This window comes from Suricata suricatta, chromosome 5 (genome assembly GCF_006229205.1).
Source record: "Suricata suricatta isolate VVHF042 chromosome 5, meerkat_22Aug2017_6uvM2_HiC, whole genome shotgun sequence".
In the NCBI taxonomy this organism is placed as follows: Eukaryota; Metazoa; Chordata; class Mammalia; order Carnivora; family Herpestidae; genus Suricata; species Suricata suricatta.
In genome coordinates, this window is record NC_043704.1 from 73,661,215 (window position 1) to 73,731,542 (window position 70,328).

The window sequence follows — 70,328 nt, forward strand, 5'->3', positions numbered from 1 at the left end:
AACATGCATGGATGGGAGGGATTGAACTTCTCTGAAGCCCTAAGGCAACCTTGACCCTTCTGGTTCTCCTGGGGAGGGGGACTGGAAAGTAAGCCCTGAGGATTATAGGGCCTGTGGGTGGTGAACCAGGCTTTTTCTTTCACCAAATCTCACTTCTGGGGGCTGACAGGGGCCATTTTGCTTTCTCAGTAGCAGAGTGTGTACTTCTCCAGGAAAGAGGGGGGTCTCAGTGAGCTAAAGCTCACAAGTCCTGTAGCTGGATCCCCAATCTGGAGACCTGGTCCTTCCTGCATGGGCTGCTAACTGTCTTGAAATCTATGTCCTGTCATGAAGCCCAGAGAGGATGGTAGGACTGCTTTGAAAACTGGATGCCCTGTGGACAGGCAAGGGTCTTCCACTAAACCTGAAACTCCTGCCATACGATGCTTCCTGTAGCGTGGCTCTGACTGTGCCTCTACTGTCCTCCCAAACCCTCAGGGTCTCCCCGCTGCCTCTACTGGACCTCACACCCTTCAGGGAGGCATCCCAGCCTTCTCCAGGGAGAGCTGCCACAAAGCCTGGACTCAGAGTTCATGGAGGCCCCCCTCCCCTTGCTCTGATTCAATGGTTTTCCTTAACTCGCTGCCTCCACATTTTCAGGTCCTGCTTATCTTTTAAGGCCACCTTCTGCACAAAACTCAAGCCCCATCCTTTCAAATGAACCCATGTTTATCCAACTTATGCTGAGGACCTCATGTCCCTTGACTTCTTGAAATCCTTACTGAAATTTAAACATGGACACGCTCCTATCTGCAGCAGTTAAGTGTGTGTGAGCACACAGTGGATGGAGGAGCATACAACCCACTGTCCAGGGTTTGAATTTTGGTTCTGTCGCTTAGCATGTGAGCTCAGGGAAATGAGTTAGCTGCCCTGAGCCTTAGTTTTCTTATTTGTAAAACAGGAACAGTTACTCCCACACACGGGATTATTGGTAGATCAGTGGCTCTCACCGGAGAGTGCGCCCTCGCACGTGTGTGTGTGTGCATGTGTGTAGTCACATTTTTGGTTGTCTCAACTTGGGAGGAATGCTACTTGTATCTAGTGGTTTGAGCCCAGAGATGCTTTAAGCATCCTACAATACAGGCACATCTCACATTTTTGCACTTTGCTTTATTGCACGTCACAGATACTGCATTATTTTTTACAAATTCAAGATTTGTGGCAACCCTCCATCAAGCAAGTATATGGGCCATTTTCCAATAGCACTTGCTCACTTCATGTCTCTGTGTCACGTTTTGGTAATGTTTGTAATATTATAACTTTTTCATCATTATTATATTTGTTGTGGTGATCTATGGTCTGCCATCTTTAATCTGCTATGGTAATTGTTTTGGAGATCCACAAGCCACACCCACATAAGATGGTGGACTTAACCCATAAATGTCTGTGCTCTGATTGCCTCATGGACTGGCTGCTCCCCCCATCTTTCTTCTTCTTTTTGAGCCTCCTTATTCCCTGACCCATAGCAATATTGGAATTAGGACAATAAATTGCCCCTACATTGGCCTCTAAGTGTTCAAGTGAAAGGAAGAACTACACGTCTCTTGCTTTACATCAAAAGCTAGAAATGATTAAGCTTCATGAGGAAGGCACGCCGAAAGCTGAGACAGGCTGAAAGTTAGGCCTGTAGTGCCAAAGAGTTAGCCAGGTTGTGAATGCAAAGGAAAGTTCTTGAAGAAAATGAAAAGTGCTACTCCAGTGAACACAGGTATGATAAAAAAGCAAAAAACCTTATTGCCGAGATGGAGAAAGTCTGAGTGATCTGGATAGAAGACAAACCAGTCACAACATTCCCTTAAGCCAAAACCTAATCCAGAGCACAGCCCTGACTCTCTTCAATTCTGTGAAACCGAAGGAGGAGAAGAGGCTGCACAATTAAGTCTGAAGCTAGCAGAGGTTGGCTCAAGAGGTTTAAAGAAAGAAGCCACTGGGGCTCCTGAGTGACTCAGTCAGTTAAGTGTCCGACTTCGGCTCAGGTCATGATCTCACAGACCATGGGTTTGAGCCCTTCATCAGGCTCTGTGCTGATGGCTCAGAGCCTAGAGCCTGCTTCGGATTCTGTGTCTCCCTCTCTCTCTGCAGCTCCCCTGCTCACTCTCTGTCTCTGTTTCTCAGAATAAAACAAAGACATTAAAAAATTTAGAAAGAAAGAAAGAAGCCATCTCCATGATATAGGTGTGCAAGGTGAAGCAGGAAGTTATATAGAAGATCTAGCTTGGATAATTAATGAAAGTGGCTGCACTAAACAACAGATGCCCAATGTAGACAAAACAGCCTTCTATTGAAAGAAGATGGCACCTAGGACTTTCATAGCTAGGGAGGAGAAGTCAATGCCTGCCTTCAAAACTTGAAAGTGCAAGCTGACTCTCTTTTTTTGGTGACTATAAGTTGAAGCCAGTGTTCATTTACCATTTTGAAAATCCTAGGGCCTTTAAGGATTATGCTAAATCTCCTCAGTCTAAGTTCCATAAATGGAATAACCACCCAGATGGCAGCATATCCATTTACCACGGTTTTTAAAATTTTTAAAAATGTTTTATTTATTTTTGAGAGAGAGAGAGAGAAACAGTATGAGCAGGGGAGGGTCAGAGAGAGAGGGAGACACAGAATCTGAAGCAGGCTCCAGGCTCTGAGCTAGCTGTCAGCACAGAGCCTGACGGGGGGCTCGAACCCATGAACCATGAGATAATGACCTGAGCCCAAGTCAGACACTTAACTGACTGAGCCACCCAGGGACCCCCATTTACCACATGTGTATTGAATAATTTAAGCCCACTGTTGAGACCTACTGCTCACAAAATAGGATTCTTTTAAATATATGACTGCTCATGGGCAACGCACCTGGTCAGCCAAGAGCTCTGTTGGAGAGGGACGGTGAGGGTTTCATGTTTGCTAACACGGTGTCCATTCTCCAGCTCATGCTTCAAGGCGTCGTTTCCACTTTCAAGTCTTAGTGTTTAAGAAATCCATCTCATAAAGCTATAGCTGCCATAGATAGTGGTTCTTCTGATGGATCTAGGAAAAGTACACTGAGAACCTTCTGGCAAGAATTCGCCATTCTAGATGCCATTAAGCACATTCATGATTCATTGGAGAAGTCAAGATATCAACATCAACGGGAGTTTGGAAGAAGTTGATTCCACCCCTTATGGAAGACTTTGAGGGCTCAAGACTCCAATGGAGGAAGTGGTGCAGATGTGGTGGGAAGAGCAAAAGAACCAGAATCAGAAGTGGAGCCCGTAGATGTGACTGAAATGCTATAACCTCTTGATAAAATTTGAATGGATGAGCAGTTGCTTCTTAGGGATGAGCAAAGAAAGGGGTTCCTTGAGATGGAAGCTACACTTGGTGAAGTTGCTGTGAAGATTGTTGAGATAACAAAGGGTTTAGAATATTACATAATCTTGGTTGATAAAGCAGTGGCAGGATTTGAGAGGTTTGACTCCAATTTTAAAGGAAGTTCTGTGGGTAACATGCTATCAAAAGCATTACATGCTACAGAGAAATTTTTCATGAAAGGAGGGGGCAAACTTCACTGTTGCCTTATCTTAAGAAATTGCCAGTCACCACAGCTTTCATCAGCCTGACAAATCAGCAGCCATCAACATTGAGGCAAAAGTTTCTATCAGTAAAAACATTACGACATACTGAAAGCTCAAATGGTTAGCATTAAAAAAATATTTTTTAGCATTTATTTATTTTTGAGAGATGGAGAGAGACCTAGCACAAGTAGGGGAGGAGTAGAGAGAGAATGAGACACAGACTCTGAAGCAGGGTCAAGGCTGTCAGCACAGAACCCCCACTCCAGGCTCAAACTCACAAACTGTGAGATCATGACCTGAGCTGAAGTCGGAGGTTTAACTGACTGAGCCACCCAGGCATCCCTGATGGTTGGCATTTTTAGCAATGAAGTATTTTAAAATTAAGGTATGTGCACTACTTTAGACATAATGCACTTAATAGACTACAGTGTAGTGTAAACACAACTTTAAACGTGCTAGGAAAAAAATTCATTTGACTCGCTTTACTGTGATACATGTTTTATTGTGGTGGTCTGAAACTGAACCCGTAATATCTTTGAGGAATGCATATACCTGGGACAGCTCCCCACAATAGAGAATCCACTGGCCTGAAATATCAATAGTGGCAATGTTTAGAAGCCTGGTATAGATATAATACTGTAGAGATGTAATAAGGTCCCTGTGGGCTCTCTGGTTCACAGTAGGTGCTTCATAAATTCTTTCTTCTCTCCACTCTGAGTGTCAGGTCTTCATGGGCAAGAAAAGCATCTAATTCATCCCTGTGCAGATCCCGCTGGTGCAGAGTGGCTGAATGTTAGAATCAGGAAGAAAGGAAAGAAGGTAAAGAGGAGATATTTTTATTCTTACACGTTCTACAGAAAGGCGGTTGATGACTCCAGTTTGGGGATGTGAAGGTGCCCGGGTAGTAAGAGGGAGGGAGTTCTCCACATGGACTGTTATTTGGAAGGGAGGTTGGTGGGCGAAGAGCTGGAGCTGGGAGCTGTGTGGAGATCCCTCTAAGCGGTGCCTGCCCCTCTTGGGCGCATGTCACTTAATGGACAGGGTGCTTTTTGTTCCTGGCTCTGAATCATGGTGCCACCAGTGAGAAGGAATGTGACATGATTCAAGCTGTAAGGCTTGTCCATTGCAAGCCACCCAGGTGACTATTTCAGTAATAACACTATGCACTTTTATGTCTTCCTTTCATCGCACATCTCAAAGCACAGTGCAAACATTAATTAAGTCTCTTGGCATTCCATGAGGCATTGTGTGTAAATATCACTCTCCCCACTAGGCTGAGAAGGTAAACTGAGCCAGGGAAGGGCACATGGCTCAGCCTAGCACAGTTCCTGCCTTATTGAGGCTGCATCTTGGAGAAGATGCTGGGGTTTGGCTGCCTCACCCCATAATCTACGACTTCTTTCTCTTCTCCCCCAGGTCCTCTTCGTGATACCAAGAACAGAAATGGTTTCTTGTCCCCCACTGTGGCAGCGGGGAGTGGGCTCCAATGCAGAAGTGAAGGGCTCCGGGAGCCTCTCCTTCTTAGCTATGCCCCTTGACTGCATGCCTGTCTCTGGGAGGCGGCAGTGAGGGAGCAGCGGAAGATGGAATGGAAACATCGTTTTGGGGGGAGGCATCATTGGGAGGTACTTTATCTCTCTTTAGAACTTAAAATAAATGCTTTCCCCCAAATGTTAATAAAAAGATAAATTGGGTAAAGCAAATAAGAGTGCTCCTTGTATTATTCTTGCAAATTATCCGTAAATTTGAAATTACTTCCGAGTAAACATTTAAAAGCAAGACGGGGGGAGGGGGAGGATGGGGGTAGGAAATCAATGCTTTTCTACAGCAGAGAGCTTGTCTAGAGCCAAAAGGGCCAGTGCAGCCACTGAGTCCCAGTGGGGCACTGGAGAAGAGGGAGAATGCTTTCTTAAAAACAACAACACAACAACACAACAACTAAATCGTGCAGGAAGAGAGGTCCCCGCACCCTGCATCTCCGAGGAGGCTCTGTGCCCCCGCTGGGCCGCCCGCCTGCCCGGCCCCTCCCCGCCACCGCGCCGACCCTGCCCCCGGCGGTGACTCACGCCTGGACCGTTTAAATACGGGGAGCGCCGGGCCCGCAGCACTCATGCTGCCGCCGTGAGCCGGCTGCGTCCTGCTCTCGGGCTCCCTCTGGTCGACGGCGGGCGGGCGCCCGAGCTGCTGGTAAGTGGGCAGGCCGACCCAGCGCCCCTCTCTCCTTCCCTTCGGCCCGCGCCCGGTCTGTGGCCCCAGCCTCCCGTCCTGCGGGCCGGCGCCTCGGGGGCAGGCTCCTGGGGCAGCGCTGGCGGGTGCCTGGGGATGCTCTGCGCGTGGGGGGCCGCTGGAGCCCCACGGGAGGGCCGGTCCTGGGGCCTCCAGCCAGCCCCCAGCCCAACTTACCCTTACCGCCCCAGGAGGTCAGTCTGCGGTGCTGTGCTACCGAGGTCGTTTTCAGATGCCCTGAAAGTTGACTGAACGATCGATCACACCAGTGACCCCTCGAGTTTACCTTTCTGGGACTACCTTACTGGAGGAAGAGTTTCTCTCTTTCAAAGGCTTAGGTTATTTGAACCCACCGTCCTTTCCCCCAGCACTTACTGTGGTGGGAGTGGCCTGCCGGCCGTCTGGGTCTGCCCAGGACCAGTGGAGGGTTTCCCAGAGGACAAATCTGTCCTCTTTTCCCGGACTTAGAACTGCTGCAAAAGTGGCTTTAGCAGATGTGCCGAGCCGGGTTCGGATTTCCAATGTGGATTTCAGCTGTGGACTGAGCATCGTTTGGGGTCTAAATTTGTGTGGGTGTGGCTTAGACCACCGCCTTCCGGCAGCCTTGTCCTCTTGCCACCCAGAAGTGTCTGGGGGTGGCCAGGGCTGCTGGCCCTGAGCTGGGAGTCAGGGCTGGGGATGCATTTGTGATCAGGGTGGTGTGCGTTTAAAATCCTGTGACTGGGGCACCTTCACCAGCATCTCTGCTCAAATGTAGAAGCAGCAGTGGGGCCAAGGAACCAACTGTGGAAAACCAGAACTTTTCTAGAGCTTCCCACCTGTGCCAAAGTGTGAGCCAGCCTACCTTCAGGGCCAGACGTATTGCCTCAGGGCAGACTGCGATACTCTTGGATAAGGTGTCACTCTGATTCAAGGTGCCAGATGCCGTTTGTCAGGTTCCCGTTTCTCTAGGATTATCTGGGATTGTATCACTGTGTCTCTGGTGACTCCCAGATATGCCGGTGTCACTGCCTCCATAATTTAGAACTTCTCTAACGGCTGTCACTTCTTTCACTGCACTGATTGGACATCTGGGGTACAATCAGGACCAGACAGTCCCATTTGCCTGTGGTCTTGAGTCAGCGGTCAGGCTCGGCAGGGCTGAGACAGGCGAGGGAGAGAGGTCGAGGCCAGGGAGGGGGGAGCGTTCTGGACAGACCCTGCAGAAAGTCAGGGCACTGGAGGCTACCTGGGCTCACTCGGTAAATGCAGGGGGCAGTGGGCTGCGGATGGGAGTAGATGCAGATGCCAAGAAACAAGGAGAGATGAGGGAGAAGCTGTCCCAACCCCGTCCTGCCAGCACACGCTACCGAGGCTGTGATTACATATGGCAAATTGCTTCCCTAAATCCCGACCACGAACGAATGACTGTAGCTTCTGGTTTCACTGCCTCTCTGGGCTTCTGGGACCCAGGATTTAGAAACTGCTTCCCAGAGGCTTTGCGGAGAGGTTCATCCATTTCTGTGTTGGGTCACCTGGGTGTCACCCCAAGCAGGGGGCTGTAGCCCATGGCTTTGCTCATGAAAGCCTTGAATGGGAACTTCTCCCCAGTTCTACTGGCAATGTTGTCAGTATCTCTTGCTGCTTTCGCCAAGCTAATTACAGGCCTGCTCTGGCCTCTGCAGGAGCCCTACCTCCCTCAACCCTGGGGCTGGAAAGGACTTGCTTTTTCTTACTCATGTTCTTTTTTAAAAAAGTGAACAATATTTTGACTTTGAAGGACCAGGAGAGGTGGGGTCAACAAGTGAGTCAAGTGGGGGATGGAGGTGTGGCTGGTGTTCCCTTGGGGCTCCAGCATGCTGTGTGGTTGGGGTAGAGCCTGGCTAATTTGGTAAAACCCTGAGGGGGCTGTGTGTTGAGATTATGTGATGAATCTCTCTTTGCAGCCCCTTCAGTTTCTTCCCTCTGCTCTTCCAGGCCACTCAGGTGAAATTGAGTCAACGTGAGCCTCAGAGCAGCCTTAAGGGAGGACATCCCTCAAACAGTGCAGCCTGGGAGTTGGGAGGTCACTTGATCTTGGTTAATAATGCTGAGCAGCTGGAGGGTGGATTGTATATGAGCCTGAGATCATTTCAGGACAGAGGGAATAAAGCTCTTTCTTCCCTCCTTTCAGGCACTGCCAGACCCATGGTTGATAAGGCCCTGAAGTCTCATGATAAGGTTCAGGGGGTCACCAAGCTCTACAGTTAGGCAGAGTGATCTGGGTGTTAGGAATCTTCAACTGACTGTATGACCTTGGACAAGTTTGTCCCTCCTGCAGCCCCGTTAGTTTTCCCATCTACAAAGTGACCTGATGGTTTGACCAGATAGTCTCAAAAGTCCCTTGCCCTAGGTTCAAAAGTCCCTTGCCCTGGGTTCTTAGCGCTGCTTCTGGAAGTGGCCTCTACTGCTAGATTCAACATAGCACAAATCCCAGATTTCTGACAGTGGTGCAGAAAGTGCCAGGGAAGGAAATATTGGTAGAGGTCCCTGGATGAACTCTCTTGCTTGACCTTCAGCCTCCTTGATCCTGAATTCAGTCTTTCCATTTTTGGCAGTAAATGACACAGGTCAGGAGCATGGCTCTAAGCTGGGCTGGACCCCAACTGATGCTTCTGAGTGTAGGCCATGGACACCTACATCAGAGTCCCTTGGGGGAATTTGTTAAGTGTTGCAGAGTCTGGGGCCCACCCAGACCTAGGAATCAGGATCTCTGTGGGCAGAGTCTCCAGAGATCCTGGTTTTACTTAACAGCAGAACGAACCGAAACTGTCAATGACATTTACTAGGTACTCATTCTGTGCCAAGAACGACTCTCAGTGCTTTGCAGGTAGGACTCATTTAATCCCCGCAGCTGCAAGTCTGGATCTATTCAACAAGCATCCTAGAATCTTCCAGATGATTTTTTATGTACTGCTTTGGGGTGTGGAGCGGTTACCCCCCGTTTAGTGTGATGGGGACATCTGGATGCATTGAGCCTCTCAGTCAGCAGCTTTAGGCCTTCTGTTGGGCTGAGCACTGATAAGCGGCCTGATCAAGGCTGATACTGGCCAGAGGGGGTGCCAGAGGTGCTGGGGGGAGGGGAGACAGCCCCTCAACAGCTCCAAGCCTGACATCTCCCTCGGCTGCATGGGGCAACATGTCACTGAAGATGAGGTCATGTTTAGGGGGAGAGGGCACAAGCCAAGGAGGGAGATCTCTCTCTTACTCAGTTTCCCCAGGTGCACTGGCTGAGGTCAGGACCAGAGGCTCCCTAATCCCATGAAATGGCTCTGGGCTATTTGCAGATGTACTAATCAAGAAAGGGGGGGCACCTGGGTGGCTCAGTTGGTTAAGTGTCCGACTTCGGCTCAGGTCATGATCTCACGGTTCGTGGGTTCAAGCCCCACATCAAGCTCTGTGCTGACAGCTCAGAACCTAGAGCCTGCTTCGTATTCTGTGCTTCAGATTCTCCTTCTCTCTTTGCCCCTCCCCCACTTGTGCTCTGTCTCTCTCTGTCTCTCAAAAATAAATAACTATAAAAAAATTAAAAAAAAAAAAAAGGAAGAAGAAGTGGGATTGCTCTGCCTGGAGACCTTCTGAAACAAGGTAGACCTGAAACGATGAAGCATGAATCATGAAGCTGGGGTCAGGCCCGGTGGCATTGCCGACCGTTCAGGGTGACCTTCGTGGTATGTGGAAGGGATGGTGAGGTGAATGGTGGGGTTTCAGGCCAGACTTCCTTCCTGTCTCCAGTCAGAAGACACCAGAGCTATCAAGGGCCCTTGAAGTCTACAGGAGGCCTGGAGAATTTACCTAAACTCACTCCAAGTTAGCGTCAAGACCAGAGTAGCACATCTGTCTCCCAGGCTCTTTCCAGAAGTTTTGCTCCATGGCATCGCAATAAGAAGGCATCTCCTCCCAGGGAACCTCATGTTTAGGGGATGTGAATGATGGTAATAAACCAAAAAAGTGCCAACCCGCCAACCAACAAAGCCCAGAGCCTCGACGCTAATTATGTGTTCACTCATGAGTCACAGGCAGTTCTTGCTGAAGAGACTCCCAGCCAAAGTGCCTGGGCCAAGCGCTTCTCCTCCTGGGGAGGGACCGCGTCAGTGTGTCCGAGTGAGCTGCCTGTCTGTCTGCTTGGCTTACTGAATTCCTGGGCCAGCGACAGACCCCAGGCTGTCCCTCCTCCTAGGACAGGGGCTGGGCTGAGTCGCTGCAGTGACTGAGGATGCCTTTGGCCGCCCAGGGGGAGGAGGGTATAATTAGGGTAGCTTTGTGGGCCTTAAACTGGCATTTGTCATGGCTGCCAAGCGGCACCGGGCAGCGTGTGCTATTAGGCTGCTGTGTGCCGGGCTTCGGAGGACACCTGCGCACTTGCTGAGAATCCGAGGGCCCAGCTGGCCAGCCAGCCCTGCCTCTGTGGCCCCTCTGTCCCCTGAGGGCTCTGCAGCTGGGGTTGAGGTGGGCCCCTGGGGGTCTCTTAAAGCAGTCAGTGCCTTGTGGCAGTAACAAGTGCTGGAAAACAGGAAGCCACTGCATGTGGCATCAGGGTGGACTGTGCAGACATAAGGCTTTATGAAAAGGAAAATCTGCACATTCTTGCAATATTTGTCAAGCTGAGTGTGGTCCATTTTAAACAACAGTGGCTCTGTTCCCATAAGGGAATTATCTTTTTTCTCTTCTTGGCAAGCTGTGAGGCCCCCTCCCCCTGGCCCTCGGCCCTCCCTGAGGCTGGCTTGATGCCCCCTGGCTCCAGCTGGGGGGTGCAGACTCAGCGAGGGTCTGGGATGGCTTCCTCAGAGAGCATCTCGTCCCACACCCTCACTTACAGATGGGAAATTTGACAGAGTCTGCCTTGGACTTGCCAGGTTATGGGCGCTTATTTAGTCCCTGACACTGGAGCTATGTCACCATTCTGAAGCATGATGAGCATAGAAGTAAACATTAAAAATAAATGAAGTACTAGGTAGCACATCACATGACCAGGAAAAATTAGAGCTCCACCTTAAAAAAATTTTTTTTAATGTTTATTTATTTTTGAGACAGAGAAAGGCCGAGCATGAGTAGGGGAGAGAGAGAGAGAGAGAAGGAGAAAGAGAGAATCCAAAGCAGGCTCCAGGCTCCAAGCTGTCAGCAGGAAGCCCAATGTGGGGCTCGAACCCACAGACAGTGAGATCATGACCTGAGCTGAAGTTGGAGCTGAAGTGGCTTACCCGACTGAGCACCCAAGTGCCCCATTTTGTTAAATCAGTCCAGGGAGGAAGTCTCTCACACACACATGTACCAAGGAGATGGGCACACACCCACGCCTGTCCACACAGACCCCTGAAAGCAAAGGCACAATTGTCTGGGTAGATGGATCTCATATTCTTTCTCTGGACTCAGCTTTAGAATCCTAAAGTTTGAAGGATAAACATGGCATCAGCTGTCATCCAGTTCAATACCCCACGGGCGGTAAGAATCTCCCCTTCAAGCTTCCTTTCCAGAGAGTTGCTCAGCCTCTGCTCGAACACTTCCGGTGATGGGGAGCTTACTAACTCCACGGCTGTCCGTTCTGATTCAGACAGCGGTGAACTGAAGTGCGCTTCCCCACAGCTTCCACACGCCACTTTTGACCTCTGGAGCCACAGTGAGTAAGGCTGCCTTCTCTGGCCAGGGCAGTCCTTCATGTGTTCTTGTATCTCCTTCCAGCTCCACACTTCCTTCAACGCATGCTCCGATGTTCTGGTTTCTAGGTCCCCTCCCCATCCTCTTTCCGCTCTTTACAAGGCCTTCAAGGGACCAGTTTGTTATTGGCCTTCTTGAAGTTGGGGCACAGCAGCGCAGGTGTGGCCTGATCAGGTCCGAGTAGAGTAAGACCCTCACTTCCTTTGTTCCACACTTAATACTTCTGGTAAAGCAGGCAAAGTTCACATTCGTTCTTTTTGGCCAATCTTCTTTCTCTGTTACTATCAATAAAAAGTCTTAAGTCTTTCCCCTGGGGTGGGTGTTGAGTCACTTTTTCTGTGCCCCCTGTTTTGACTGTTCATTTTCTGCTCTCAAGTTCTAGACCTTTTTTTTAAATTTTTTAATTTTTTTAAATGTTTATTTATTTTTGAGAGAGAGAGAGACAGAGTGCAAGCAGGGGAGGGGCAGAGAGGGAGACACAGAATCCGATGCAGGCTCCAGGCTCTGAGCTGTCAGCACCAGAGCCCAATGCGGTGCTCAAACCCACGAGACCTGAGCTGAAGTCAGATGCCCAACCGACTGAGCCACCCAGGTGCCTATTTCTCTTGTCTATACAAATCTGTCCTTCCAGATGTGTCTTTAGCTTCATCAGACCCCATTCCTTGGCATCTAGACTCCGTTGGCCAAGTTATTCTTTTTTCTTTTCTCCACCATGTTACATAGTTATTCAAGTCCAGAGCTTGGATGGGCTGTGAATAAATGATGAGTCAAGGTCTGGGTGGGTAGGGATAAACTTGGGTTCTGTCCTCAGAGTAGGCTTGTTGAGAGAGAAAATGGTATACTCAGTTAAGACAAGGTTGGGAAGCCTGGATTATTTTGAGATATGGGCCAGACCTAGGATTCCATGAGTTCAGGAAGAGAGGCTGGAGAAATACTTTCCCCACCCAGCCAGTTTATGCCTTACATGCCATCATTTCAAATTCCTTGCTCTGACTTGGGATTTTACTCATTAAATGGAGAGGCATTGCATTGACACTCAGAGTACTCACCCAAGAGTCTAGAGGTCCAGGATTTAAGCTCTGAGCCTCAGTATCCCTGCTTCCTTTATCCCTAGAAAATAGCAGGGATGTAAGATCAGCAGTTCTTAACCCTTTGGAAGTTAGAGACCCCTTTGAAACTCAGTTAGATGTTTCAGATGCTGCTTTATTCATACACAGAAATCTCTGGCCCCTTGAGTGAGGTTGCCAAGATTAAAAATACCTTGAGGCCTTCCTGTTTCCATGAGTCTATATGGAGTCCATGTTGTGGATGACCTTGAACACATTTGCACAGCACTGTGTAGGACACTCTCACATCCATTCTTCTGTTTGCTCTTCCCAGTGGCCTCAAGAAGGAGGAGAAGCTGTTCCCTCAATTTAACACATGAGAAAGCTGAGCTTGAAGGCTTCAAATTTCCTTTTAGGTCAAACAGCTACTTAGTGGTTCTTAACTATTTATGTAGGGCTCAGGGCCCATAACTCATGTCTCCATCACACTGTATATATCTATATAATTATGTATATATGTGTGTGTATGTGTGTGTATATGTATATATATATAATTCTCATCACCTCTGACCTCAAACATTGAACACTTCATGGGTTTGGCTCTATTCCTAGATCAGCACCGTGCCCTGGGGAGCATCGGCCCTCCCACTTTTCAGCTCATAGTGCATCACAAGTATTCTGGGACTTACTCAAGGCCACTCGCTGTTTCTTTGTGGAAACTGGAACTGGTACCCCGAAGGCAGACTCCAGGCATCACCTGAGCCACAACAGCTCCTTCCAGAGAGACAGGAAGTGGCACAAATAATTTCCTTTCCCTGGGAAGGTGGTTTGAATTAAACCTAGATGAAGCCCCCGAGAGGGGTTACCAAAGGGCCAGGCTGTCCATGGTGGTGATGGGGCAGGGCCACGCCGGGTCATGCTGAGCAGAGGAAAAGCTGAACTTGCCCCCTCACTTCTGCCAAACCGGTAGTGCGTCCCACCTTTGCTGACTGCCGCTGCTTTCCCAGCAGATGTCTGTGTTTGTGGTCTTAGCATCTTCTCCCAGGGCTCATTTCTTATCTGCTCCTCCCGAGGAGGTCATGTTCAACCAGCAAGTTGAGTTGTGCTGTGAGGGATACACAGATGTGTCTGATCCAGGGGGCTTGTTCCCAGACAAGATACTGTTCCTGCCTTAAAGAATATCTGGGGATGACTGATGGACATCCCTGCCCTTGACAAGCTTATTGACTAGAGAAGGACAGAGACGGGAACACAACAAATTCCAAACAAGGCCAGTTGTGGCATGGCCATAATGGATGCTGGGAAGACCGCCTGCATGGGAGGGTAACTAATGCTGAATCATGGCGTCTGGGGAAAAGCTTCCTAGAGGTGATTGCATTTGACCTAGACTTGAAAGTATGGGGACGATTTAGATGAGGACAAAGAGCACTCCAGATGGGGGTAATTGCTTGGGTAAAGGCATGTGGGAAGGTGAAAGGGCTTGCTGACTGGACTGTAAGTAGCATATGTCAGGGTATGTGGTTGTGGGGCTCAAAGGCAAGCCAGTGTTTGGCACCAAAGGTTGACATTGGCTTAAAAATAACAGCAGTGTTGGTGAGATGCCCCTGACTCACATGTGCTCTCTCCCCTTGCAGAGGCTATGCCACTGAAACATTATCTTCTTTTGCTGGTGGGCTGCCAAGCCTGGAGTGCAGGGCTGGCCTACTATGGCTGCCCAACTGAGTGTACCTGCTCTAGGGCCTCCCAGGTGGAGTGCACTGGGGCACGCATCGTGGCAGTGCCCACTCCCCTGCCCTGGAACGCCATGAGCCTGCAGATCCTCAACACGCACATCACTGAGCTCACGGAGTCCCCATTCCTCAATATCTCGGCCCTCATTGCCCTGAGGATTGAGAAGAATGAGCTGTCCCACATCATGCCTGGTGCCTTCCGTAACCTAGGCTCGCTGCGGTACCTCAGCCTTGCCAACAACAAGCTTCAGGTTCTGCCTATTGGCCTCTTCCAGGGCCTGGACAACCTCGAGTCACTCCTTCTGTCCAGCAACCAGCTGGTGCAGATCCAGCCAGCACACTTCTCCCAGTTCAGCAACCTCAAGGAGCTGCAGTTGCATGGCAACCATCTGGAATACATCCCTGATGGTGTCTTCGACCACCTGGTGGGCCTCACCAAGCTCAATCTTGGCAAGAATAGCCTCACCCACCTCTCACCCAGGGTCTTCCAGCACCTGGGCAACCTCCAGGTCCTCCGGCTGTATGAGAACAGGCTCTCAGACATCCCCATGGGCACTTTTGATGGGTGCGGAAACCTCCAGGAGCTGGCCCTACAGCAGAACCAGATTGGGATGCTCTCCCCTGGCCTCTTCCACAACAACCGTAACCTCCAGAGGCTCTATCTGTCCAACAACCACATCTCCCAGTTGCCCCCAGGCATCTTCATGCAGCTACCCCAGCTCAACCGTCTCACACTTTTTGGCAATTCCCTGAAGGAGCTCTCTCCCGGGATCTTTGGGCCCATGCACAACCTGCGAGAGCTTTGGCTCTATGACAACCACATCACTTCTCTACCCGACAACGTCTTCAGCAACCTCCGCCAGCTGCAGGTCCTGATTCTCAGTCGTAACCAGATCAACTACATCTCCCCAGATGCCTTCAATGGGCTGACGGAGCTGCGGGAGCTATCCCTCCATACCAATGCGCTGCAAGAGCTGGATGGGAACGTCTTCCGCATGTTGGTCAATCTACAGAACATCTCCTTGCAGAACAACCGCCTCAGACAGCTCCCAGGGAATATTTTCGCCAATGTCAATGGCCTCATGACCATCCAGCTGCAGAATAACCAGCTGGAGAACCTGCCCATGGGCATCTTCGATCACCTGGGGCACCTGTGTGAGCTGAGGCTCTATGACAACCCCTGGAGGTGTGACTCGGACATCCTACCACTCCGCAATTGGCTTCTGGTCAACAAGCCCAGGCTGGGGACAGACACTCTCCCGGTATGTTTCAGCCCAGCCAATGTTCGAGGCCAGTCCCTCATTATCATCAACATCAATGTTGCTGTCCCCAGTGTCCAGGTCCCCGTGATCTCCGAGGTCCCCAGCTACCCGGAAACACCACAATACCCGGACACACCCAGCTACCCTGACACTACCCCCATCTCCACTACTGCGTTCACCAGCTCCGTGGAGGACTACACCGATCTGACCACTGTTGAGGTCACTGGTGACCGTAGTACGTGGGGCATGACCCAGGCCCAGAGTGGGCTGGCCATTGCTGCCATCGTCATTGGCATCATTGCCCTGGCCTGTTCCCTGGCTGCTTGCATCTGTTGTTGCTGCTGCAAGAAGAGGAGCCACGCGGTCCTGATGCAGATGAAGGCACCCAATGAGTGTTGAAGAGGCGGGCTGGAGGAGGAGCTGGGGGACAGTGGGACCACTGGAGGATCTGGGAATTTCATTGTTCCAGCTCCACCCCTGGGTCTACAGAGCCATCCTCTGCTCCCAAGAGAAAGGCACCCCCACTTTTTCCTAACCTGCCTGGTTCTCCTATAGAGAACTACAGGAGAATCAGCTCTTGCCGGGCCTTCTTATGGCCAGGGAGATCCAACTAGCCATGGCAAAACCCCCCTGGGATAATTCAGGTCCCTGGGCTTCATTCAAGAAAGCCCCTCTCCACAGCCTCACCAGCTCTCCTCCAAGAACAAGCTTCCCTCCAAGAACAAGCTGCCCATGGCCCAGCTGGCCTATGTAGACTCCATTCCCATGCCTGCTCACTTTGTGGGAATAGTTCTCTCCGGGGGCAGCTTCTCTCCCAAGTATAATCTAAGTTGATTCCCCTTCCTTCGCTTCTTCCCCGTCTGTGGCATGGCTGTCCCCCGTTCCCTGAAATGAAAAGTCTCCCTCGATGTTCTGCTCCTGAAGGCAGGGTGAGTTCTCTCCTCAAAGAACGCTTCCACCACTCAGCTGGCCTCCCTAAGAGTGGCCCAGCGCCCTGGCTTTCGGACGCTGTGAAAGAGACAAGGAGAGACAGTGTCACTCAGTTCCCGTGGGGAGAGCCGCTGTCAGCATCTCTCACGGGATCGTTATCTGGAAAAGGTGGAAGGACACCAGTGCAACAAGTGTGCCTCGTAGAGGATATTTCTGAATTGCAAACTTTGCTTTGAAAATCTTGGTCCTTTGAGGAATAAGATCATGTAGAATGTCTGACCCCTAAACACATTTAAAATCAGCTTATTGGTACTGGATGGAGAAAGCACCCTGGTACCTGGGAGGTCCTTATGTCTACCCAAGGGTGTTTCTCTTTTAACTCTTTATTGAAGTGTAACATACGTACAGAAATGTGGGCGTGTGATCGTGTAGAGTTTGATGGATCTTTGCAAACTGTTCATACCCATGTAATCAGCCTCCACATCAAGAAACAGGGCATCACTAGTATCCTCCATCCTGGGCTTTTACTGGAGAAGATGGGTCCCCATAAGCTGGGACGGCCCCTCACTGTCCCTACCACCCAGCCCTTGCAAAGACCCAGCCGCCAGGGGTGGAGGAGATGTGGGTACATTCTAGCCCAGACAGCAGATGTTACTATATCCCCACGCCTCTGACCAGGTCGGAGGCATCTCAATTGCAGCAAGCTGTCCGCTGCTCATTGGAGGCCCCTCTGCCTGGTCCTTTTATGGGCATGCTATGCCGATATCTGTTTTTAATTTTCACTCCCCATTTGAGGGAAGGGAAATAGTTCAGAGATGAGATCCTTTAATTGAACAGCCAAGTGTAATGGAACCTGGTAATCCTGCTGGTGTGGTAAAAGTCCCCCATCAGTCAGCTAAGACACAGACAGCCATCACACACCGCAGGCAAGATCAGGGAATGCAGATGGGTCACGCTGGGTCTCTCCGGAGCAGCTTGCACCTGTGGCCCGGTTATGAGAGTTGTTTGGTTTGGGTTATCATAGTCACATAAGTGCCTGCTTTTGTCACCCTTCCTGCTCCACACATGTTCACACTGGTAGAGAAATCTTGCTGAGAGTAACACGCATCTTTGTCTGGACAACTGGTCTATCAGTTTAGGAGTAAAAACAGTGAAATGGAGAATTGCGTGTGCCTGTGTCTGCCCAGGAAAGAGCTGCAGCCAAGGCTATCATGATCTGGAAGTCCTGACTGGCTCTTACTCGTTTCCTCTGTACCAAAAAGTAAATAGGAAATCCCCTGAGGCTTTAGCACACGATGCTGCCAGGTTCCCAGCAAAAAGTGTCCAGGAAGGGGCGTGTGTACACTAGTAGTTTTTGACTGTCCCAGAGAGTCGGGGCATGAGAGGAAGTGAGCCCAGAGCTTGGGACATGGGCATCATTCCACTGATGGTGCCGCCCTATTCGATCCTGGGGCCATCAGGGGAAGCTGCCTGTTTTCCTCCAAACAGGAAGCATGGTTCGGCACTGCCTCCAATGTCTCATTGTGCAGGAGTGCGAGTGGGCCAGAGATGGCAGGGATGTGAGGAGGGAGTCCTCTTCATCCAGTGTGTCCTGCCAATCTGAATGCAGAACCCTTGGGTGTTTCTGGCATTGGCCATGACGTTGGAGTGCCTTCCTCTTGGGCCCAGGATATTGACATGCTTTCCCAGGCCAAAGGCTGGCCTGAAGGCAGCTGTCCCCACATGACTCCATGTAGGAACACCCTCCCCCCTCCAGGTGGGGGGACGGGTGAACCCTTTTGCTGCCCCTCTGAGCTTACTTGCTCCTTTCATCAGAGTGAATTGGCTGGAGCCATTGGGCTTCCTATTCTTCAGCAGGTGTTTTGGCCTCTTGACACTGTGTTGTCATGTCAGAAAGCTTCCAGAAAAAGCTGGATGGAGTTTCCTTTCCAACAAGACATTGCATGTGCTCACTTCTCAGTGCTGGAGTGAGCTGCTTTGTCCCCCAAAGTTGAGGTAGGGCACAGAGGTCACTTTGATTTTTCACCTTGCTAGTACCAGCAGCCTCTATTTGGAGAGAGGGGTCAATGTTGCAGCAAAGACAATAAAAGCCAGTTAAATCCACTGTTTTACAAAAATGTTTACTGTACCTAGATACCCTTTAAAGCACGTAACGAGCATTTTGTTTTTAAGCTTCACACTCACCTTGTGCACAGGTACTACCATTATCCCTTTGAAATGGTTCTAAAATCACTCTTCTGCAACGTTATTCAGTGGGCTGTGGGTTGCCTTTTTCTCTTCAAACTTCGTACAAGACCATGTGGCCTGTCTTGGGTTTTCATCGGGAAAGAAAATGGGAGTCACTTTCCTGTTGCTTCTGATACTCTTAGGCATGGGAACCTCATGTGGTTACTGTGTGGACCAGAAGCTTGGTCAGTACAGGACAACGTGAAGTTTGCCCGTCCGTTCTCTCATGGAAACTTGGGCTGTGTGTATGTTGCTCTTCCTCTTTAGAAGTTAAGGGCACAACTCAGCTCTCAGGACTCTTCATGGCCAACCACACAAGTTCACAACCCTTCAGGTATCTGTGCAGAGCAGTTTCAGGAATCAGTTTCCAAACTCAGGAAGCTTTATGGAGAGCAGACAGCTAGAGATAACTAGATAAATAGAGCTGGTAACCAGACATTGGCTGTTTCCCAGGCCTTAGCTATAAACCACTCAGAGTCCAGCCCACGGATCCTACTGTCAGAACCGAATCCAGGCTGTTGGGGAGGTGGCAGTGGGCTCAGGGAGGAAGCCATTGCTGGGGTTGGGGGGGGGCAGGACACGTGCTTCTCCAGGCCAGATTCCTCCTGGCCTGGATCTCTCCTTCACCTATGGAGAGCTCCTTCTCACCAACCTGTTGCCTTCATGCTGCATTCAAAAGTAGATCGTATTCGCCTCGCTTAGAGAATCGCTGCAAATAATCCCAGGTGCTTGGTGATGCATTTAGAGATTTCTAGGCCCCCAGGGTTTTATAGAGTGTGAGCCCTGGTGGGCAGGGTTGGGGGGTCTGTCTTTGCTGGACGCTGCCTGTAACAAACTTGGTGTACAGAATCAACAATAAACAGTATACACAGGACACCTGTGTTCTCTATGGACGTCTTGGCTAAGGAATCTCACACCTGTTGGGTCTACTTCTGTCACACGCATGCAAGTTTGACCCAGACAGCCCTTGACGGAGAATAGATTCTGAGCTGGGAATAGTCTTTTGGAAAGTGAGGGAGAACAAAAATGGAATAACAAGTGATTATCTATATATAGGCCATTGTGGCTGGAAGGGGCCTTAAGAATAAGTTCAATCCATTTTATAGATGACGGAAGTGAGATCCAGGTGGGAAATGAATTTCCCATAGTCCCCCAGTGAACTGAACTGAGCTTGCACTGCAACGCATCTCCAGACCCCCAGCCTGGAGGTTCTGCTATGTTGCCAGAAAGGCAACGAAGTTCACTAAGCCTTCATATACCATGCACGTGCACACACACGCATGCACACACACAGCCTTCATATACCATGAACCTGCACACACACACACACACACGCATGCACACATGCAGACTTCATGTGCTGTGCACATGCACACACACACATACACACACACAGACTTCATGTACCGTGCACCTGCACACACACGTGCACACACACAGCTTTCATGTGCCGTGAACCTGCACACACACACAAGCATACATGCAGACTTCATGTACCTGTGCACATGCACACACACACACATGCACACATGCAACCTTCATGTACCGTGCACATGCACAAACATGCATGCACACACACAGACAGGGGTGGGTAGGACTCTCCTGCACACCTCCGTATTCCTATCTGTGCTTAGCCCTGGGCTCGGTAAATCACAGGCTGTCAGAAGACACCAACTCCTTCCCAAGTGTGCAGGTGTCCCCAGGACTCATTCAGGTCTCCAGATACCAGGGGTTGCCATCGTTGCTGGCATAGTGCTTCAGAGAGGGATGACTCTCTCTGCTGCTCCTTTATCCCACTGCTGTGCCCAATAAAGGAGCTTTAAACTGTATTTTCTTGGGCTCTTTTAGCTCTAGATCCCATCTGCCAGGTGGAAGCTTGTCCCAGGAAGCTGGGCCCAAACAGGGGTCAATAGTGTGCTCACTATATCATGGGGTTGGACCCCTTCAATGACTGGGGCAAGGCCTGTTGTCCCTCCCTAACCACTGGACCTGTCCCCTTAGACAAGTTTCTAGAGTTCTGGGTAATGGAAAATGGGGGTAGAATTTTTATCCCATTTCCCAGAAGGTCCTTAGAGTTCTTAATGCAAATCTCCTCTTCCCACACACACATCAGCTCTCTACCACACCTATTCCACAGATGGGAATGGAAGGACTTGTAGAGATAAAATAGGTTGTGTAAGGTCTAGTTAGTTAGATAAAGAGTCAGGATTCAAACCCGTATCCGCTGAAACCCAATTTCTCTTGTTCACCATGACATTGACAAATAGACCAACTCTCTTTCTACAGATGGGTGTCAATGTGATAAGAAGCTATTCAGAGCACAGGGTAGATTGGACAGGCTTCCTAGCCTGGCTGTGAGTTTTCTCCAGAATGTGCCCCCTTCCTTCACCCCTTAGCCCCTGGCCATTCTTCCAATATGTCATCTTGCCTCTGTCAGCCTGGGTGTTAGGGAGGGGGGTGCTATGTAGGGGGGAGGGGGTTCTATGGAGGGGGAGTGCTATGGAGGGGGAGGGGGGATGCTTTGGAGGGGGAGTGCTATGGAAGTCCACAGCTTTTCTCCCCTCTGATGTGCTCCCAGTTTCCTCTGCCAAAGTGTGGATTTGTAATGTCTCTATTGAAAAATGTTTTCTTGCTACATTTTATCAGATCTTTGTGATTTAGCTGATGAAATCTGCTCATATGCCAAAGAAATATTAATTAAGATTTGAAAAAGAGTGAGATAAATATTAATACCACACAGCGAGTTTTAAAGACGTCAGTCTGCTTTGAATGGTAGACTGGACCTTGAGAATCATCTGAGATTGCTTACCTAGCTCATGCATTCATCCTGCATCCCATAAAACATACATGCCTGACTTCGGCTCAGGTCATGATCTCACAGTTTGTGAGTCTGGGCCCTGTGGTGGCCTCTATGACAGCTCAGAGCCCAGAGCCTGCTTCAGATTCTGTGTCTCCCTCTCTCTCTGCTCTTCTCCTGCTCCTGTACAGTCTCTCTCTCCTTCAAAAATAAATGAACATGAAAAAAAATAAAAAAGACATATATACGTCTATATATACTCACACACACACACACACACACATATCGCCTCATTGTGCAGCCCCTGGTTGAACATCTCCAGACTACCTCCCAAGGCAACGTCTTTCATCGTTGGCTAGCCCTGTGGTGAAAGCATGCCTCTCCATACTGGGCCAAACCCACCCCCTTCTCTCTTCTTCCCTTGTAACTCAGAAGGGGTTTAGAAAGTTAGCTGAGGAAACAAACAGACCAAGGAAGCAGCCCACTGCCCTCTCAGAAGGTCTCCCGGCTTTGAGAGCCAAGCAGGTGTCTGTGGCCAGCTGTTTAGCTGAGGTCAGGCTCCCAGCACCGGCCTGGCCCTTCACCAGGAGGGACTGTAGGTGTGGACCCCCGGTCCTGGTCCTCACCTCTGGATAGGCCTATTGGAAACTTTCTAGGGCCTCATGGATGCCCTGGGGTCCTCCTAACGGTACTAGGCCTGTCAGCACAGTGTGGATCTGTTCGTGGACAGTTCAAGGTTATTTTGTAATCTTCAGAGGCCTTGCCCCAGATTCGATTCTCCTGTCCTGTGACCATGGTGACATTCCGGGAATACTTAGCCCACGTGAGGGGAGGAACCCTTGCTGGAACTTTGATCAGCGCTGGGGCTGCTGGGTTCACATTGATCACAGACCACACCAGAGCCTTCTGTTCTCCCAGAAGAACCAGGGCGGCCGGTGCGCGCCTGCTCAGCCGCTCACGGTAGGTCTCCTGGGGTCTGTGGGGACACGGGAGGTGTCTGGCTTAGGTCCTCTGCCATGGGAGGAAAAGTGCCTGAAGTGCTTAATGGGGTGCTCAGGTGCTGATCTGAGGCTGGGCTCTTCTGAGATCAAGGGGACCTGGTGCCCCTGCTCTGGGAGCGCATACTGAGCCGTGGGGATAAGCAGACGACTGTGTGTCCAGGTTTGTCTGGTTCCATTCTCGTTTATGCCTCGTTTAAGTCACCCTGGCATAATTATCCATAGCTCCTCTCTTAGCCTGGCTGAGCTGATAGTCTATAGTCACTCTAGAAGTAAGATACCTATGTAGCTACCTTTTACTGAACATTTACTATTTGCCGGGTATTGTGTTAAATGCTTTATATTTACTATCTAACTTACGCATGTATATTATCTAACTGAATACTAATTTTAACCCCAAGGGATGGGGTTAAATGGATGCAAGGGAAAACGGAGACTTCGACAGACGGACCTGCCCAAGCCCACACAGCTTGTATGTAGCAGTGTCAGAATTTGAACCCAGGTCACAGCTCTGGCAGAGCTCAAGTGCTCCCCCACTCTACCAAGCAGAAGGAACATGAGACATGACATCCAGGGTGTCAAGAGTTGGGCACCATATACAGCCACTTAGGGTTCCATTCAGCACCCAGCACCTTGTCCAAGCTCAGCTCGGTGCTGAGGTTAGACCCACTGCAGGAGGCGGAAGCCCAGCCCCCAGGGGCTCACCCTCAGATGACTGCAACGGACCAGAATTTAGAGCAGAGGCACCCAAGGGCTCCACTGAGGACAGGAATGGCCTGTGGGGTCCACAGGAGATGCAGTCAAAAAGGGCTTCCTGGGGAAAGTGTGACTTGCATGGGCTGGGGTGCAGGCAGAATGGGGAGTCTTGGGAGGCATTCTAAAGTGGAAAGGGTGTACAAACAGGGGTTAGAGGTGGCAGCCCGTGGGAACTGCTTGATGAAAGCACAGTGCTCAGTTCACAGCTTGTCTGATTGCACAATTCTGGCTATCTTCAGGCACACCGTGGCCGTGGCCGGGAGACAGCTCTTTTGAGCCTTTGCCCTGTAATTGCAAGGAGTGAGAGAAAATCAGGGAGCCTGTTATGTGTTTGGATCTGTGCTGTGTGTTTTATGGGGTGACCTGAATTTTTATAACTTAAAAGAATTTTTTTAATGTTTATTTATTTTTAAGAGAGAGATAGAGACAGACTGCCAGTGGGGGAGGGGCAGAGATCGAGGGAGATGCAGAATGCAAAGCAGGCTCCAGACTCAGCCATCAAGACAGAGCCTAACACGGGACTTGAACCCACAAACTGTGAGATCATGACCTGGGCCGAAGTCAGACGCTTAACCAACTGAGCCACCCAGGCACCCCTGAATTTTTATAACTTTTGAACTTATTACAAAAGTGACCAGTTTGCTATATTTCTAGAAAATGTGAAAATATATACATGACAAGCGAAAGGGAAAAAAAATCACCACAATTCTATTTGGCAAGATATCACCCAGCAAATATTTTATGTACAATCTGAAGCTTATCTAGGCTTCCGCCTCCCTGAAAGTCACTTCATTAACATAAAGGAATGGCTTGAAAGACTTATGAATAAGAAAAGAAGTCCCCTACTCTCTCTCAGGGAGCTTCAAGCGTTTTTTTTTGGAGCACCTTGGCAAGAACCAGGACGGAGAGCAAATATATATTTATTATATCACCATGTCACTTATGTCATTCCAGTATCTTACGTGATTACTGCATTGACTGTAACAAGTTATTGCCAGTTATCTTATGTGATTACTGGGCTAACTGTAACGCAGCTGTAATTTAGGTAGTAGTGTTACTATCATGACTGTTCTCAATTTACAAGTGCAGAAACTGTCGCTGAGGGGTTACTCCACTGCTTGGGACACAGTGGCAGCAGACAGTGAGGGGGAAGGGGGCGTGTGGAGGCAGGAGCCAGGAAGGGAGGCAGAGATCCAGGGAGGGCAGGAGCTAGATGAACCAGTCAGTGGCTCTAGATGAACCCTCTGAAGGAAGCCCTTCTTTCTGCTGGGATGCTCTGGGGCCCAAGGGGCAGAATGCAGCCCTATTAGCGACACAGACGCCTATGGGAGCATCTCCGAGTACAGCAGCAGTCTGCTGGGGGCTTGGGGCTGGGGCTCCGGGCTCCTGTCACCCTCTGGAAGGAGTGAAGGCTGGCTTTGTGGTTGGATGACAGACTGGCGTGTGGCACGCACAGACATGTATCAACCCAAAAGCAATTTGAGAAGAGGAAAAAAATCCATCTGCAAGCAGTCAACCCCCCTCCCCGCCCCCGCCAAAGCCAGACTTCCTTGGCTTGCTGAAAGCATGGAACATTTTTTGTGGGCTTTGGCTGGTCTCTGCATAAATGCAGAGGTGGCTTCTTGGATGAGAAGCAGGAATCTTCTGGCTGCGGCCCCACAGTCCTTTCTGGTACCAGCCTCTGTGGCTGGTGGCTGGGGCACTTCCCATCTCCGGAGCCACCAGTGACCTGCTGTTAAGGGCACTTGAGGAAGGGGCCCAAGTCCAGGGTATCCTAGCCAGAACCATCCGAATCTGTGCTCTTCTAAACCAAAGAAAAACAGTTATACGTTTCCCTTGGCTGGGAGGGAAGAGCCAGAAAAAGTGCTCTAGATGGACGCCTGGGTGGCTCAGTCGGTTAGGCCTCCGACTTCGGCTCAGGTCAGATCTCACGTTCGTGGGTTCGAGCCCCGCGTCGGGCTCTGTGCTGACAGCTAGCTCAGAGCCTGGAGCCTGCTTCCGGTTCTGTGTCTCCCTCTCTCTCTGCCCCTCCTCCTCTCATGTTCTGTCTCTCTCTGTATCAAAAATAAATAAAATATTAAAAAAATTAAAAAAAAAAAGAAAAAGTGCTCTAGAGAGGCATCTTGCTGGTCCATAAAGGGGGTGGTTGGTGATCTCGGGCTTTCCATAGCTAACTCCTGTGACGACTTCAGAACAGAGCTGGGGCTGGCTCCAACTCAGAATAATCAGGGTCATTAATGCTCTGTTGTCGAACGCTCGCTGTGGGCCAGGCTCTGGGTTTGCAGCTTTCCACACATTTTCTCATTCAATCTCATTCAGAGCAACTCCATGAGGAAGGTAGTATTGAAGCTTGCTGTTTCGAAGATAACGGACATTGAAGCACAGAGAGGTTAAGTCATTCAGCCAAGCCCACCCAACTACTGAGGGATGGAGATAGGATTTGAACCCATACTGTCTGACTCCAGAGCACAAACCCTTAGCCATTCTAGAGTGGTGAGAATGAGTCTCGGGCTGAGTGGATCATTTGGAAATGGTCAGCGTTCCACACCCTCACTGTGAGCACCCCCGCTGTTTCCTCCAACCCCACAGACCCGGGCTCCTTCTTTCTTGAACTCCACAGGCCCTGTTCTGACCCTCTTGCCACCATGACACCTCCAAGGGGAGAGAAGTTTGCCAAACCAAAGGGACATAACCATCCGGAGGCTTTGTCCCCATTTTATTTTATTTTATTTTATTTTATTTTATTTTATTTTATTTCATTTGTTAGAAAGGGAGTGGAGAGAGTGTACACAAAAGCAGGGGAAGGGCAGAGGGAATGAGAATCTCAAATATGCTCCCTGCCTAGCAGAGGGCCTGATGCTGGATTCCATCTCACGACCATGAGATCCTGACCTGAGCCGAAATCAAGAGTTGGACACTTAACCGACTGAGCCTCCCAGGCACCCCAGCGCCCCCGTTTTAAATCATGCTTCAGGACTGCTGTGGGCTGCCTCCCCAGGTCCATCTTCCCTATGCTGACCGTGTCACCAGGTGCATGCCCTTAGGGATGTGGGGACAGAGAGTGTGTGAGGCCCCTTGTGTATGTCCACTCCAGGGCCCTCATGTCCGTCCCAGGGGAAGTTTTTCTGGAAACAGCCTTTGAGGACCAAGGAAGGATACTGGATCGGTATGCATTATTATGCATTATGGCACATTTAAAATAAACTTGTTCTCCTCTTACTCCCTGGAGGAGGAGAATTTGAGTCTGCTCTCACGGCCTGGCTGCATTGACGCGGGCTTGAGCCATGCTAGAGAAGGGCACCTCTGCCTCCCACGCTGCTCATACCAGCGATGTAGAGTTTGGGTCCACAAACCCTAACCAAGCCAGCGGTGAGCTAGCACCATGCAGGGCGCTGAGCACAGAGAGGAGCACCCTGATCTCACAGAAAGGTCAGCCATGAAAAGCCGTCGTTCTGGAGGACTCAGCTAGCTGTCCAGATGGAGAAGCACACCAGCAGACACCTCTCTCCTGGGCCCCAGAAGTCTCCTGTCAGGGTCCCTAGGGACAGCCCAGGGACAGGAGTGGGTAGGTCCATGGCTGCCTCACCCTCCTCTAGAACCTCTGTTTCTTACCTGTATCCTGGCTGTACAACCTCAAGAGAGTAAAGACTTGTGCTCAGGCTAAACTCTGTAACTGCTGCTCCAAGCCTCGTAGAACTAAGAGCACACGCTTGTCTGAGGCTTGTTACTTTCGCACTTGTGCCTGAGTGGCAGGCCCGTGCAGTTACTGTGTGTCCTTCCGGCCACCTCCTGTGGATACTCAGTGTCTATGCAAGCATCGGAGGAGTCTCAGGAAAGGTATGCACTTTTCTGTGGGACAAATGGTCCCTGGTCTATTGATCAGGCAGAGACATTCCTGGAAAAACTGAGTTATTAAAGTGAATGGGAGGCGGGCACAGGGGGCTTTTGTAAGCTCGGTGTTTGCATTCCGAGCCCTTTGGCCACAAGTGGATCTTGGGGTTGAGGAGACAGCCAGCAGAGGGCAGCAGAGAAGCAGCCAGCGAAGGGCTTTGGGGTCCAGATTCTCCAAAACCAAGCCAATTGTGAGCGCTTACTGGGGACAGGTTTTTTTTTTTCCGTGTTTCTTCCTTTCTTCCGTCTCCCATCTCTCTATTCTTCCTTTCTCTGTCTCCCCTTCCTCCCTCCCTCCCTCCCTTCCTCCCTTCCTTTCTGTCTGTCTTTTTTGGTAAAGCCAAATGTACTCTGTCCAAAGGGCATTCTGTTCTTCCTACTCTGTTGGTGTTCAAATAGCCTTTCCATAATGATGGCGGCTTGCAACCTTTAACCATAATCCACATACTTTATTGATTTCTCATTCCATGTTAGACACTGGCCTAAAACTTTTGTCTATATGTTCTCATTTAATCCTCAAAATTCCCCTGACATGGTAGGCACTTTTATCATCCTTGTTTTACAGATAAGGAAACTGAGGCACAGCTAGATTAAGTAACATGCCCACAGTCCCATAGCTAGAATGTGATGGAGCTGGTATTCCAACTCAAGAGCTTGGAACTACAAGCCATGGAAATGATGGGGGGGGCACACCCCCTAATGGGGCAGCTGATCTGGTCATGTGGGAATGTGAGCCCACAACCCCTAAATCATCCTGAAACCTGGATTTTTTAAACAACATTTTCCTAAGGTTTATGTATTTTTGAAGGAGAGAGAGACAGACAGAGCATGGGTAGGGGAGGAGCAGAGAGAGAGGGAGACACAGATTCTGAAGCAGGCTCCAGGCTCTGAGCTGTCAGCACAGAGCCTGATACAGGGCTCGAACCCACGGACTGAGAGATTATGACCTGAGCTGAAGTCAGATGCTTAACTGACTGAGCCCCCCAGGTGCCCCATGAAATCTGGACTTTTAGTGTGAGATTTCTCCAATTTTACCTGGTGGCTGGTGGTGCACATATAAAAAAGACTGAGCCATGAACCACACTTGTAATCTGCAGAGCCAATCCGTGACCTGTGGACGGATGCTAGGATTAAAAAAAGTTTTTGTAGTTAACTAAAAACCCAGCCCTCTTCCCTTAAAAACAGAAACCTGGGGCGCCTGGGTGGCTCAGTCAGTTGAACATCCGACTTCAGCCCAGGTCATGATCTCACAGTTCGTGGGTTCGAGCCCCGCATCAGGCTCTGTGCTGACAGCTAGCTCAGAGCCTGGAGCCTGCTTCCGATTCTGTGTGTCCCTCTCTCTCTGCCCCTCCCCTGCTCATGATCTGTCTCTTTCTGTCTCTCAAAAATAAATGTTAGAAAAAAAATTTTTTAATAAAATAAAATAAAAACAGAAACCTACTGGTCTGGGACCCTCTTGGTGCACACAATGCTGGAAAGTTCTAGAGGCCCCGAGGCGGGGGCCCAGGCAGGTGGACAGGCGAGCGCTGGGCAGCAGGGGTGAGGAGCTCGGGACTCACTGGAGGTGAGAGCCTGTCTTGTCCCTTTGGTGCTCTCACCCTCAGTGGATGTAAATAAGCAGACAGTAAAATCTCCTTGTAATTAGGTTCTGAAATGTGCTGAAATTCGTAAGCTCAGGAAGAGTTATGGTTTAACTGTTTCCAACTCACTAATAATCTGCCCATATTTTACACACGACCTTAAAAAATTCCATGGGTAAAAATACCCAGGCCCTCCTTAGACCCTCTCTCCCATGCCTTTTTATCTCCTTTCCTCCCTTTCTCCTGTCTGGAAAGACCATGGGAAGTCCAGGAGGCCTGGGTCTGGGTCCTGCCACCAACCTGCAGGGTCATTGTGCACAGGCCACGGGGACACCCTCACTGTCAGGAGGTCAGAACGCTGGTCCCGCTGACTTCGCAAGGCTGCTGTGAGGCAGATGAAAACAACCACTGAAAACACGAACGGGCTGTCCAAACCGGTGGCCTCCCTGACAGAGCTGATCCTCGTCTTCCGGCCAGCCACCGTGCTGCCCTGCCCTCTGATAAAGGTGTCACTTCTGTTTTCTCTTCCCACTGGGGTCAGGAGATGCTGCCCGGAGCCTGGCTGCCCGGGGTCTGCCTGCTGCTCCTGGCCAGGCCTGCCCGGCCCTGCCCCGAGGGATGTGACTGCTTCGTCGGGGAGGTGTTCTGCTCCGACGAGGGGCTGGTGGCCGTCCCGCTGGACACCCCGCTGAACGCCTCAGACATCGTCTTCGTAGAGACCTCGTTCACCACGCTGGGACCCAGGGCCTTCAGCGGCAGCCCCAACCTGACCAAGGTGGTCTTCCTCAACACCCGGCTCTGCTGCTTCGGGCCGGATGCCTTCGGGGGGCTGCCCAGGCTCCAGGACCTGGAGATCACTGGCAGTGCCCTCTCCAACCTCAGCAGCGACACCTTCTCCAACCTGACCTCGCTGGGCAAGTTCACCCTCAACTTCGACATGCTGGAGGCTCTGCCCGAGGGCCTCTTCCACCAGATGGGCGCCCTGGAGTCTCTCCAGCTGCAAGGCAACCAGCTCCAGAACCTGCCTGCCAGGCTCTTCTGGCCCCTGAAATGTCTGAAGACCCTCAACCTGGCTCAGAACCAGTTGGCCCAGCTGCCCGAGGAGCTGTTCGAGCCCCTCTGCAGCCTGCAGAGCCTGAGGCTGAGCAGCAACAAGCTGTCCATCCTGCCCCAGGCCGTGTTTGGCACACTGGGCAGCCTGCGGGAGCTCTTCCTGGACAGCAACTCCATCTCGGAGCTGCCGCCCGGGCTGTTCGCGAAGCTTGGCCACCTGGAGAAGCTGTGGCTGCAGCGCAACGCCATCGGGCACCTGCCCCTCGCCATCTTCTCCTCCCTGGGCAACCTGACCTTCCTGAACCTGCAGGGGAACATGCTGCAGACGCTGCCCGCCGGCCTCTTCGCCGGCACCCCTGCCCTGGTCGGCCTGTCCTTGTCCTACAACCAGCTGGAGGCTGTCAGCGAGGGGGCCTTTGCCCGCCTGTCGAGCCTCGGGTCCCTCACCCTCTCGCACAACGCTATCACTCATCTCCCCGCTGGCGTCTTCCAAGACCTGGAGGAACTGGTCAAGCTTTACCTGGGCAGCAACAACCTGACGGCCTTGCACCCCGCCCTCTTCCAGAACCTGTCCAAGCTCGAGCTGCTCAGCCTGTCCAGGAACCTGCTGACCACACTCCCCGAGGGCATCTTTGACAGCAACTACAACCTGTTCAACCTGGCCCTGCACGGCAACCCCTGGCAGTGCGACTGCCACCTGGCTTACCTCTTCAACTGGCTGTACCAGTACAGCGACCGGTTCTTCAACGTCCAGACCTACTGTGCAGGCCCTGCCTACCTGAAGGGCCAGGTGTTGCCCGCCCTGAAGGAGGAGCAGCTGGTGTGTCCGGTCACCCGGGACCGCTTGGGCTTCCAGGCCCCAGGGCCAGAGGACAGGGAGCCCGGGGATGCCTGGGATCTGGTAGCGGAGGAGAGAGCAGCCTGGACCCGGTGCACCTACAGCAACTCGGAGGGCACCGTGGTGCTGGCCTGTGATGAGGCTCGGTGTCGCTGGCTGAATGTCCACCTGTCCTCGAGGCAGGAGTCGGCCTCCCCGGGACTGAGGTACAATGCCAGTCAGGAGTGGGATTTGAAGTCGAGCTGTGGCTCCGTGAGGGTCACCGTGTCTATCGGAGCGCGCCCCGGGGGAAGCTAGACACAGGATCACAGAGCCAGGAGCCTGCAGGGATGCCCCCCAACCCCCCCCCCCCCCGGGCCCGACCAGCCAGGAAGTGGAGGTACAGGGGGAGCTGATGCTTTGCTTTTTCAGATGTAAGGGACCAAGCTACATCTCCAAGGTAGAGGAGGCCACCAGGCCAGCTCCACAAGCCAGGGTCCCCTCCTCCTCTTCCGTGATTATCACCCCGGCCCAGAGGCTGGGATTGACCGTGGCCTTCCTTAAGCTTTGCAAAGCAGCCATTGAAGCCGCACCACAGTCTGGAAAATAAAAGGACATTCTCCCTGGTGTTTCTTGATCATCTAATAGCCATCTCACTCTCCTCCTGCCCTGAGGTTCTGGAACCTCTAGTCCACGTCTACAGCATGGACATCCAGTTCAAAGGCCGGATGTCCCTTTCCATCTCTCTCCCTGGGAATTTGCTTTTCATCAATGTTGAGAAAAACAAAGGAGGTGACAGAAGCAGAGTCACAGGAAGGATTAGGGGCAGAGATGTGACTGTTGTGGGGGAAGAGGATTGTGTCATTAGGGGCTACCTCTGGCACTGTGGCCAGGAGAAACCAGGATGGGCAGACGCAAGCTGTCTGGCTCTTCCCACACCAAGCCTGCTCCCTCTACCATCCAGCAGAGGACAGGGCTGCTCCCTGAGGGGGAAAGGAGGAGGGAGCACGAGCTGGGTGGCCCTGCACGGAGGTGCTTCCGTTCTTAGCTTTCTGACGGCATTTGACTCTGGGCCACTTGCTCACTGCCTTGCTCACTGGTTTGTTTACGCCCCGGCTACCCTTCGGCCTCCCAGCTGGTATCCCTCGGGGGCCTGATGCTCAGCCTCTCTGAGGGAGCTCACGCTTGTCCCTGGGGTCTGATGCATGATGACCCAAATCTCCATTGTGGGCTCCAACCTTTCTGGCCTCGTGATGAGATATCTGCCATCCTTCCAACACACATAAACCAAACCCTGTCCCCAGTTCCTCCTCGGGTCCCATGGAGCAGACTGCCACGCCCAGGAGTGGGTGCATTCTCCAGTCTCTGCTCCCCCTTGATCTCCAAGGCCTACCAGTCGGTGAATGCTTACGAGTACCCCTCTAGCCATTGCTCCCTCCCCCATTCCCAGCCCGGGGAGGCTCTTCGTCTGTCTCCCTGGACCGAATCACCGGGCAGGTTCTTACCTGGTTCTCCTGTCTGTAGTGTGGACGGGTCTGAGAGAATTTCTCGGTGGGGGAGGGAGGAATGAATGTAGGAACTCACTTGGGGTCTAATGGGAGAGATAAGACCAGGGTGCATGTGACTGGAGTGACTCAGCTTTCTCTCCTGGGTGGTGGGGAGGACAGTGAAGTCATTAACCAAGGGCAGAAACAGATTTGGGGGATGGGGGAGCAAGAGGTCCGCTTCAGACAAGGAAGTGTAATTCCTCCTTCACGTCCAGGGATGCCCTTTTCAAAACACACACTTCCTGGGATGCCTGAGTGGTTCAGTCAGTTAAGTGCCTGACTCTGGATTTCCGCTCAGGTCATGATCTTGCAGTCTGTGGGTTCAATCCCTGCATTGGGCTCTGTGCTGACAGCTCAGAGCCTGGAGCCTGCTTCAGATTCTGTGTCTCCCTCTCTCTCTGCCCCTCCCCACCTCAAAAATAAGTAAACATTTAAAAAAAAAAACATGCTTCCTGAGGCACCTGGGTGGCTCAGTTGGTTAAGCATCCGACTCTGGATTTCGGGTCAGGTCATGATCTCATGGTTTGTGGGATCAAGCCCCGCATGGGCTCTGCACTGATGGTGCCAACCCCTCTTGGGATGCTCTCTCTCTCCTTCTCTCTCTGCCACCCTCCGGCTCATGCTTTCTCTCTTTCAAATCAAATAAACTAAAAAAAAAATTAAAATAAAAAACACACTTCTTGAGGCTCAGATCGCAATCACGATAGAAGGTAGTTCAGCAGATTTGCTAAAGAAACAGACTCTCAGCCAAATTTACCGCGTTCAGTTCCCAGAAGCATTTGGTTTCCTAATCACAATCGGCCCTCCAAGGCTGGGGAACTCTGCCACCCCAGAAAGGCCGAGGCCCTGCGTGTCTGAGAGGCTTGTAGTGCCGGTCCCAGGCTGCTGGCACGGTCCCAGGCTGCTGGCACGGCCCCAGCCGGAGGCCCGGCCGCGTTGGGCTGCTGGCTGCCATCAGTGGGCCATGCTCGCTATCTGGGGAAAGCATCGGCACACGGGGCGCATCCGAGTGCTTCACAAACCTCCATCCAGTGAATGCCTGTCGGAGCTACAGCCCAGGGTCCAAACTGTCATGCATCAACTGCCAGGGATAAAGGAACAAAACAATCAAGCAGACGTTGCTCCTAATTATATTTTCCCCCTAACTAGAACTCTTTATTCAATTAAAATATAATCATTTCTGTCTATGCTGAATGATGTTGGGGAAAGAGCCCTGGCTGGTGGCCAAGGACTGTGTAGGCTGGGCAAGTGGCTTGCTCCCCCTCTCCAATTGGCTAGGGGACCCTGTAGGCACTGTGCTCTTTTGGGTAGGATTGCCGGATTGTGCAAATAAACAAATAAACCTATACGTGTTACATGGGACATATGTATGCTACAGAACTACTGGTAGATTATCTGAAATCCGAGTTTACCTGGGTATCCAGTGTTTTGTCTGGAGACCCAACCACCCAATGAATGTCGGGGAAACTGTGGGGTGGAGGTGGTGGGGAGTAGATGGTTCTCCTCAGGGCCAGAGGGGGGCCAGGGCTGAGTCTGCAGTGGGAGGATTCCTGACCACTGACCACAGGACCTTGCTGGGAGGCGTGAGGTGTGAGCTTCCCTCCAGCTCAGACGGAGGCGAGCAGAGTAGAGGCTCAGAGTGTACCGCCCCCCCCCCAGGCGTCCTCACCACCCTGCTGCCTGTCCCCCTGTGGAGCCGTCCCAGTCTGGGGCAGCAGGAAAGCCTTTGATGGGTTCTGGAATAGAAACGGGGACCCTTGGCTCCCCCTTCCTTAACGTTCAGCCTCTGGCATATCATGGAGCCTCTCCGGGCCTTTCCTCAGCTCTACAAAAGGAGTTTGGTTCTCGATGCTGACTGAGGGTCGGAATCACCTGGGGGCGTTAAGCAACCTCTAACGGCAGGTACTGGCCCTCAGTTGGCCTGGGGCAGAGTCTGAGAGCAGTCTTATTTTTCACTCCTGCAGGGATGCTAATGTTCAGCCAGGGTTGAAAACTCGAGCCCGATTATTTTGTTCTGTCTTAGGTCTCACGGCCATTTGTAGCCAGACTCAGGCAGTCAGCCTCCCCTCCTGCAGTGCTCTGGATGAATGCATGAAAAAAACGAGCCCCAAAGCTGCATGTAAAAATATTTCATAGGGTTTCTTTGTTCTTGTTGGTGTTTTTTTTTATTTCACTATCCTCATGCCATCAGAAGATTTTGAAGAAACAAGTGGATGCACACTGCCTTGTTTTCCTGAGGGACAGGGACAGCTCAGTCATCCCAAAGCACCTCCTTCCAACAGGCGGGGCCCCTTGCCCTGATGTCTTGAACTTTCCACAGGTCAGTGGTTCCCTGCCACTTGCTGGCAGTGTAACCTTGGGCAAGTTGCCATAGCTCTCTGTGCCTCAGTTTCCTCATGCATCCTGTTTATCACAGGTCCAGTGCTATTATTGGTGAAGAGGAAATAAGTGCTTTCATGTAGTGTGGTCAGGGCACTGACACGCAGGCTCCCAGAAATGCTGTCTATTCTTATTTCTAGAGAAGTGTGGTGGGTGTGGCAGGAGGCAAAGACTGGCCAGCCTGTTCCCACTGGTGTTTCTGGGAGGCTATTAAAATTGCTGTCTGTCTACAGAAACTACTGTTTGGGAGGGCGGGAGAAGCCATTGACACACTGTTCAGTACTTACCGGGGATACTGGAAAGCTGGGCAGGGCTGCCAGAGATCAGACAGTTTAGCCCAGTGTCTCCACAACATGAAATCTTTCTCACACTGTGTTTTCAACCTGCCTCCACTTTCTGCATCTGCAGACATTTCAACGTTTCACAAACCCGCACGTGGGCCGATTTGGCGTCCCAGGGCGCCCCCTTGTGGCACAGAGGAGGAACGGCTCTTCTCACGGAGCCTAAAGAAGCAACGGGCGCTGCAGTGTCCTCGCTGGAAGGGACAGCAGGCACATTGACTCGGGTGCGCGGGGGTCGCTTCCTGGCAGGCGGGCGGAGCTGCCGAGGTTTCTGTCTCCTGGAACTGTGGGAAAGTGCCAGTCCGCTCAGTGCCCCCGCCCGTGAGGCGGCCGGTGGCGGCCTGGGGTTCTCCGGGCGGCACTGCCACCTTGTGGCGTCTGGACACGCTGGGGCGTTCTCATTCGTCCCAGTGATTCTGCGTGTCCTGTACCGTGGGACAGCCCTGCAGGACAGTGAGGTGTCAGGCCTCGTCCACGACTTGCCAACGGGCTGCCAGGCTCTGCTCTGCGTGAAATCCTGTACTGATCTCTGCCTGCCATTGACACGTTCTTCGGTGAACACAAAGTTGTCCTCCTTGATTGGATACTTTCCGTTTTCCAGGATGGCACCTTGGCATATATACATGCTGGGAACACTGTACTTTTTCTTTGCAATTGTATCAGAGTTGTTCAGCATTTTGGAAAATCTTACCCCCTTGGCAGTGCTTAACCCTTATTTTATTAAAAAAAATTTTTTTAATGTTCTTTTTATTTTATTTTTGAGAGACAGTGGGAATAGGGGAGGGTCAGAAAGAGAGGGAGACACAGAATGTGAAGCAGGCTCCAGGCTCTGAGCTAGCTGTCAGCACAGAGCCCGTCGCGGGGCTCAAACCCACGAACCATGAGATCATGACCTGAGCTCAAGCCGGAGGCTTAACCAACTGAGCCACCCAGGCGCCCCCTAACCCCTATTTTCAAGAAGACAAATTTAAACAGAAAGCAACTTCTCTTAAATTCCTCCATTATTCAGTATATAGTAGGTGAAAGACTCTGACTGCTTCATCAAATCCCTAGTGAGGTCTTACTGAAGCATTTTCATACGGAAATGAATGTTCTTTTGTCACAAACTACCTTTTACTTCTAATTTATTGCAGTTAGGACACAAGTTTTAAATTCTCTGTATGATCTGATTATATTATCTGTGAAATGTATTTCAGGAGACTGAAAGGGTTGTTAAGAACTACTTGCTAGGTGTGTTCAGTCAGTTAAATGTCCAACTTCGGCTCAGGTCATGATCTCACAGTTTGTGAGTCTCTATGCCAATAGCTCAGAGCCTGAAGTCTGCTTCTGATTCTGTGTCTTTCTCTCTCTCTCTCTGCCCCTCCCCCATTCGCATTCTGTCTGTGTCTGTCTCAAAACCAATTAAACATTAAAAAATTAAAAAAAAAAGAACTACTTGCTAGAATAGTGGTGTTGGATCTGTCAGTGATGAAATCCAATCTTCCAAAGCAACAGAAAAAACAGGAGCTGGTTGTCAGCATCTCTAGAGGAATAGAACCAATAGGGTCTCTCTCTCTTTTTCTCTCATATTTATGAAAGAGACAGAGATAGAGAGATTTAGTACAGGAATTGGCTCATACAGTATTGGAAGCTGAGAAGTCCTACAATCTGCCACCTATAAGCTGAGAGGCAGAAATGTCAGTGGCATAATTCAGGGCCCAAAGGTTAGAACCAAGACTCCTAATGAGCAAGGGCAGGAGAAGCCTGATGTCCCAGCTTAAGCAAAAAAATCCTCCCTTCCTCCACCGTTTTGTTCCTTTCAGGCCCCTCTTCTGGAAACACCCGCACAGACACGCCCAGAAGTAATGTTTTACCGGCTCTCTGGACATTCTGAAGCCCAGTCAAGTTGACACATCAAATGAAGCATCCCAGCCCTTACTGACTTGGCTTATTGCCCGGCACGTGTTTCCTTATGAGGGGGAGGTCCTGGGTCCCCGCCGCGGTTCCCCTTCCCTTCCCGAGTGAGAGCGCCGCTCACTTCCACTTTACCAGAGAGGCTTTGTACCTGGGACCAGAGCTTGAAGTTGGGTTGGGAGGGAGAGAAAAGATTAGGGAATCTGATTTGTGGCATCATCTCTGCCTCAACATTGCTCCATGACTGTGGGCAAGTCCCTTCCTCCGTCCGAGCCTCGGAATCGTCACCTGGTAACCAGCGGCAAAAGCTTTGAGCACACATGTCCCTTTCAGACGTGTGTGTGGAGGGTCCCACCTCCTGCCCCTGGTCTCCCAGGTCTGCTCTCCTGGCCTGGGGGATGCTGGGGACCCGGGGCAGGGCCCAGCCCGAGTCTAAACTCCCAGCCTTGTGGGGACAGCTAGACTCCTCGGTCACAAATGATGTGCACATCTCTCTTCCTGCCCGTGAGAGCGGGCATGTGACTTCTCAGGAGAGGAAAAGGGGCCTCTGACTTAGAGCTGGAGACTAGACGGGGAGATTTGTATTCAGTCCCTGGCCTGAATTCATTTTTGTTCTCAAATCTGTGTATCAGCCACTCCTCTTTGTGTATGATGTTGTTTTGACATCTGCGAAGCTGGCAAACTTGTGAAGTCTCCTAGAGTTTTGAAAATTGGATCTGTGACATTGGCGTCTCCTAATAAATGGCAAGCCAAAAGCCTTGGGGGCCTTTGCGATAAGTATTATGAGACCCACTGCATTTGCCCACAAACACGTCCCGTATTTAAATTGAAATAGAAGAAGTCATTCATGCAACATTTCACTACCCAGCTTCTACACTCTCCAAGTTAGAGCCCCAAACCAGGAAAAAATAAAAACATCTCCCGAGCAGCGAAAATAAGTTTCCGATGCCTTAGATGAAAGCTCATGCATTGCTCAAAGGAACATTCCTCCATTCAGAGTCTGATCACTTTTATGTGAGACACAAATCTATCAAGTTGGGTCATATGGCTTCCAGACTGTGGTAGATTAAAGGCAAAAATCACAAATTGGGAGGAGGGTGGAGGTCCTGCCGGAGACTCGCTAGCAACAAAAAAAGAGATGGAAACAGGGCAAAAACCAGGCCCCAAACTCCCCAAAACAGCACCCTGGGCTGTTCCTCGGAAGGTACCTCCCCAGCTCCTTGGGCAATGCATGTCTCCAGCAAGGAGCTGGGGGTCAACAACGAGCTGAGGCAGAGGACCCTGACCCTGAGCTGCCTGGGAAAAGTGGACATTATGAAGATGTGGTTTTGGTTTGCTGCTCATGAAAGCAGAGCTTGGGGCAAGGATGCGGGTACAGTTTGATTGGGAGGGAATCCCAGGGAGCAGCATCAGGAGACAGACAAACCACACAAACCACACAAGGCTGTTCTATGAAACTGCCTCGGCCCCCGGGGCTCAATTCCCTAACGACTATCCGAGAAGCGTCCAGAACTTCCCAGTCCAGAGTGTCCCGAAGCTGCCCTTACCCGCCCTGCTCCTAATCCCAACTTCCCTTCATCCCCACTTCTGGAAGTGGGCCTGGGGAAGGCCAAGGGGCAGGGAGGCAGTAACAGCCGGGTTTGAAGCGAGCAGCTCCCGCGAGCCCAAGCTGCCGCTGAAAGTGGGCGGGGCGAAGGCACCTGCTAGAAGGGCCCTCTGTCTACAGCAGCGGCTGTGAACTCCAAGCAGTGTAAACGTTAGAGGCTGTATTCATCAACAGCGTGAGTACCCAGTTATCCAGATGAGCCAACGTAGAATGGCGATGCAAGGCAGCTCTGGGCTCACGCAGCGTCCCTGGGGGTGTTGGAAGAGCCCGTGCTTGGACAAGGGCATATTCGCGGGGGTGCTGTGCATGCGGCACCAACGTGAGCTGTGTTAGTGCAGGCAACTGGGCGCTTCTCATTAATCCTGCTTTCAGCCCTCCGCACACCATCTTTGGGCCAGGGCTGTTGGCCCAAATGTGACATTTCCCCCAGCCACACTTTATGTTTTATCTACCCCTCTCCCCCGCTGGTATTAGGGTGCATCCCTTCATTCACTCCACAAATGTTTCCTGGTGTCTTAAGTCGGCTCCCTAGTAGTAGACGTTGAGATGAGGGTCCAGATGCAGGTGATTTTTTCCCTTTTTTGAAAGTTTATTTTGTTTATTTTAAGAGAGGAGGAGTGTGTGAGCAAGAGCCGGAACTGGGGAGGGGCAGAGAGAGAGGGAGAGAGAGAGAATCCGCGGCAGGCTCAGCAGGCTGAGCCGGACACAGAGCTTGATCCCACGAACTGTGAGACCATGACCTAAGCTGCAATCAAGAGTTGGACCCTTAGCCAACTGAGTCACCCTGGTGCCCTGGTGATTCCTTAAAAGGAAGTGATCCCAGGAGAAACTGATGAGGGGATGGGAGAGGAAGACAGGAAGCCACACAGCCTGTGATTTCAGGTGGGAAACTGGCCCGCCCAACCCAGCAGGAAAGCTCTGGAGTGTAAATTGTTTCTCAACTTGTCCCAATTCATGGTGAGGAGCTGGGCTTTATACCCCTCGTCAGTCAGCCACTGCTAAGGACAAGTCCCACATCCTGACTCCTCCCCAGGACGGAAAGCAGCCCTAGCAGCCTGGGGACAGCTGTCTGAAGAGGCACAGGAGCCCGAGTAGGAGTGAAAATAATACCCAGAGGCTGAGGAAGAGCATGCAGAACAAGAGAAAGGGGCCCTGGGGATCTGCCAGAGCACTGCCTATGCCCCCTGCAGTTAGGCTTACTCTGAGCCCCATGTGGGGTGTGGCTTTACCAGGAATCCTGGGAAGAACTGATCCTGGCTAGTCCTGTCCCCAAATGCACTAGACCCTAGGAGACAGGAGTCCTCTATCCAACCCTGTAACTTTAAGAATCTTGGGGCACCTGGGTGGCTCAGTCAGTTAAGGGCCTGACTTCGGCTCAGGTCATGATTTCATGGTTTATAGGTTCGAGCCCTGCGTTGAGCTCTGTGCTGACAGCTCAGACCCTAGAGCCTGTCTTCAGATTCTGTGTCTCCCTCTCTCTGCTCCTGCTCTACTCATTCTCTCTCCCCCTCTCCCCCTCTCTCTCTCTCTCTCTCTCTCTCTCTCAAAAATAAATACACATTAAAAAATAATAAGAGTCTTGGTTTCCCATATATATAAGTGAGGGGGTTAGACCCTGTAAGACTTCCCCTTCTACACTGACAAGTGGGGTGGTCACTGAGGGCCCATATGCCCTGACAAAGGGTACACATTTTAGCAATCATGCCATCTTAGTTTTTCTAGAGGCATACGATTAAAATTCGATGAGGCTGATGATAGACAGCCAGGGTAGAGTCACATAAGCATTTTACTCATGTAAATTCACTCATAAGAACTCAGCAGAGGGAGAGAGAAAGACAGAGAGAAAGTAGGGCAGGGGATGGGATTTTAGGTGGGTATTTCTAGGGTGTTGAGATATTTGACACAAACCAGGTTTAAGAACGAAAGGTACGAATAAAAGACTGAAAGGTAATTGCCACTTGAGACCAGGACAAAAGGAGAATAAACAGTTGAGCTCCAATATCTTCTGGCTTTTGCCCACCCACATAGCGGGGCACGCAAAGGCCGCCTTCTGCATGGAGCGAGTCGCTGTAGTACGGAGCGGGGTAGCTGTGGCTGCCGTGTCGGGTCATTTGTGGTTTAGGATCCACCATGACCAGATCCACCATGTGGACGGGGCTCTGGGTCTGCTTTCTGGAGCCCATCCTGGAAGGGGTGGCGTTTTGAACAATGAGGAGTCTCCTGTCTATCTCCAGCATCCATAAAGTATATTGGCAGGCCTGGGGATGGCTCAAAGTGGTGTGTTCCCAGCTGACCCAGGCTGTGCCTGGGAAGGGACGCTGCGCACCGCCCCCAAGAATGCTGGGGGCCGGGGTCGGGTGGAGGCGGAAGCCTGAATGCCAAGCAGTCATTAGGGGAGATTGATGGATGGCCATGCATTACAGGGGTGCCCCGGGCCGCCTGCTGCAGTTTCACTGTGATTATTTATGGCCTTGCTAGGGTGTCAGAAACTGGGTTGGCAGCTCCCGGTAACCTGACCTGGGCTGGGGCATGGCCTGCAGCCTTCTGCCCGCTCATCCCTCAACTTGAGGAATGTCAGCCTCAAAGACAGTGACCGGACCCGGTAGGTGTGGGAGGAAGGATTCCAGAACGCATCCTAACCCGGAGACCTCTTTATCCAGAGGTAGGTGTGTGTGCGTGTGGGACACATGCCTGTACCCCCTAAATATTTATAGAAGCAGACATTTGTGAAATAGACCGGGCACAGCTAAATGGATTCCTACCCTTGGAACAGGGAAAGGCAGCGCAAACAGCCCCAAATAGTAAGTCACCCAAACACAGTTCTTGTTTTTGTGTGTGTTTGTCATCTTGGTTTGTTTGGTTTTGCTCTGCGCGCGCTCGCATATGTGTGTGTCTTTTGGTAACAGGAGGACTAGTCTCATCCTATTTTATTGACCTGAGCTTGTTTTCCTGTCCTTAACTGGCTGCAGGGCAAAAGTGGTCAGGCGCCTGTGGCTGATTCAGCCACCCAGGGCAGCACGGTGGTTTAGTAGTAGCCCGACTGACAGTGGGCAGAACGGGCCAGGTGTGCTGGGAAGAAGTCGGGGCTGGAGTGCTAGTGTGACCTGTTCCCTTTATAAAATGGCCATGTGGTTCCTGTGGAGTCCGCCCCAATGGCCGTGTGGCCACCGGGTGGAACGGGGCAGGAGAAAATCCTGCCCACACCGTAAAACGTTCCTGCCGAGGTCCGCGTCATTGTAGGCTGGCTCGGCGTGGAGGGCCTTCCTGGGGAGGCAGGGCAGGTCCAAGGGCAGAGAACGGTCTGGTCTGTGGCTGCAGAGTGGGGCTCTGTGTTCAGGGGGCTCCCTGTGGGGTACAGCCTCGGGGAGTGGGGGCCTCTCTCTGTGGGGGTCTTACAGAGTCCCAGGGCAGCAGGTGGAGGGGCAAAGTGAGGCTCCATGAGAAGGATGCTCTGGAGTCCAGGGAGCAGTAAACACAAGTTGGTGTTTCCATGAGGTCATTTAGGCTGGAGGGACAGCATGGCCATTGGTCCCTCTGTGTCCTTTCATCCATTTACTCCACAGATGAATGTCACAAGGCCCGTAGGAGGCCGCGGCTCATGTGACCAGTTCATGACGCCTTTCAACCTTTAAGGTTTAAATGAATATATTCTTTCTGATACTTCATTTGTTTAAAAAAAAAAAAAACCACATATCTCCTGGGGCACCTGAGCGACCAGTCAGTTAAGCATCCGACTCTAGATCTCGGCTCAGGTCATGGTATCACAGTTTGTGAATTTGAGCCCCGCGTTGGGCTCTGCACTGACAGTTCAGAGCCTGCTTGAGGTTCTGCCTCTCCCTCTCTCTCATCCCCTTCTCTGCTCTCTGTCTCTCTCAAAATTAATAAATAAAAACTTAGAAAAAAAAAAGAACAAAAAGCACATATCTGCCATGTTTATAGAGCAGTAGCTCAAGTACTTCTAGCAGCTAGGAGTTCATTTTTGATACAACTAATCATCTCCCTCCTAGTTCTCGGGTCATTGGATAGAGGTTTGCTGAGTGCCGCTGGAGGCCCAGGAGGGAGGCAGGCCCGGGATGTGAGGATGGCAGGTGGTCTAGGCCCCGGAGCGGGGTCCTCACAAGCCAGAGCGGTCAGCTGACAGTTACCGCTTATGGATAAAGTGTGCTGGCAGAGAGAAGCCAGGCATCAGAGAAGCAGTTTTGTCAGTTGCTGCACAGCACGTCACCCTACAGCATAGAGGCTTTAAGCGACAGGAATCCTTCACTAGCTCCCTGGGTGTCTGTAGGTCAGGGTGCAGACAGGCATGGCGGGGACACTTTGTCTCCACGCCGTCATGGGATGGCCTGAAAGCGTACCCACTCGCTGTTGGCCCTGGGCCTCCTGAGTACGATGCCTGGGGTCCAAGGGCAGGTGCTGAGAGAGAGAGAGAGAGAGAGAGAGAGAGAGAGAGTCAGAGAATGAACATGAACACAAGTGAGAACCAGGTGGGTGTGCTGACCCTTTCTGACCTGGCCTTGGAAGTCACAAGGCCTTACTCCCCTACACGTGACTGGTCGGAGCTCTCACCAGACAGACCCAGACCCAAGGGAGGGCACGAGACCTGCCTCTCCCTGGGAGCAATGTCAGTATGTGGTCAGGAGGTCCTGTGGGAGTGGCCATCTTGGAAAATACCATGTGCCATGCTGTAAGGGGCGGGGGGACGGGTAGACGCGTGCACTGAGTCTTGAAGACTGGGGACGCTAAGCTGCGGCCAGAAGTGAGGGGAGATGGGCTCTAGGTGGAGAGGCAGCACCACTAGGCACCAGGATCTTGACGTAGCATGGAGACTTGAGAACTACGAGCAGTTCTGTGGTGGGGAAGCCCCTCATGAGAGACGGGGCCGGCAGGGAGTGAGGCTGCGGAGCTGGGGGCTTAACCTGGAGCGCGTGACCCTCTCTCGGGAAGAGGCACACGGGACCCTGTTCACCATTTCAGGGACCGGGGCGAAGCCTCCAACCCAAGAGGACCTCAAAGATCCCTTTCCGCCCTGCATTCTCCAAACCAGCATGGGCCCCAAGCTCGCCAGTGGCTGGGAGGGGGTGTGAAGGGCAGGGGGTGAAGAACTCACCCCCCACTGTATCAGGAAAGGGAGAGTTTGAACTTTATGTGGGGGACATGTCTTGGGGCCACCGCCTGCTGCCCCCGTGCAGGGTTCTATGCGCTCCCCCAGTCCCCGGCCATCCAGGGAGAGTGGCGGGCTGTGGGGACACCACGCCTCGCGCTGCGCTGGGATGACATGGTGGGGCTCGGGCAGGGCTCGGGCAGGGCTCCCGAGGGCGGCCTTCGGGGAGGACCAGGCCTCGCTGTGAGCAAGCTCGGTCATCCCCGTCTGTGTGCCGCCTGTGAAGGTGAGCGCTCGTTACATTCTGGGTCAGCATTTCCACACTTAGGTTCATTGTCCAGCAGCACAGAACAAAGCAAAAAGCGCAGGTTTACCTCGTCAAGTGAGAGCACCAACGGTCACAGCCTGTCTGTCCATGAGCCCGCTCCGTGGCCAAGGGCCGGCGTCCCGTGTCTCCGCTCTCACGCCCGTCCCTGCCCCTCCCCCACCCGCCTGCACACCCATCAGGGCACTTACTCTTTGAGTGCTTGTCTCCCTGCTGTCAGTGACGGGGTCCCAGGCCTCACAGGAACGAGACAGGCCGTCCCTCCTTGGGGCCTCACCTGCCACTCTGCCTTCTCAGTCATTTGGAATACGGTGGCTCGTCATCACAGAGAAGCTATAGGCGTGGCCGGTGGCTCAGACTCACCAGAAACTAGCCTTCGAGCCCAGCAGTCAGCAGCAGGCCATTGGCACTGGCCTCTCTGTGGGTGTCGGGAATCCCAGGAGGCCCCAGGAGTGTGTCAGGGCCAGCCCCGCCCCTGTCCCCAGCGCCTCCATGGCATCACTGAGCCCTGGCCTGGCCTGGCATCTGCCTGGCACCCTTGGTCTTCCTGCAGTAGCTAAAGCCTCACTGTTCACAAGGTACACTCTTTGCTTCACAGGTGCGAAACCGAGGCCCAGAAGGCACCGTTCACTTGCCCCAAGTTATGTGGCTAGTGGCTGTCAGGACTGGTGGAGGCCGTGTGCCCGGTTTCCCTGATGTCACGGAGCCACCTGACAGCACCTTGCCCGCCCACCCCCCCTTCCCGAGAGGCTCAGCTCTGTGACAGCCGTGACTCAGCTGTGAGTCAGCTGCGGCCTCAGCTGGGGAAACCGCAGAGAGAGCCAGGCCGACCCATCCACATCTGCCAGCTCTCCCGGCCTGCGTCTTCAGGAAGGCCAGCTGTCCTTTCCGGGAGGCACTTCCCGCTTCCCGTGTTTCCCGTCTGTCCTCACCTCGGCTGCCTGCCTGTTCTGCCCGTGCTGGGCACTGGCCTGCTGCGTTCACACGGAATCCCAGCCCGCTCTGTCTGCTTTCTGTGCTGGGGACACGTTTCCCGGGTGTCTGGATCTCTGGGCAGGTGTGATGGGGGAGGGTGGGCGAGGAGGGAAGCCAGGCTATTCCATCCCATTCCCTGGGCTAGGCTGCCTCCACTCGGCCTCAGCCCACACTCTACCTGCTTTGGTTTGTGTGGGGCTGGGTGGTTCTGGCTCCCTTTTCCGTCCTTCCTGCCCTGGATGACACTGGTTGGCTTCGTCCCATTGCTCACCTCCATGCTGCCTACACATCCTTGTCGGCTTCTCAGCCTTCACATTGCTCTGTGACCAGTCCTCTGCCGGGCCCCTGCCTAAGCCATCCTTTTCTCAGAGGATGACACCAGGTCAGAGTGTCAGTCATTCTCCTCGCCTCCCTCCATCCGATGTAGTCACGAGTCAGGAGATGCTGTCCCTGGAATGCCTCCTGAGCCCATCCCTCCCCATTGCGGCAGCCCAGGACAAGCCCCTATCACTTCTGACCTGCAAGACCCCATCGGCCTCCTCATGTGCCCCCCTGGCAGCCCAGTGTCCCAAGAGTGGCCCAAGGGCTTCAGATGGAGTGCCCAGGACCTCCCCAGCCGAGTCTGCCCTCTAGGGCTAGCCTTCCCAATCTGGTGCAAGCTGTCTTCCAGCTTCCTGACGCCCCACGCCAGGTTAGTCACTTCCCAAACCCACTGCGGGTGCTACCCCTCGTTCACCTGCCTTTGCCTGGACTACAAAATCTATTGATTCTTGAAGACCTGCAGCCAAGGCTGCCTCCTCTAGGGTGAGGCACATCACCCCCACTCTGCCCTCCATGGCCCCCAGTGCTGCCTCCTTACCAGTCCCTGTCACACACGGTATGCTCTTCCCCGCCCTCCCTGTCCTCAGGGGCCTCGTGCCACGGCCAGCCCTTAGAGAGGCACCCAACCAATGTTCGTTAGCTGGATGGAAAGTGCTGGTTGGATTAGCAGGATCCCCAACCCCCTGCACCCTGCAGATGGGGCCAGCCCCCAGGTCCCTTTCCTGTTTTACCAAAACCCATGAGAGCCAGGCCCTCCTCTAACACCCGGGCTTACAATTTCACCGACATTCTCAAGATCCCAGTTAATGTTTGAATTCAGTTTCTTTGTGTTCTGTGAAGCTGATAACAGCTCAGGGTAGCTGGGAATGTCAAAGACCACAAGAGCACAACACATACTCACCGATTTTTACCTAAAGAGTTACAGATTGGTTGTTTGCTCTCCCCCCAGATTTTTGGGAATGAAATTTTATAATCCTGTGAAGTCCCTAAAGCCGGAACGGTAGGCATCAGCAATATACTGGGGTCTGAAGAGACAGTCTTCCTGGAACTTCCACCAGGACACCACTCAGATTCCAGTGGGATCCTGGATAAAGCTCAAACTCATCAACTTTCCATCCAAGCCCCACCTCCTGCTCCCCGCTCTCTGTTCAACCCGGACCTTTTCCGGCCAGACATCCTGTTTACAGAGTCCAGACAGGCCACCTTTCCAGGACAGAGCAGAGGAGCGGTTGGAAGTTCGAGGTCCAAATTCAGACAGGCTAGGGGTCACACCCAAGCTCCATCACGCCCCGGCTGTGATGGCCACACAACCTCCAGGAAGCCCTCTCTGATTTCTCCGACCCACGCTGTGCATACGCCCAGTGTCCCTCTGGTCCAAATGCTGTCCATCCCAACACTCCATGGACATCAAAACCTCCAGTCTTGTGATGTCTATTTCATTGTCATTCATTTGTGTGTTTGTCTAGTCTCTCCACCCGGACTCTGTGTGCCCCTCAGATTGCCTGCATGAATATATCAAAAGCTGGAAACGCACTGTGACCTTTGGCCTGAGCTGGCCAGTCAGCCCATTTAGGCTGCTCAGCCCGGTGCAGATCTGTCTACAAAACAGGTGTCTGTAAAGACAGGCCTCTGATCTCTCTTCCCTGACAATTCAGGAGAAGCACCATGAACAGGAAATTGGGCAGAACTTCACATCTCACCCCTGTCCTCTCCTGGGTCACCTTGTCCCACCGTGCTCCGTTGCAGTTTTCCTGTGTCTCCACTCACTCCCTGAGTGTACCCCAAGCAGACAGGACAAAAAGCCGTGGACCTCCACAGGCCCCTTCAAGTTCATGAGGTGCCTGACTTGTGGTTGAGGATCAGAACACACAAGCGCCACCTCTCGGGGAGAAGGCAGGGATGTTTACGCATGTATGAAATTTGAGGTGCCCAGGATGACTGACCCTGGACAAGTTCCTTCCCTTCTTTGGGCCTCACTTTCCCCCATTGGTCATGCAAGAGCATTGGATCTGGAAGATTCTATCCAGCTCTTTGATCCAGAGATACTGAGGAAAAGGTAAAGAGGTTTTGCTAGCCCTCAGCCCTGCCTGATCATATGAGGTGTGACCCAATGTGTTTAGAGCCACACTTCTAAGTCGTGTGAATCACCTGCACCTAGTGTTCTGATTCAGTGGACCCAAGGTGGGGCGTTCAGATCTGCTTTTCTAACAAGCTCCCAGGTGATGCCAGGGCTGGGATCCCCAGGCCACTCTTTGAGTAAAAGCTTGGCCCTGAGAATGGCAGCAAGACTCACCTTGGAACTCACTGGAGCTGATGAGGCCCTGCCGCAGGCCTTTTGGGTCAGAATCTCCAGCCATCTGTGCATGACTGGTTCCTCCAGGTGATTCTTTTTTTTTTTTTAATGTTTATTTTTGAGAGAGAGAGAGAGAGAGAGAGAGAGACAGTGCCTGAGTGGGAAGCAGCAGAGAGAGAGAGGGGAAGACACAGAATCCAAAGCAGGCTCCAGGATCTGAGCTGTCAGCACAGAGCCTGATGTGGGGCTCAAACCCATGACCTGTGAGATCATGACCTGAGCTGAAGTCAGATGTTCAACCAATTGAGCCACCCAGGCAGCCCCTCCAAATGATTTTGATGAACCCTCAAATCTGAGCTGTTAGGGAAACTGGTTCTGAACATGGTGGTTCATAGCAAACACCTTTTTTTTTTAAGTTTATTTATTTATTTTGAGAGAGAGCGAGCAAGCAAGCGCATGAGTGGGGAGGGGCAGAGAGAGAGGGAGGGAGAGAGAGAATTCCAAGCAGGCTCTGTGCTAACAGTGCCAGGACAAGGGGCTCAAAGTCACCAATTGGGAGATCACGACCCGAGGGGAGATCAAGTGTTGGATGCTTAATCGGCTGAACCACCCAGGGACCTCCTCATGAATTTTTATTTAGTTATTTTGGTCTATATATCTTAATACAGTTCCTGAGTCAAAAACTGAGAGTGATTACCTTTAGCCTCTGACCCACCCCCCTAGAGTTTTTAAAAATACTGGCGCCTAGGTCCCGCTTCAAGGGGTTCTAATTTAATTGGGATGTGGTGCCTCCTGGGCACTAGGATTTTTGAAAGGTTTCCAAGCGATTCTAAGGTGAGGCGGATGCATGTTCGAATGTATGTATGTCAGGCTCCATGCTCCTAGATGCGCTCCCTGAGCCTTCCACTAGAGGGCGCTGTCGCACCGCCTGGGAGGTGGCGGGAGGCTTAGACTCCTCCCCGCCCGCCGCAGGGGCAGGGCCAGAGCTGGGGGGCCGGCACCCGCGGGAGCGGCTCCTGGCGGAGGCCGTCCTCTCCCCTGCTTCTGTACCTAGTTAGTGCAGGCCGTGGCCCCGCTGCGCTTGACGTCAGCGATGTGCTCCGCGCTGGGGAGATGCGGCCTTTGTGGCCCCACCACACAGGTTGCTTTGCGCCGCCAGCCCTACTGCGTGCCTCCTCCGAGAAGGATGCCCGGGCTCACTCTGGGTACTGAGCCTTTGTTCACGCCCCTCCGACGACTGGGACTGAGACACTGTGCCCTTCCCCATCTTCCCCAGCAGCTCCCTTCCTTGTCAGGAAATCCCCCAGGCCCAAGTCCTAGGATTTGCCCGGTGGGCTGCAGGAACCAACGCTTACCTTTCTTGCGAGTTTTCTTTTCCTTGACCCTCCTCTGCTCAGTTCCTTCCCGGCTGCCCTCTCTTCCCCTTTCTCTCTTATCTGAGCTGTGTGGATCAGATATTTCAAGCTACTGTGTTTTCATGCGCAGGAGTGGAATAGATGGGCCAGATTGTCACGGTTTCATATGACAGATAAGGCAGTGCTATTTGTAAGGAACGTCGTCTGTCTTGGTGGGTGGGAGCTGGGCGAGCTCTGGCTGTTGGTGGAGAGAGATAGAGAGAGAGAGAGAGAGAGAGAGAGAGAGAGAGAGAGAGAGAGAGGGAGAGGGAGAAGTATCCCTTTAAACAGGGGTGGGAGTTGATTCTGGAGATGAGAGCCCAGGCAGGCTCTGGCTGAAGACTTTCTTCCCTCCCCCGGAGTTGCTTTTTCCAGCCTCCAGGGCCAGTGTTGCTTTTATCATAAACGTTCTGTTTCAACCCTGCTTCGAAGCCCCCATCCCACCCTACCTCAAATCTGTTTGGTATTTTGGGCTCACTGGTGTGAGATCTCATCTGGAGGAAGGCTACGTGGGTAAACACAGCTAGAACACCTCTTGTCTGGATGGGGTCTTCGACGGCTCCTTCTAAGAGGGGAAGAGGTAATCCTGGGAAGCAGGAAGCAGGACTCATTTCTGCCTCTGGCCTTGACTTCAAACACCTGTTCCTAGTTTCTCTCACTGGAGTCCCACGGCACCTGCCTCCGACCGTGACCAGCCCGTGGGGAGGGCATCCCTGCAGCTTCACGGGAAGGTGGCTACTTGGACATTGAGGGACGTTGGTGGAGGGTGTCAATACTGGGCAGATGGTGGAGAGCCAGCCAGCCCACAGAGGGGAAGGGAGTTGCTCAGGGTCACACAGCTGGTTCTTGGCAGATCCTTCTTCAAGCTAATTCCTCAGAAGCCCCTGGCAAGTCCTTCAGAGCTTCTAGATCCCCAGTATGACATTTTAAGACAGCGTTGAAGGGCTAGTGGCTGGGATCCAAAGGGAACCAATTTGGTTTAATTTGAAGAATCCTAGTGTCTCCTTGAATCCAGAGGCGTGACCCCTTGTCAAGGCAGATGTCATTCCAGGGTTTAGCCTGAACTTGGGGCAACATTGAGTCATAGATCCAGCAGGGGTGTGGGTGGAAAGAGCCTCCCCCTTCAGGACTCAGGGGGAATTTAGCCTGTCGCACCCCAGCCTTCAAGAGGGACAGAAGGCCAGGGGAGCGGCGGGGGATGTCAGTACACATCCTGCCCCTTACAGTGTCACCTCTCAAACTGAGGGTCTGAGCCTTGAGTTGGATCTCAGATGGGTCTGGGGTGGGGGTGGGGGTGGGGCAAGGATATCTGGACAGTGGTGCCTCTAGGCTGGTGTCCCTGCTGCCCCTGTGGCATCAGCAGGGAAAGAATCACACAGATCTGTGTCTATGACATATGGGTGAAAAATTTGGGTGTGGCAGGAGGGGACTGGCCCAGGTCCCTGAGCAGGTGGAGCCAGTGCTTAGACACAGGCTCTGGACTCTGAGTCGTGTGTCCCACCACTGTCCTGTTTCCCATGTGGAAAGAGGCCTTGCCCCCACCCCAGGGGGGGCTGCCTCTTCTCCTCTCTTTGGGGTGTGTAATGAGTGTATCTGTGTGCACATGCACAGACCTTTCCTGGTTTCTGGACGCCTCCCTCCAAATCCTCTCTGCTTCACGAAAACCCAGAGAAAATCGCCACCGATTCCAGGAACACTATCAGAAAACCCTCGTTCCCACCTCTTCCAACTCTGCCCTGCTCCAGAGTAAGTCCTTCCAGGCGGGGCTGGCAGAGTCTGGGACACGTGCCAAGGGCCCTGGGGAAATGCGCCGGGCTGTTTCCCGAGGAATGCCCGCTCAGGGTGGCCACACTGCTGTCTCCAGCACAAGCTCTCTCTGCCTGGGATCTTGAATGGTGCCGCTTTTGGGGGGTGCTGGTCCCAGCTAGTGATTTATTGTCTGCTTCCCCAGAACCCGCTTGTTCACTTCTGCTGGTGGGAAGGGGTGGGGGAAGGAGGGCGGTGACCACGAGTCCTCTGAGCTGCAGAGGGAGTCAGCAGGAATGACTTACTGCCTCCCTCCAACAGTGACCTCCATGAACTCTTCCTGCCTGCCTCTCTCCACCTAATGAGAAGCAGAATGCCCTTCCCCCCACCTGGGAGGCTTCAGGCACCTTTTCTCCTCAGTGGACATTGAATGCAAAATTCCACCCAGAAGAGGGGGAAGGAGGAAGGAAGGAATGCATGAAGCACTGCTCTGAGCCCGGTATCTCACTGGAACCTTGTGTTATGACCCTAAAATCCGGGTATTGTCTCCAGTTACAGATGAGAGCACGCATGCTCCAGGGGCTTACGCTGTGTGAGGTGACGTGGAGGTGGATTGAGTTGGGATCCAAACTCTTGTCTGGCCACTACCAAAGGGCACGCTCGTCCTTGCCCAGGGTTTCTCAGGAGATGTCGTGGGCCCCCTGCATTGGAATCCTGTTTTCGGGATTCTGTTAAACAGATAGGAGCGACCCAGGCACTGGTCCAGGCTCATGGGATTCAGCAGTGAACTAGACAGGTCCTCCCTTCGCGGAACTTTCATTACTGGGGAGACCAAAAATGAGCATAAGAAACAAGTCTGGTATATAGTTGTCTTAGCTCAGGCTGCTGTAACAAAATACTGTACACTGGGTTGCTTGAAGAGCCCTTATTTCTCACTGTTTTGGAGGCTGCGACATCTAAAATCAAGGTGCAGGCAGATTTGGGGTTCTGGGAAGGACTGCCTTCCTGGTCTGCAGACAGCTGCCTTCTTGCTGTGTCCTCAGAGGGCAGGGGGAGAGCGCTGCTCTCCCCCCTTAGAAGGGCACGAACGCCATCACGGGGCTCCACCCTCATAACCTTATCTCAACTTGATCACCTTGCAAAGGCCCTGCCTCCACACACCATCACATTTGGAGTTAGGACTTCAGCATATGGATTTGTGGGGAGACACAGACATGCAGTCTATAGCAGCGGTGTGATAGAAGGTATCGTGCTGTGAGGAGAAGGAGCAGGGGTGGGGATGGGGCCCGGGGAGGTGGTGCATGGCTGTGATTCAAAATATAACGGTCAGGACAGGCTTTACCGAGAAGGTGACATTTGAACCAAGACTTGAGAAATCAGTGTTTTGCTGTTGAGTCTGGGTTTCCTGTACCTACGTAGACCTGCTCACTCAGAGCCTCCAGGAATGGGGTCTGGGAATGTGTATTCTGACAAGTCACTTATGCACACCTAAATTGGGAAATTCCTGCTCTGTACCCTGGTGCTGCTTCTCCGTGCAAAAGACTCTGACCTAACAGTTCAGGAAATATTTGCCCAAATCTAGGTGTAACTTTAGGAGTTTAGGGTGTAGCTGAAGAAGATCCCCTGTGTGACTTGATAATTGGCTCAGATTTAATAACCCAAACAGTCAAAACACACCCCTGACGATGAGCGGGGACTGGAGAGCCCTGTCTCAGTGCAGGGCAAGATGTTGATTTTGTCACGTCGTGGGGCCACCCAGTGCAGTGAAGCTACAAGCTGGGGCCATGAGAAGGGCGTGACCTGGGAGACTCGGGGCCCAGTCTGGCTTGATTGTGGTGAGCTGGGTCAGGTCATTCACTCTGAGAAGTTTCCACTTCCAGGTTTATGAAATGGAGCTGCTGGAGGCTCCCCTCTTTATGTCACAGTGCTGCTCACCTCTGCCGCCAGCCAGTCTGTGTATCCGTCAGTCCATCCATCCATGTCCGCCCACCCATCCATCTATCCATCCAATCGTCCATCCATCCCCTCACCAGTCATCTCCACTACCCTCAGTTTCCTTATTATATTATTATCTGCATTTCTAAGGTGGCCTGTTCCATGCATAGAACTTACTATAAAAGAATTTGGCCTGAGAAAATAGTGAAGAAAAACTGTATGGAGAGTAACAAACTGGGGTATTGACATCCTTCATCTTGGAAGATCTGTTCAACGAGGACCGAAGGTGGGGTTCGTGCGCTCGTCTGGGGGACGCAGACAAGCGCCTGTCACTTCAGTTGTAGTGAAAGCAGGCGGTAAAGGCAACCTCAGATCCCCCGGACCAGGGAGCCGGGCCTCTGTGCCCAGCCCCATTAACTGTTGGCTTCCCAGGTGCTGAGCGCAGCCAAAACCCTCCTGCACTGTTTGAAGTGCTTATTGGAAAAGCAGATTTCATCTTGGCTGGAGCTCTGAGCGGCTCCTTCTGTGGGGTACTCCCCAGGGCTGTAATTGAACACAAGAAAGCCTCGGTCTCCTTTGGCATTCTTGCTTTCATCTCGAAGTCACATTTTAAAATTTATATTTAAAAAAAAAAGTCAGGAAGGGGGCCAGCCAGCACCGCTTATGTGGCCACCGGTGCCAGAACTCCCAACACGCAGCTCCGGGAAGGCAGGCTGGGGAGGATTGGAGGAGGGAACCGGGGCTCCACAGTACGGCGCCCCCCGCCTTCCGGAAGTCCGCAGCGGGCTTTCGAGGCCGGCCTGCTGTGACCTGGGCTGTGCAGCGCGGGCGTCCTGAGGGACCAGACCAGGCCCCACTCATGCCAGTCTGGTTGCAGGACAAGTTTCTATAAAACCTGGGAGAACAGGAGAATCTAGAGCCTTCGGACACCTACCCGGGTCAGACCAGGTGGCTCAACAGGAAATGCTGCTGAGGAAGCTGCTTCCAAAGTTGTTTATCAACCCAGGTGACTGCCAGAGAGAGAAAACCATCGAGGAGAGAGGCCTGTGTTGCTTTCTTTGTCCGCCCGATGCTGCCTCTTCTAGAGCTTGGGCAGGGTTCTGACAACAGTCGGCGTCTAAGAGGTGTTTGTTAGACAAGGTCTCCCGGGCGGAAAGGTGGCAGCGAAGCGCAGCACAGCCTTTCCCTACGAGTCTTAGGAAGACCATCGTCTTCTCCAGAGCCCAGCGTGCGACTAACACACCAAGCTCCGTGGAGAATTGACAGAAAACGGTGATCTGGAGAAGGGCTACCCCCTTGTGAAAGACTATTGTTGTTTCCTCGGCTTGTGCCCCACTCTGACCCCTTCATTGTTCTCAGGAATTTTTGTTTATGGAAAATCATTATATATGCAGCTGTTTTCTCCTCTGAGAGTAGGATCTTGCATTTACCTCTGCCTTACACTAAGATTATGGATATCTTGAAGTTAGCCAAAATAAAACACGAAAAAAGCTAGGTGCTTTAGAACAAAGAACATGCATTCAATAAGGTTATTTAAATTGTCCTATTTTCAGGATCAAAGGAAGGAGGAGGGAAGGTAATATACAACTCCTAGAATTATTATTAAATTCAACTCTGAGGCTCCTAGTAGCCAATTAAAAAATAAAAAAGGAAGTAGATTGGTTCCTTAGGAGAGATAAAGTTTATCTTGTCTTTGAGTTCTCATTTTGTGAGGGGCTCCTGGAGGGTGACACGGTGGACCAGTGTGTCAACAACTGTCTTATGCCAAATGCATGCAAATTTCCTGTCATCGTGTCTTGGCCAGCATTTAGGACATCACTAAGACTCCTTTGGGAAGTGGAATGTGGTCTTGGGGTACAATGGAGTATGGGAAATTTTTTTTTAATTTTTCTAATGTGTATTTATTTTTGAAAGAGAGAGAGTAGTGGAAGGAGACACAGGAGAGAGGGGGAGACACAGACTCCGAAGCAGGCTCCAGGCTCCGAGCTGTCAGCACAGAGCCCGATGAGGAGCTCGAACTCACAAGCAGTGAGATCGTGACCTGAGCCAAAGTCGGAAGCTTAACCGACTGAGCCACCCAGGCGCCCCTGGAATGTGGGAAATTCTAAGAGGGCAGGTAAAATCATCTGGCCTGTATATCACGCGTTCCCTACTTAAGGGCATGCTGAGTTAGATTTGGGGCAAAAAAAAGAAGAAAGGTGAGCTACCAAAGGCCTAAAGCTTATCTCGAGGGAATCACTAACTCCACACGTGGCCAATTTTCCTCCCTGTGCTTCACTCCCCCACCACAGTGGGCAGAAGATGAATCATCCGCTTGAACGGCTAATAACTAAGTTTTGCTTGCTGTTGGTGACCGTGGCCACACATGTATGTGAGTGGATGCGAACACAAGCCCTTCTCTCCCTGCCCTACCTCCCCCACCCCCAACACTCACGCCTACACACACAAGACTCCGCATCCTGGAGTCAGTTCCTCTGTCAGTAATTTTGATAACCAGCCAAAGCAGAGGGTCTTGCCAAGGCCCGAAGGTCATTAACTCTTTGGAAGAACAACAGGACAGTTTCTGAATATTCAGGGTGACAGCCCGTGGGTGAAAGTCTCAAACACTCCCATTACTAACTGGTCAGAGTGGGGTTGGGAGAGGGAATCTTTGCCCCATCCGCAGGATTCCTTGTTAGACGGAGCTGAGTCCCCCTGAGCTGGACACAATTGTCAGGCCCCCACAGCTCTGCAGGCCACTGGCTGTCTGTGAGGGGCGTCTGCCCTGCTTTCCCCTGCGGCCTGAGGATTGACCCCTGAGAGGCCCCTGACCGTGGCTGCAGGATAGGCCAAGCTTCCTGGCCTCCTTGGGGATGAAATCCATGCCCTACTCTTTTGTCCAGGCTCCGGCTAAAAAAACAGCTGGTGGGGCGCCTGGGTGGCTCAGTCGGTTAAGCATCTAACTTTGGCTCAGGTCAGGATCTCGTGGTTTGTGAGTTCGAACCCCCTGTCAGGCTCTGTGCTGACAGCTCAAAGGCTGGAGCCTTCTTCGAATTCTGTGTCTCTCCCTCTCTCTGCCCCTCCCATGCTCATGCTCTGTCTCTCAATAATAAATAAACGTTTAAAAATAAAATAAAATGAAATAAGATAAATAAAATAAAATAATAAAATAAAATAAACAGCTTGTGATTCCCAGCCTTGTTTCAGCCCCTGATCAGCCGGAAACTTTCCAGCCTGACTGTGGTCTGCAATTAGGAGAGCGCTGGCCTTGATGGAGCTAGTGTCTTGGTCATGTGCTCATCTCAAAGCCATTGCTGCCCAATGTTTTAATGTGGAGTCGCGTCGACAACAAGAGAAGTGATAGGGGCGTTTGATCTTGTTCCTTTGCAACAAACAGCAGCAAAGGGTTTCTTTTTGAAACCGATTGTTCTTCACCATTTTCTACCTCAAAACACCTGGAGGACTTTTCGCATGGTCCTGGACCGGGGAAGGCAGCACCGGCATCACCAGGGTACTTGTTGGAAATGCACATTCTTGGGGCGCCTGAGTGGCTCAGTCGTGATCTCACAGTTCATGAGTTCAAGCCCCACGTCGGGCAGCTTGTCCGCGCAGAGCCCACTTGGGATCCTCTGTCTCCCTCTCTTTGCCCCTCCCCTACTTGTGCTCTCTCAAAAATCAACATTAAAAAAAAAAAAAAGAAATGCACATTCTTGACCCCAACCTCAGAGTTACTAAATCAGAAACTCTGGGGGTGGGCAGAGTGGTTTGTGTTTTACCAAACCCTCTATGATTCCAATGCTGCTCGTGTCTGAGAGCCACTGAGGCATGTGCAGACCCTCCGGAACCGGGAGCAGGGGTGGCGTGTGTGGTTTGAAAAAGCCCCTAAACACATGATGATCTCTTTCCCCTACACCTTGCCCTACCCTATTTGGAAACCCTTGAGCTAGAACTAAGTATGCACTGGAAGACTCAGTTCAGGCAACTATCTTTGTATTCTGATGATTTTTTTTTAATTTTTATTTTTGAGAGACAGAGAGAGAGTGTGAGCAGGGGAGAGGCAGAGAGAGAGGGAGATACGGAATCCTTAGCAGGCTCCAGGCTCTGAGTTAGCTGTCAGCACAGAGCCTGACGAGGGGCTCGAATCCACGAACCGCGAGATCCTGACCGGAGGCAAAGTCGGCTGCTTAAATGACTGAGCCACCCAGGTGCCCCTCTGATGACTTTTCTCATGCTTCAGAAATGTTTATTCTGTTGCAGGAGTGACGTGTGCCAGGCCTGGAGATCTCTCTGCATCCAAGTTTTGTCCAAGGACTGAATTTACATGCATGGAGTCTGAAAGAAGAGTTTTGTCAGAGTGGTTTGGGAACACCCGTCTGAGTAGCTTACAGATGAGGGGTCGTGGAGGCAACAGCACCCCCAGGAGACCCCCTGCCCCGGGAAGCGGCCCCTCCCTCGCCAGCTTGGGGGAACGGGCAGTGGGCCCGCTGCTCCGCTGATCCTGAGCCAGCCTGCGGGCCTGTGTTATGTTCTCATCAGGCTCCTTAAAGGAAACAGACGTCAGGAGCCTCTTTTGATTGCCCTTGACACAGAGAAGACGTGCCCTAAGTTGTTTGGTGTTTGTGAACAGTGGTAGATCTGAGTTTGTTTTCTTTTTCTCTAAAAATGTTGTATTTGGGAAGCGGCCCTGGATTTGAGGTGCCGGCGGGTGTTTCAAAAGCAAGGAGAGCTTCCTCGGATGCACACACCCTGTCCCTGCGAGCTGCAGGTGTTCGAGCTGCTTCGACAGTCCGGGGAGACAGCGAGGAGGGAGGCAGCTGCTCAGCCAGTGGGTTTTCCTGTTGATGGGGTGGCCCTGGCGGCAGCGGCTTATCTGGGTGACAGGCTCTATCTCCCCAGAAGGCGGTATTTCCCTTGTGGCTACTGAGGCAGGAAGCAGGTGGCAGAGAGCTGACCCCACAGATCCCCCCAGAGCAGGCCGGGGGTTTGCCACCAACCGTGGCCGGTGCTGATCTTGCTGATTGCCTGCGGCGGGGAACCCCTCCGAGGAGATGGAGTCGCTGATGTCCTCTGCAGATCCGGTGCTTCGGGCCGGGCGGGGAGGGGGGCAAATGGGCCCCTGTCGGGGCAGGAGGTCTGCCGGGTTCCAGCGCTGGGGGCTCTGAGCAGATGCAGGAGGAACCCAGGCCCAGCACTAACCTGGAGTCGATCTGTACTGAGGCTTTGCCTGAGCCCTGGCCTCCCTCACTAGCACTTGGGTCCCTCAGGCGTGGACTTTTATTGGCTTTGTTCCTCACAGAGCCTGGCACACGGGAGGTTCTTAACAAATATTTGTCGACTGAATGATTGAATTCCTGTCCCTCACCCCAGGAGTCCTCTTGAGCCTGATGGGAAAGGAATTTAAGACCTTGTCCTTGGCTGTCAGCTGCTGGTGGCAAAGGCTGTCACCTTCCTGCAGGGGTTTCCAAGGGGCGGCTGGGGAGAGGAAGTGTGTTCCCAGTATGCAAACACCAGGCCAGGCTGTCACATGTTTGTAAGACAGCGGCTCAGCTCTCCCCTCCTCCACCCTCCCCTAAGGGCTACAGACTGAAATCCAGCGTGTGAAGTGAGGACAGCAGGGACGGAGACACACAGCCATTAGGGGCAACTGCCTCTCCAGCAGAACTGCTCTTAGATCCATGGTTCATCTAGAAGGGGGAGATCCCCTGACCAGCTGACCACGGAGGCGCTTATGCCCTGGAGGGGGTTGAGCTAGAGAACATGGCCGGGCCCTGGGACTCCCTCGGATCTGTGGTTCTGGTGGCTTGCAGCGTGGCAGGGAACTTCCCACTGGTGGGGTCCAGGATGTGTGGCCCCTGGCTGAGGACCCAGACCCCCACGCTCGAAAGGCCCTGTAGGATGGCCAGGCGGGACCCTCTCCTCCACAGCTCCCGCCTCTGCCTTGGACTCAAAAATTCCAAACAGCTCAAACTTTTCATAATATTAATAGAATATTAGTGATATTAATAGAAAAAAAACATTCCCTGGAGCTAGGTTAAGCCACTGAATCATAATGTGCCTATGAAAGCAAATGGGTCATGTGCTGTGGTTTTCGAACTTCCCCTTGTGCAATCAGGTGGCAACACCGGTCCCGTGGCCGCCTCCTTGGTGGTCTTGGCAGTAAATGTGGCAACACGAGGGTGATCAGGAAAGAGAAAAAGAGTGGGGCATGGAGACAAGCATGATATGCCAAATTCATCCTCAGTGAGATAAAACTGGCTGTTCCGCCAGGAGGCCTAGGCCAACCCCTTCCCAGCTCAGCAGAGAGACAGGGAGGAGCAGGGACTTGTCGGGGGTCCCCTGGTGGCCCAGACAGCTCTTGGGGTTTGATGCTATGAATGCAGGTGCCCTTGCACGGCCCTGGGCGTCTGGCTGGAGACCACATGGGAAAGGGTCCCAGGTCCTGTGATAACTGGCCCTGTTAAACATTCATGTAATTGGTCAGTCATTCATCTTCCAGGAAGTGCCTTTGGAACCTGTGCTGTACCAGCACCAGAGAAACTCTGGTGACAAGAGACATGGGTCTTGCTCTCTTGGGCTTACAATTCCACTTCCTACCCTTTTTTCTCTTTTTCACTGAGAAGAGAGCGCGATCGGGAGCTGGGCATGGCCTTTGGTCCCCCGCACCCCACCCCCCACCCCATGCCTGCCACGGTGCCCCTGTCCCTGCCTCTGCCCTGTTGCTATGGATGAAGGATGACCGGTCCATGCTGGCCAAAGCCAGCCCCTCCCCCCACCTGCATGAGCCTTCCCACACTCTCCTGGCTGCTCCACTCTCTCTCTTCTCTCTCCCACACCATTAGTGTCTCTCTCTCTCTCTCTCTCTCTCTCTCTCTCTCTCTCTCTCCCTCTCTCGTCTCTCCTGACAGGGGACTGCACTGTCATTTCTTCCACCCAAATATACCTTCTCTGGACCCTGCTTCTTCCCTGAGAAGAATGGCCTCAGTGCTATTCTCTTTATAGCTAAACTCTGATGATGGCCGCCTGGACCTGGGTCTCCAAATCCTCTCCTGCATTCTGCTTTGAATGCACCCCTGTCATCCTGTCACTCACAAAACCATCTTGTCAACGTCATCTGTGTCTTCATTTTGCTAAATCCAATGGACATTTCTTGGTCCTCATTGTGCTGGACCCGTCAGCAGCACTAGACGCAGTTGGCCGGTCCCTTCCTGTGGCTCAAACAGTGTCAAGGACATCACGCTCCTGGGCTTCTCTTCCGCTTCTGGCTCCACCTCCTGTCTCCTTCCCTAGCTTCTCTGCAGCTTCCTGAAAAAGGAGGTACAAAGGAGGCTCCATCCACCCTCACTCACCCAGTGACTTGAAATGACGCTTTCACGCTGACCCCCAAGACTATGTCTCCTTGGAGCTCACTGTAAGCTCTGCTGGGCAGCTGCGCACTGGTCTCTTCCAGCACCCAGCTCCTGCTCGCACCTACCTACCCCCACACAAACGCCCTCGTGCCTGCAGTTTGTCCCATCTCAGCTAATGGCAAGCCCCCCAAATCTCTGTATCCTCTTCGAGACTCCTTTTAGGCTCAGTCTGAGTGAACTGTCCAGAAGCTTTGCTTCTGAGATCTGATCATCACCTTTCTAGCTATCACCTTGGGCTCAGCCCGCAGTATGTCTTGGCTAGAGCATTACAAGACACCTAACTGGTTCTGCCTGCTTCCACCCTTCCCCACACCCCTCTCCCTGCCTTCAGTCTATTCAGCACACAGCTTCCAGAATAACCCTTTCAAAAATAAGTTAGATCATGTCTCTTTCTTCCGGTCTCACTCCAAGTGTCAATTACATTCATCCCAAGGCTTGTAGATCCCTATAGGATCTGTCCTCCTATTACCTCTCTGACTGCCCCCCTCTACTTTCTCCTTTGCTCACTCTCTCCTGCCACAAAACCTTTGCACTTACAGTTTCCTTTTCTTAGAACTCTTTTCCTCTAAGATCTTTCCTCAAATGTCATTTTAGTAAGTCCCTTACTGATCACCCTATTTAAAATTGCATTCTAGGAGTGCCTGGGGGGCTCAGTCAGTTAAACATCTGACTTCAGATCAGGTCATGATCTCACGGTTCGTGGGTTCAAGCCTTGCATCTGACTCTGTACTGCCAGCTCAGAGCCTGGAGCCTGTCTTCGGATTCTGTGTCTCCCTCTCCCTCTGATCCTCCCCTGCTCATGCCTTCTCTCTCCCTCAAAAATAAAATAAAACATTAAAAAATTAAATATAAAAACAATAAAATTGCGTTCTATCTCACTCTCATTCCCCACCCCATCCCTACTTTATTTTCTACATTGTACTTATTATTCTTTGATATTATTGCCACAGCCGTTCAGTGGTGGGGTGGGGGTGAGGAAACTGCCTTGGGTTTAGGGCATAAGGAAATGCATCAGCTGTAGAAGCTTTAAGAATAATCATGAAATGTACGAAAGGTCAGTCGGCTCTTTTGTTAGCACCATATATTGGCGATTCTAAATAATGCCCATCAGGGTGGGCAGCTCCCACTAACTCTCTTGGGTTCAATGCCCTGCATTTCCCTTATTTATTTGCTTATTATCTTTTCCCTCCACCAGGATGTGGGATGTTTCATCTGTCTTGTTCATTGCTGTTTCCCTAATGTTTGCTGTGTGGTGAGCTTTAGTTGAACGAATGAAGGAAGGAGAGGGGGCCACAAAGGCCCACAGCTGAAGGCTGTCAGGAGGGTTTCTGGATAAGTCCATGGTGATGTGGTCTAGGGAGAAGGAACAGCAGTTACAAAAGCCTGGAGCAACTAAAGTTGCTCTCTGAGTCACCAAGCCAAGGGTAGGAGTCAGAATTCCTGAGTGCTATTATTAAAAGTGTTCCCTTCATAACGTTAATGTTGAGTGAATAAATGTGTTCCTTTATTACTAGATGGCTGTGGGTCCATGGTGATGTCTCGCAGAGGGCTGGCTGTCACTTTTTCTTTTTTTAATGCTTTAATGTTTATTTTTGAGAGAGAGAGACCGAGCAGGAGCAGGGGAGGGGCAGAGAGAAAAGTAGATACAGAATCCGAAGCAGCTCCAGGCTCTGAGCTGTCAGCACAAGATCCCAATGTGGGGCTCCAACTCATGAACTGAGATCATGACCTGAGCAGAAGTCGGACACTTCACTGATTGAGCCACCCAGGCGCCCCTGGCTGTTGCATTTAATAAGAATGGCTATTCTTCACTCCTGCTGAAGAATTGGAGACTTGGGGCCTCCTACACAAGGTCAGAGCCTTCACTTACTCCTTGCTTTAAAGTGTGTACTCTGGGAAACCACTCAGGAGAAACAGTCCCAGAAAATGACAATGAGAGCCGGGAGACATTATCAATGCCACCTCCCTCGGGAAGTCTTCCCTACTTTCTCTTTCCTCTTCTGGGTAGGGTTTATACCTTTTTCCTTGTGGCTTCATGTTTACTTCTGTATTTTCATGTTTATAACGTGTCACCATCCTTATTTGCTCCCATGTTTGTATTTTCTACCGACCCAGAACAGAAATGATGCCCGTTCGTTTCCATTCCTGGTCCCCAGCATAGCAGCTTGCACACTGGAGAAAATCAACAAATGTTTGCTGAGTCACAAATAACCACAGCCGATATTGAATAGAGAGCTATACCGATATCAAATGAATATAATGTTTATTGTGATGATGCTTTTGAGTGCCAATTTTAATAATGAGAGTGACTAGTTCATAGTGATCAATTAAAATATAGAATATAGATATAATGTACATTTTTTCTGGAAAAGGTCTGCTTTTTATAGTTCCAGAGGCCCAGGATCATCCACAATCATTCAAATATTACTGATGCAGAGTGCTTATTAAGCATCAAATATGTTATGGCTTGCAAAAAAGAGTGAATTAGACTGAAGACCAATTTTTAAAAATTCAATGGTGTTAACCTAAAATGCTGGTTTTATGTGTGCACCCAATCTGAGACATGGGGACCAGCTCATATGCCAGTGCGCTGATTCACCCACAATCGGCAGGTAGGCCCTCCCCCACTAGACAGAAATCTTATGGGCTTCAGAAAGCAGTCTAATGAAATAAGATTTTTCATTCGCTCAAAACCAGAGTTCAGAAACAGTTGTTAATATTTAAGTATCCAGTTAAGACAGGAGGTTGAACAAAACTAATTTTGAAACTTTCATAGACTTAAAAAAAAAAACCTAAAACTTTAGACTTTAAAATTGACTGTTTCATTATAGGCAATGCATCTGAGTATTAAATATATGTTCAATTTCATTTAGCAGATCCCTCTCCAGACTTTTAAAACCACCACCAATAAATATTTACATCGTTCCCCCCTTCCACAAAGCATATCCCCAGGCACACACAAATACCAGTCATTCTGAGGTCCTGTTGCTCCCATTCTCTTTCCAAGAGAGTGGACCAGCCCGTAGCATTCTGCTCCAGCTGGAGCAAGGTTTCTGGCCCTTGGATAATGTGACCACCTCTGGTTGACGGAGCAGGGCTGGGAATCTCATCCTGGAAGTCTTCCACCTCTTTCCCAAGCCAGCCCGGGAGAAGGGGCCACAGCCCACTTTGTCTGAGGCCATCTCACCACAAGTGCTTTGAGCATTCCAACAGTGGGACAGTCATTTGCGCCACCGTCCCAGATGGGGGGAAAATGTGTGCGGTGCGTTTTCCTCAGGAAGATGGTGCTGGGCCTCCTCGCACTTCTGGGAAGATATCCCTTCACCGGACAGACTAGATGGCAGTTAGCAGGTTGAGACTTGGGGCCGGTTGCCTTCGGGAGTGAGAGGGCACAAACGAGCCACTGTATACACCTGGGGTCTAGAGCTGGGAGCACAACCCTCCCCTGTCCGTGCCTCCCACGTGCTGGGACACGAATACCCAAACATCTCAGGGTAGTTTTAAAGTCTGTTATAGTCTCAACTAGGAGTTTCATGCACTGGAATATCTACGTTACAGAAAGAATCACAATTAATTCACAATCCTTGTAGAAAACCAGGGAGCAGCATGGAAATAAAAGGAAAATATTAAACATTGATACCAGAAGGTTAAAATGTATATGCATCAAAGAAGGCAATACTCATCCAAACGAGTGAGTAGGCAGGTCTGCCAGAAATCAGTCCAGCGAGAAAAAGATGGTGTGCTTTGGACCCTCCATGCTACTGTTCCTTCTCTAATTTCCTTTGGGGACCGCAGGACAACAGCTGGCGTGCCCTGAATGGTGGGCATCGCTGGTGCAGGCTGTGAGTAGCACTGAGGAGCAGGCGTGCACTGACCCGGCTGAAGGGCCATTTCGCCGCATTCTCCCTCAAGACCCCCAGCAGAAGTCCTGATCAGGCTGGGATCTGGGATCTGGGATCTGGATCTTCGGCTTTCTGACCTCCAGCCTGAACCACTGTCTACTCCCTTCTGCGACAAATCTCCAGTCGTGGCCCACTGCCAGTGCGAAGGAGCCAACGGTCTTCTGTCAGGACGGCGGCGGGATGCATAGCTGTCGCTGGCTGCTTGCGGGTTTGCGCTTCCCACTTCTTCTTCCCAGGCCCCTCGGCCAGTTCTCTGTGTAGGCATCCAGGGGGCAGCCAACGGAAGATGGCACTGAGAAGCTGGAGGGGAGGGCTCTTGGGTCTTTTGGGAAGTTGCCCGGGGAGGCTGTGCTCTTATTCTGATAATGAATGTTCTCTCACCCATGTTCTGTGTGGGCCTGGCCAAATCCTCTGGGAGAAGTGAGTAAGGCAGTGGTCAGTGGATATTCCCTCCCAGCCACCCAAGAAAGATGTCCAATCCTCTCACCCCCAGGCTTCCTGGAAAGGGCCCATCTGACCTGTCTGCATGACTTTGAGCCATCCCCTGAAGGCAAAGGCTTCTCCAAGGCTCCAGTGGGATTTGCCTCAGGCCTGTCTCAGGCTTAGCAGGTGCCTCAGAGGAGCTTGTGGGGCCCTGGGGGAAGGGTGGGAATCTGGGGCAAGCTTTCTCTCAGGAAAAGGGCATCCAGCGGGGCCTGCCCCCTTGCTGTTGGTCCTTCGCCTCCCCCCCCCCACCTCATCACTTTAGAGGCACCTTCCTGAGCGACTGCCTTTGGACACAGTGGTTCCCTGCTGGAATTAGGATTTCTGCAGCACCTACTAGAAAGAGGAGCCGCACTGAGTTTATTGCCCACCCTCAAAACTGCTTCTCTCCGTTTTGCCCAATGAGAGGCCCAGAGAGTAGGTCTGGGGGCTACCATATGTCTATATTTTAGGTTAGAAGTCTGGCCCTCAGAAGCTCCACTCGCGCATAAGCCAAGTCTGCTCAGCCAAGGTGGCAGAGGAGGGTCAGATGGTGATCGGGCTGAGCCCTTGTCCACCAGGGCCAGGATCTTAGAAACGTGTCCCCTCCAGGAGCGAGGCCTCTCTCAACCTAGATCGCTAGAGCTTCTCCACCAGGATAAGGAGGCAGGTGCAGAGCGCCCAGGCCTGTTTTCTCCGGGAGCCTCGCCTTTATCAGGAGGTAGGAGCCTCCCGGGGTGGGGGGTCGGAGTGGGGAGAAGGCGGAGAGAGGGGGGAGGGGAAGGAGAGGGAGGACAGAACAGGGGAGGGAGGGGAAGAAGGCCCGCGGAGGGGAAAGGGAGGGAGAGGGGAGGACTAGGAGGGCAGGGCGGGCCCGGAAAGTGGGCGGCGGCCCTGAGCCTGGGGCGGCCCTGCGGGCGAGGGGCGGGCCCGTTGGTGTGGCCGATGAGCCCGTAATGAAGCCGCGCGCCTGGGCCCCCTTTGTTCCCGGGAAACCATTTAAAAACCCCCTTCCTCAGCCCCCGTGAGGGGCGACTGGGGACAATGGGCGGCGGCACTGTGGGCCGAGCGGAACGCCCCCTTTGGAGAGGCCTTTCCAGCCGCGGGGCCGGGGTTCGGAGCCTCAGGGCGCAGCGCGGCGGGGGCTCTGCCCGCGGGAGCGCCCGGCGCCTAGGGGCCACGAGGCCACCACTGAAACAACGGCGACCTTTTCAAAAATGGCGCAGTCGCGGGACGGCTTGGGCCGCGTGGGTCTCTGGCAGGTGGCCAGAGCGGCTCCGCAGGCGCCCACCTGGCCAGGGGAAAGAGGCGCGCGCGCAACCGTGGGACGCACGGCTGCGTTTCCCTGAATGCCACAGTGGCGCATTCCTGGCCTTTGCAATTATTGGGAAACGAGAGGATCTTGTTTTTTTTTTTTTCCCTACCATTCTTGCCCCTTCCCCCACCCTTCGTTTTTCTTCCAGGCTTGGAATTATCTCCTTTAGCAGTTCAAAAGACATTCCATTCCCATGACCGAACAGAAACGGTGGTGGTGATGCTGGCTTACCGTGGCGCTCTCTTACAGGGAGATTCAGGCAATAAATCATAATGAATCAGAACTTTATAACATTTCTTTAGCTTTTAACGGCGTACTTTTCTTACTTTCAAAGTTCCACTGACTGTTCTGTCTCTTGATTTCCCTGAGAAAGAACCCATCTCCGAATTTTATTCCTTAACTATATTCCTTAAAAAAAAAAAAAAAAAAAAAAGGAAAGAAAAGAAAAAAGAAAAAAAGAAACAGGATTGCGGAGACTCACTTTGAACCCCTTCCGGCCCTAAAGTTCTTTTAGTCTATCAGTGCACAGAGGTAGACGGATTTTAAAACAGAGTGGGGGAAAACCTAGCACCATGATAAACAATCCATCTATCTTTCTGTCGAATGTCCATGCGATTCTGTTTGGTGCTCTGCTTCCCCAGACTCACCTCACATCTGTTCCAGAAGCAATGACTACACATACTGGCTCACCAAAGGCAGATGTACATCAGTGTATGCCAGAGTATCTGTGAAAGTCTGATCAAAAACACTCTCAATAATGTGAAGTCCAACAGGAAAGGCAAAACTGGAAAAGAATGGAAGAGAAGGGGGTGTATTTCCACTAGAGAATAAAAGTATTCTACGAGTTTGAACTCATCTTTAAACAAAACCATCTCAGGCTTTCATCCCTAATGTGTTGCAGTTTACACCCAGGCTGGAGGGTGAAAGGGTATCTTAACAATTGTTTCCAGTAAGGGTCATTTTTGGCCTCTCAAATCATGACTCTCGAATGTCACGCTGCACAGGTATTTTTCATAGTTCACTGGGTCTGATGGGTCTGAGAGTATTTAAGGCTGCCCTGGAGAGGAGCCCAGGGACATGGTGATTAGGGGGCTTCTGTAGGAAGTGCAGTGGAAGGGACAATGGGCCAATTACCAGCAAAGCCAGCGGTCTCCCTTGGAGAGGTTAAGGAGGAGAGCACATGGCCTTTGAGCTACCATGTCATCTGTCCTGGGGCTTAATCAAGTTATCATATCACCCCGGTGTCTCCAGGCCTCCATCCATCGATTTGAATGAAGACAAAAATTTGCAGACAAATTTCTAGCAGCAGGAAGTTGGTGCTCTCCTGCGAGGCCGGATGAAAAGCACCTGCAACCTTGTCGGCCTCGTCCAGCTCCCGCTGGGAACTGCTTCTGGCTAAAGCCTGCTGGCTTCAGAGCCTGCCTGTCAGCAGGGGATGCTATTATGTGTTTCCAGAGAATGCCCTGAAGCAGGCTAGGCTGCGGCCAGGACAACACAATGTGGCCAGCTACCCATAAATGGGTAGGTAGACACTAATTCCTTCCTCTCGATATTGGCTTGGAGTCATATTTAAATTAGGACAGGGCTGGCACGCAACATCAGTCATGAAGGCACGGAGGGGGATCTGTGTTTCTCCCTCTCTGTGAGGAGTGTGAGAAATAGGGAGTTCTTCATGAAGGCACGGAGGGGGATCTGTGTTTCTCCCTCTCTGTGAGGAGTGTGAGAAATAGGGAGTTTTTCAGAATGCCATCAAGGCCAGACCTCTGCTTTTCGTTGACCTGCATGTCCGTTTGTGAAATTCACAGCTGTAATTTATAGCCAGGCTGCAGGGGAAGGGAGAGGAGTTCAGTGCAGTAGATGGAATGTTGGTTGGGGTCCTGAGATGTGTGCTCCAGGCCAACCTCTGTGACTCGGAGAAGCGGCCTGGCCTCTTTTTGCATTATTATTCCACTTATAAATAAGATGGGAATAATGATCCGGGCAGTTACCCACTTCACAGGTTATGAGTCCATATGACAATAAATGCTGATCAGTAATGAAAAAACTTAAAAACCACATTAATAATGCCTCTAAAACCCTTCCGGCACCAATGCCCTATGATTTGGTGTTCCAAAGAGGAATGGGAGAAGAAGAGCATTATTAATGAGCATTTCATCCGGAGAATAAGTTGATCACTGAATGTGAATTTCATGGTCATCAGTAGGAAAACCCAGAGGATATGACTTTTAACACTCCATGGGGACTGTGGATCTGATCAAAATCAACTTTCTTGAAGTCCACGGAAAACTGGACTTTTTGACGTTTTGATGGAGGTCTAAGAGCCTTAAAAAGTAGGATGAGACCTGGTCAATAAATCACTCCTTCCTCTACCCTTCGGACTGTGTTTATATTCTGTAGCCAGTTTGTGATAGGGGATATCAACCTTGAACCCAGTGGTGGCGCCAGCCTGTTTCCTCATCTATAAAATGGGGCATGCTTCTTGACATCTCTAACTCATGGGAGCATTGGTAGAATCAACTGGTTAATAGGTGAGAACGTGCTTTGTAAATAACGTGGAAGGTGCTAGATGAGTTTGTACTGTGCGTACCCACATGCACACACACACACACACTCACAAAAGACTATTAATAGCCCATTGACTTGGAGCCTGAACAAACGTGTTGGGGGATTTCATGGCCTTGTGGACCTGACTATATGGATCCAATGTCATAGCTGATCTGGCTCAAAAAGATTCTTCATCTGGAGTTAACAGCTGGCGGCTCCCTTGGAACCAATAGATATAGGGTGCCTTGCTGACTTCCATCTCCTAAGGGGTGGCCCCGTGGGCATAGGCAGGGCTGGGGCACTGGTGCCTAAACACAGAGATAATCAGACAGAAAAAAAAATCTAAAATACAGTCTGGTGTTCTTCATTCTTTACATTCTAGTTTGTCTGCCATAAGGCCCCTGCCACAAAATATCCACCACTCTCCCAAACGTCACATGGGACCTGCCCCCATCATTTTGCTTCTGCCATTTCCTCTTTATCATCTATCCACCTTCTCTGCCTATTAAATCTGTCTCATCCTTCAGGGTCCTATGCTGTGTCACCTTTGTGAAGCCACAGTCTTCAAACTCTCAGCCCAGTCAGAACTGACTGTCTCCACCAGGACGCGTTGTCCTGTCCTTTGCACCTGTCCCATCAGTCCGTTTTGTGTTAGTGCACACGTCTCTCCCTGTCTACTCTGAGCTTCTCTGGTGCAAAAACCACATCTGATTCCCTGTGGGGCTCCCTGCTCCCTGGTACAGCTGCTAGTGCACAGTAATTTATGCATTAAACGTTGAATTGCATTTTTTTAAGTTTTATTTTTATTTATTTTGAGAGAGACAGAGAGCAAGCAAGAGAGAGGCAGAGACAGGGAGAGAGAGAATCCCAAGCAGGCTTCGCATGGTCAGCGCAGAGCCCAATGTGGGGCTCAAACTCATGAACCATGAGACCACGACCTGAGCTGAAATCAAGAGTTGGACACATAACCGACTGAGCCACACAGGCGTCCCTTGAATTGCATTGTCCCCACTGAGTGTGTCAGAGAGCGACACGAGGGACTGTGGAAGGGGAGAAAAAGATGCAATCTGTTCTTTTCATGTTTATTTAAACCACATCCATCTTTGGTTTTGCCTTGAATCCCAGCCGATTTGAAAATCTGAAAAATTGCTTTAATCTAGCTGGCAATTTAAATGTAAGTTTAACTATGACTCCTTTTCGAGTGTGTTAGTCCTTCCCAATAAGGCATTCCTTTGCTGCCTCCCGAGTGACGTTAGGAAATTCCTGCAGAAATGGTTCCTGGCCAAGTGGACAGGAAGGCAGCTCTGCTCAGGCTCCGGTTCACACAATGCCCCTTGTGCGCGAATCCGCAGTATGGTATAAACTTCACACTCTGGCAAGGACCCAGTGGCAAAAGTCCTATTTCTCAATTCCATATTTACGCATTCGGTCAGAGTATGCTGCAAGCAGGAGACCATCTCTTCCTGTAGTTCCTAGGGTGGGGTCCCCGGACCACCAAGGACTCTTAAAAGTAGTGAACCAGGCTCTTTGACCCTTTTCAATATTTCAAAAAGCCAGAGATAAGGGCCTGCTATCCTGTGACATTTCTCTGTCTTTTGTTCTCTTTTGATTTGGGCTCCATTCAGTAGAGTAGCAAGGAATAGCTAATGATAATAAAAAGTTGCCAAAAACTATATTCAGTTTTTTAGGTCAAAGTATTTTTTTTTATTGCAGTGTCATTGACATAATAACATTGACATACTTTATGGGTGGAGTTTGAGTTTTTGGCCATCATGCGCAGTCATGTAGCATCTACCACCATCAAGGTACAGAACATATCCACTATCCCCCACAATCCCTCCTATCATCGCCAGAACCCTCCCCAGAGCCCCTGCTCCAAGAATCTGCTCACCTTATCATTGTAGTTTGGCCTTTTCTAGGGTTTGATGTAAATGGAACGGTACAGTGTCTTGTCTTTCGTCTTTGACTTCTTTCACTTACCATGAAGTTTTTGAGATTCATCTATATTGAATTAATATTTCATTTCTTTTTATTGCTGAGTAGTATTTCGTAGGATAACTACAATTTGTTTGTCCATTCACCAGTTGATGGACGTTTGGCTTGCTTCCAGATTTGGACCCTTGAATCTGTGGCCATGAATAATGTTGCTATGAACATTCATGTACATGTCTTTGGTGGACATATGTCTTCATTTCTCTTCGGTAAATAGCTAGAAGTAAAATTGCTGAATTGTATGATGGATATATGCTTAACTCTACAAGACACTGATAAACACTTTTCAAAGTGGCTCCACCACTG

General features: G+C 51.5%; 2 protein-coding genes and 1 long non-coding RNA gene across 4 annotated transcripts; all 3 read left to right on the top strand.

Moving 5' to 3' along the window:
• Positions 1-5,708: 5,708 nt before the first annotated feature.
• LRRC15 (leucine rich repeat containing 15) lies at positions 5,709-15,917 on the top strand. The gene is made up of 2 exons (XM_029940840.1): positions 5,709-5,768; positions 14,161-15,917. Exon 2 carries the CDS (start codon positions 14,166-14,168, stop codon positions 15,915-15,917), a length of 1,752 nt encoding a protein of 583 aa, XP_029796700.1. The 5' UTR covers positions 5,709-5,768; positions 14,161-14,165.
• Positions 15,918-22,364: 6,447 nt separating this feature from the next.
• Positions 22,365-31,206, top strand: CPN2 (carboxypeptidase N subunit 2). Of its 2 annotated transcripts, none has more exons than XM_029939617.1 (2): positions 22,365-22,431; positions 29,238-31,206. In XM_029939617.1, exon 2 carries the CDS (start codon positions 29,241-29,243, stop codon positions 30,882-30,884), a length of 1,644 nt encoding a protein of 547 aa, XP_029795477.1. In that variant the 5' UTR covers positions 22,365-22,431; positions 29,238-29,240; the 3' UTR covers positions 30,885-31,206. The 2 variants fall into 2 exon arrangements, with proteins under 2 accessions (XP_029795477.1, XP_029795478.1); XM_029939618.1 differs by having other exon boundaries at positions 22,378-22,431; positions 29,241-31,206.
• Positions 31,207-50,175: 18,969 nt separating this feature from the next.
• Positions 50,176-57,046, top strand: LOC115291879. The gene is made up of 2 exons (XR_003908704.1): positions 50,176-50,487; positions 56,659-57,046. It is a non-coding gene; the product is annotated as an uncharacterized LOC115291879 (long non-coding RNA).
• Positions 57,047-70,328: the final 13,282 nt, after the last annotated feature.

Excerpts from the sequence above, each read along its gene's own strand:
- LRRC15 (XM_029940840.1), top strand. The coding sequence starts at position 14,166 with ATGCCACTGAAACATTATCTTCTTTTGCTGGTGGGCTGCCAAGCCTGG.
- CPN2 (XM_029939617.1), top strand. The coding sequence starts at position 29,241 with ATGCTGCCCGGAGCCTGGCTGCCCGGGGTCTGCCTGCTGCTCCTGGCC.